Source organism: Rosa rugosa, chromosome 4 (genome assembly GCF_958449725.1).
Source record: "Rosa rugosa chromosome 4, drRosRugo1.1, whole genome shotgun sequence".
In the NCBI taxonomy this organism is placed as follows: domain Eukaryota; kingdom Viridiplantae; phylum Streptophyta; class Magnoliopsida; order Rosales; family Rosaceae; genus Rosa; species Rosa rugosa.
The window spans coordinates 16370553-16442641 of record NC_084823.1 but is presented as its reverse complement, the minus strand read 5'-3'; the positions used below and the strand labels follow the sequence as shown (position 1 = coordinate 16442641).

At 38.0% G+C, this 72089-nt stretch overlaps 2 protein-coding genes, 4 long non-coding RNA genes and 2 pseudogenes across 8 annotated transcripts; 2 read left to right on the top strand and 6 right to left on the bottom strand.

Moving 5' to 3' along the window:
- The first annotated feature begins 545 nt into the window (after positions 1-545).
- Positions 546-2306, top strand: LOC133706993 (uncharacterized). The gene is made up of 3 exons (XR_009844860.1): positions 546-566; positions 839-1886; positions 1999-2306. It is a non-coding gene; the product is annotated as an uncharacterized LOC133706993 (long non-coding RNA).
- Positions 2307-2994: 688 nt separating this feature from the next.
- LOC133742418 (uncharacterized) lies at positions 2995-4543 on the bottom strand. Its single transcript, XR_009862575.1, has 3 exons — positions 4234-4543; positions 3779-3900; positions 2995-3684 (listed from the first exon to the last, which is right to left on the bottom strand). It is a non-coding gene; the product is annotated as an uncharacterized LOC133742418 (long non-coding RNA).
- Positions 4544-5935: 1392 nt separating this feature from the next.
- LOC133743118 (protein NRT1/ PTR FAMILY 5.10-like) lies at positions 5936-9766 on the bottom strand (annotated as a pseudogene).
- A 10686-nt stretch (positions 9767-20452) lies between these two features.
- LOC133743120 (protein NRT1/ PTR FAMILY 5.10-like) lies at positions 20453-23835 on the bottom strand. 3 transcript variants are annotated; one of them, XM_062170905.1, is made up of 4 exons: positions 23646-23835; positions 23316-23579; positions 22299-22797; positions 20453-21530 (listed from the first exon to the last, which is right to left on the bottom strand). In XM_062170905.1, exons 1-4 carry the CDS (start codon positions 23782-23784, stop codon positions 20714-20716), a joined length of 1719 nt encoding a protein of 572 aa, XP_062026889.1. In that variant the 5' UTR covers positions 23785-23835; the 3' UTR covers positions 20453-20713. The 3 variants fall into 3 exon arrangements, with proteins under 3 accessions (XP_062026889.1, XP_062026887.1, XP_062026888.1); XM_062170903.1 differs by having other exon boundaries at positions 22299-22795; positions 23362-23579; XM_062170904.1 differs by having other exon boundaries at positions 22314-22795; positions 23362-23579.
- Positions 23836-29765: 5930 nt separating this feature from the next.
- On the bottom strand, positions 29766-50910 carry LOC133744424 (protein NRT1/ PTR FAMILY 5.10-like; annotated as a pseudogene).
- Positions 43206-43687, top strand: LOC133743122 (uncharacterized). Its single transcript, XR_009862972.1, has 3 exons — positions 43206-43327; positions 43454-43572; positions 43645-43687. It is a non-coding gene; the product is annotated as an uncharacterized LOC133743122 (long non-coding RNA).
- A 9216-nt stretch (positions 50911-60126) lies between the features above and the next one.
- Positions 60127-64122, bottom strand: LOC133743119 (protein NRT1/ PTR FAMILY 5.10-like). Its single transcript, XM_062170902.1, has 4 exons — positions 63903-64122; positions 63619-63836; positions 62106-62602; positions 60127-61031 (listed from the first exon to the last, which is right to left on the bottom strand). The coding sequence occupies exons 1-4, from the start codon at positions 64039-64041 to the stop codon at positions 60215-60217; spliced, it is 1671 nt and encodes a 556-aa protein (XP_062026886.1). The 5' UTR covers positions 64042-64122; the 3' UTR covers positions 60127-60214.
- A 1574-nt stretch (positions 64123-65696) lies between these two features.
- On the bottom strand, positions 65697-67393 carry LOC133743814 (uncharacterized). The gene is made up of 5 exons (XR_009863281.1): positions 67123-67393; positions 66951-67038; positions 66822-66848; positions 66610-66740; positions 65697-66018 (listed from the first exon to the last, which is right to left on the bottom strand). It is a non-coding gene; the product is annotated as an uncharacterized LOC133743814 (long non-coding RNA).
- Positions 67394-72089: the final 4696 nt, after the last annotated feature.

The following is a 72089-nucleotide window of genomic DNA, read 5'->3' as shown; positions in this document are numbered from 1 at the left end:
GCAGTTGCAGGTCGAGTCGCTGCCCAGAACCTGCAACCTCGACCTCCTCCGACCGCATCAGAACCGGCCTGTATATATATATATATATATACAGCAAGGTTCCAAAGAGGACGTCCTTGCTATACATAATCTGCGGATGGGTCAATCTCTGCCGTTCGTTTCAACCAACGGCTCAGATGCAAATCTCTATTAATAAAGAGATAGAAAGATAAAGAGAGGAGGAAGAGTGAGGCGATTTCCAATCTGAAACTGAAAGAGACGACTGATTCGAGAGAGAGGGAAGAACATGGCGAATCAAGGCGGTTCTTGGATTTTGATTTGAGGAAGAGCATGGGGACGGGAAGAGAACGAACAATGCGAATCTCGGTTCTTGGGTTCATCTGAGAAGAACACAAATCTGGGTATATATTTTTTTTTTTTTTTTTAATAATTTCTTCTGATCGATTACACCGCTTTCATCTTTCGCTTCTGGGTTTTTTCGCTCCATAGAGACAGATAGCGAGAGCGAAGAGAGCAAAGGAAGAAGGGAAAGAAGAAGACATTCAGGAGAAGACAGAAAAGAGAAGGTAAGCCTGAATTTCGGTGCATGCAATTCTGGGTGGTGCCTATGAATGTGGGTATGGGGGTTTATCTATCTGGGTTTGGTTTGCAATTTGATCCACCTCACCGCAAACTGAAGCTATTTTTTTTTTATTAAAAATAGAAATTCCCTTTTTTTTTATTAAAAAAAGAAATCCCCCTTCTTTATCTTGCTATTCTAGTTGGCAATTTTCTTTAGGTCCATCTCCCAACACCTTACTACTTGGTGCTTATGGTTGGAATTATTTGTGTTTAACAGAGACAAAAGATTGGGTAGGAATGAAGGAAAGGGACACCGAGGCAGAGCCATTAAACCTTTGATGCAGTTGATTTTGGATAACAATCATTTAGATAGTGAATTAGTAATTGGCAATTTTTTCGACAAAGGAATCTGCTCTTGTAATACCATTATTATTCTTTTACAGCATCTATAGGCTATAATTTTCCTCAATTAAGTTGAAGTGAAACTGTACGTATGATTAGTCAAAGCTCAGTTTTGTATTAATCTCTACTTTCTACCTTAACAATCAAAACTTGGATTGGTGCTTTTAATGTAGATTATCTGCTCGCAGCCCGAATGCGTTTTAAAGATAACAATTGAACTCTTCCAAATGAACAACATTAGTGTAAATAGTTGGTATTAAAGTGTAAATAGTTGGTCTCTTTGATTCTGCAGATCTGTATATATATATATATAGAGAGAGAGAATGGAGTGTTGGTATTAAAGTGTAAATAGTTGAACTTAGTGTTTGATTCTGCAGGTTTTGTGGTCTCTTTGACTCTGCAGTTTATGGCTAGTCAAAAGTTGGATTCTGCAGGTTTTGGAAGTGTTTGATTCATCAGTGCGAATATAACTGTTCCCACATTTTTATGTAAAGATTGAGCCTTTAGCTTCATTTTGATATTGGGTTTTGCTATTACCATGTTTGTCACACTTTCTGGAATCAAGTTTATGTTTTCGCTGCTAAGGCTTGGAATTGTCAACAGCATATATCATAGCATAGCATCAACTTTGTGTATTTTAATTTGAAGGCTTTTATTTCTGTCTAATTGTTGGGTTTTGAAGTGGATAGTTTTTCTTATTTTAATCTTATAGCTTTTTGCTTATTAAATTATAGGTGTGTTCAATTTTGGTGGTGACTTGATTTGTTGGTTTGTATTGAAATACTGTGTATCTGCATATTGGAACAAAGTAGTGGAGATACTCTGATTTTGGTCCAAAAGGAGTAGTTGCCCTTATTCGTCTTTCTGGAACAGCAGGGACGGTGGATGTCTGTTACAAGAAGATCATGGCATTGTCCATGAAGGTAGTACGTTGACATCTTTAAAGATCTGTTCATGTTATCTTCCATTTAAGTATTTGCAAAGCATTTCGGTATTTGACTTTGATTTTCTTTTCTTCATTGTTTGATTCTGCAGTTTTTGTGGAAATAATATGCTAGAAGCCTAGAAGGTGATCTACTAGAAGATTCTGCAGGTTTTGGATGCCATTTTGCATCTTGTCAGAGTTGTTTTGGATGCCATTTTGCATCATGCCATTCTGCAGGTTATATGGCAGAGTTGTTCATAGTATTGTTGGAATATTGTTGGAATAGTGGCTAGTCAAAAGTTGCTGATATGTAATGATTCCAGAAAATGAATGTAATTGTAATGATTCCAGAAAATGAATGTAATTGTAATGATTCCAGACAATGAATGTAATTGTAGTGATTCCAGAAAATGAATGTAATTGTTTCATTCCTTCTATAATACTGTATAGTACAACAAATGAAATTCTGCAGCATAGCAAGAGCAAAGCTATGTGCACATTACATTCAGAAGTAATAAGCTTTACTGTGATTCCAGAAAAATTCCAGAAAATGCACATTACATTCAGAAGTAATATATACACTGTGATTCCAGAAAATGCACATTACATTCACATTACATTTAGTGTTTACTACTACAAACATTCCACAAATGAACACAGTTTTCCTCTCCCACAGCCAATACATTATGCAGCAACCAATCCACCTGCCTCAAATAGAAATCGTCACTCATTGCCGGTGCATCCCAAGCTTGAAGAATCAAACACATCACAAAATTCATAACAATATTCACCAATAACAGCAACAATATCGAAACCAGCGTAGAAGCTAATCAATCAAGCCAATAGCCAACTTGAAATCATCTTGCAAATCCAAAACCAGAAAAATCACACACACTAGATCAGTATCCTAAAAGCTCTATTGAAATTTCATGTGCTTCTAACAAATAAATGACTTTTACATAACTATAAGCTCTCTCAAAACTGGACCTTAATGCACGGTTTTGGCAACTGTTCTAATAACACTTCAATGGATCACTAGAAAACTCAAAACAAGTGGTCCATCTAGTACTCTTGAAAAATGTAGTCAAATTGGGGCCAGCCAAGGCCATAAGGCTAATGCACATTCAACTGCGAATTCGAGGGATTAACGACAAGCTAGCAGGTAACTAACTGATAGTGTCAAGGCTTGTAACTAATAGATGTACTTTAACAGCATGGAAACCAACCCAGGAACTATTTTTTCAAAAGTTCTTTTAATAAAGTCAAACAACATCCTTCAACTAGACTCTCAGATAAAGTCATCTATTGCCTGGATCAAGGAATCAATGTCTGTGATTCTCGAACTTGATCAAGATGCTTATATGATTCTCATCGGAAGCATATATGATTCTGCCTCACATGAGGAAATGTATTTATGTATATGAGAATTATATAACAACATTTTTTTTTTTCGTCTGATGCATATATGATTCTCATATACATATCTTTTTAAACTGCTTAAATCAATAGAACCAGAATATAGGAACAAACAAGAAAACCAGGGGCAAATAAGAATATGCTCATCAGAGGAAACCAGAGTATAGGAATAGGGCAAAATACAACTAAACAAAAAATCTAAGTAGGTACGCATTTAGGAAATCATAGAGAAAAAACCAGAGAAAACCTTTTTCAATTGAGCCTCAAGATCATCCCTTTGTCTTTCAAGCTCTGCAACCTCAGCTTCTATTTCCTTCTCTCTTTCACCCACTTCACTAGCTTTAGACGCACGAACTTTTAGAGCTTCCTCCTTTTGGATTCTGTACAACCATATAATGAAAAATAGCACTTAAAACATGAGCAGGAACAAAACCAATCCTCAAAATTGATTGGATAGAACATGTCACTGTTTACAATCAAAGATGTTTGCAAATATGTTTAAATAAGCTTGAACTCTTCTTCTAGAGCCATTACAATCTCCCATTATCCAAGCTATCTAAGCCCAAATCTTTTTCGAAATGTGCATCAGGAGTCACCTGTAGATAATTGCAGAAAAGTCAGTAATCCCAAAAACAAAATCAGTAATCCCAAATCAGTAATCCCAAAATCAGTAATCCCAAAAACAAAATCAATAATCCCAAATACAAATCAGTAATCCCAAATACAAATCAGTAATCCCAAAAACAAAATCAGTAATCCCAAATACAAATCAGTAATCCCAAAATTAGTAATCCCAAATCAGTAATCTCAAATCTCGAAACAAAAAAGAAACCCAGAAACATAAAGAAGAAAAGTCCCAAATATGGAAAAAAAACCCTAAATTTTGTAATTGGAAATCAAACAAATCAGAAAAGAGAGAGAATCCATACTCTAGATGTGTTTCTCTGCTTCCAAGTCTCCAACTTTTGGCGCGAAAACTCCAAGGGATTACTGACCATAAGAGAGCTACAATTTTCATGAGAGAAAGGAAAAAAGAAAGCTTCGGTTGCAACAATCGTGCAACCTGAGATGAGTTTCTAGTATTTAATTGGAGACGAGAAGACCAGTGTTTTGGGTGGAGACGAGATGGAGAACCAGAGACGACTTTGGTTGTATCGAAGTGGAGAGCGTACAGTTCGTCTGAGTTTTCTACTTCGACCCGCGTTGGTTTGGTTTTTGGGAAGAGATCGATCTGAGCCATTGAATTTCATTTAAAGCAACGGACGGCTGTGCGTGACCCATCCGCAGATTTTGTATAGCAAGGACGTCCTCTTTGGATCCTTGCTGTATATATATATATATATATATATATATATATATACAGGGCCCTTCTAGTGAGAGATCCATTTTTTTGGTCTTTTCTAGGGATAGGGCATTTGACCAACTTGTCGATCATATTTTGACATCTCGACCGTTTAGTTTTTAGGTTCTAATGTGTAGATCATTTCTGCAAATTTTCAGCCAAATTGATTATCGTTAAGGCATTTAAAATTGCGATTTAAAATTATAAGTATGAACGGTTCAAGTTTGACAGATTTGGTTCGTCCATTGATTTAATCTAGTTTGATATCTTAACGATAATCAATTTGGCTGAAAATTTGCAGAAATGATCTACACATTATGACCTAAAAACTAAACGGTTGAAATGTCAAAATATGATCGAAAAGTTGGTCAAATGCCCGATCCCTAGAAAAGACCAAAAAAGGGATCCCATAGTGGAAGGGCCCCCGGTATATATATATATTTGTGCCCTAAAACATGAAAATTACTTGTTCTAAAAGTCTAATTTAGTGCTGACTAATCTAATCCCATGTTTGTAGAAAATCTTAACAAGAGGAGAAAAAAAATGAAATTTTGGTGAATTTTCCATGCACCACCACTTTTGGTGGCATAAGTACTTCGTGAAGCAATCCTAGAAAAATATAAGTTTTAATGGAGCAACGAAGTAAAGTACAGATGCTAAGGATGCAGTTTGGTAATTCTTTTGGCCGGAAATTACAAGGGAAGTCCACAGAAATCGTTGTGCAAAATAGTTGTTGCAAAGCAGAAAACTACAGTTTAGAATCAGCTTATCCTTATCGGGAACAGTTTTGGAGAACTTTTCTTGCAATATTCCAAGTGGACTCTTGCAGAAAGGGCTGGCATTCCTTGAAGACATGATGTTTTAATACAACATGAGCCTAAGAACTAGTCAGAAAAGTCATCAAGGAAGCGGGAATTAATGCTCAAAATAGGCTTCCCAAGAAGGCAGAAACCTTCAGCTTTTCACGAAGCTTTTTGGGAGATCTTTTCCGGCGACTTACTTGGATTTTTTCTCGAAGGTTGTTGATCAATCTAGAAGACATGATGTCATAGAGTATGTAGGAGTCGAGAACCATCCAAAAACATAGCAATAGCAAGTCAAACCAAGTCCAAGGAGGAAGCTTCAGAAGCAGAAAACGAATCGTATTCAAATAAGGGTAACCATCGGCGTCTAGCAGCGGAGTTTGGGTCTCCGGAGAAGTAGCCATCGGCGTTGGGGGCTGTGAAATGAAAGAGAAATTGCGTACTCAGATATGCAAACATTTGTTGTGCCATGTTCTTCTTAAACTAGGTCTATTTAACTCCATTCCTTTTTGGAGTTACCCACCATGTTGGATGGTTTATTTAATCCGCCAAACAGTATCAATCAAGATCAAAATCAAATGGAAAGGAATCTTTCCTGACAAGACAAGGAACGGTAGTACGTGTTTATGGGAGAACAATATTAAGCACAATTGATTTACACATTCACTTTTTAGATTTACTACAAAAGACGTGATGACACTGTATTTTGTGGTGATTATAACGATTCATATTTGTGTTGATATTGTACTAGCCCTATTATAAATGTAAGATTTTGCAAAATACATGTAGGCCAACAATCCTACTGCACTGAGTGCTGCTAGTAACCAGTAAAAGTAATCAAGATGTGCAAGATTCAGGTTATCGGAAAACCAGCTAGTGTGGCCTCCCCAACTGGTTGCTTCCTCAATAATAGAGATAAGAAAGCTGCTCAGAAAGTTTCCCACACCAAATATACTGAGGTAGAGGGCAAGTCCGATGCTTCTTAATTCAGTTGGTACCTGATCGTAGAAGAACTCTTGTAGACCAACCATGGTGAAAACATCGGCTAGTCCATACAAAAAGTACTGAGGAACCAACCACCAAATACTCATTGGAATTGTGGCACTTGGCAGATCAACCAGATCATAATCTTTCGCAGTTTGGAGCCTTTTTATCTCAACTAAAGCTACAACGACCATAGATATGATAGAGAAAAACATCCCAGTTCCAATTCTTTGTAGCATTAATTGTAATGCCAGAGGTTTTTCTGGTGAAAGCTCTTGCCATTGGAACAAAAATGCGGTCATAAATGGGTATGATCATCAATATGGTAAGGCTGATAAATGACTGAAGTGAAGCAGCGGGTATGTCAAAACCGGGAACAATAGTTCTGTCCATGGTGGCACCTTGCTTGGTGAAGAAAGTAGTGGACTGTGCATATACAATAGCATATGGCAAGCATGTAGCCCATATTGGAAACAGCCTAAGAACACCCTTTGCTTCCTCAACATCAGCGATGGTACACACCTTCCTGTTTTTCTCCAAATCATCTGGTGCAAGCAAGGCTTTGTTGAGGAACCTGCAAATTAAAAGAAAAAGAATTTAAAATGAGCTTCAAAAATGCTTTGGTCAAGTGTTTAAGCTTATGAGATCAATCAAAGTTTCCAATTGTCAGCGACATGAAGAATAAAGATTTACATTATAAGGGAAATATACTAAAGTGGAGTGCATAACTTTAGTACAGCAAATAATAGGAGTATCTTTAGTTGGAATGATAGCTTTTCCCAATAAATAGAGTCACTTTACGAGACATAACCCAGAGTTCCATTAAATGGCGAAGTTCCCGTAAGTATATATAGTATAACTCATGCACTGAATCAAAATAACTCTTGCTGAACCAACTAAAACCACAATTACTGCAGCACTGGTTAAAAAAGTGCATTTATAAATTCTAAAAGGCCCTTGTTACACAACAACAAATACGCATAGCGGTATAAATGACAGATTTTTCACCCAGTGTACCTCAATCCCAACTATTATATGTCTGAGTACGAACTAATTAGCATACATCAGAACCAAAAAAAAAAAAAAAACTGGGATTCATATTAGATAATAAGAAGAAATATGACAATCTTCGTTATTTGTAGAACTGATATGGACAGGAGCCAAATGGGAGATATAAACACTTGATAAGAACCTTCATCTATCAAATAATTTTAAAGTCAGGACTCAGAAGAGTCGTGCAAGATAAAATGGGCTTCATATGTATCAAACTCTTTAATTGAATCTTTCTCCTAGTTTACTCCCCATTTTCTTTAATCTAAACCTATGCATATAAGATGCTTACTTGAATTGTTCAAAACTTTGATCAGGCAAGGTTCCACGGGATTCCTCTTCAGAAGCTACTGCTAAAGGACTAGTTCGCCGGTTCCTTAATGCAGCAACAAAAACCTCGCCAATTCTCACAAATGGGCTTTCCTCCTCCCCTTTGATGCTATACCGGTATGTCCTAGTTCCACCGACAAAAATAATCAGTGCAAGGACCATCACAACACAAGGAATTCCAAACCCCAGACCCCAGCTTAGATTGTCCTGTATGTAGACCAATATTGAGACTGTGAATAGCGAGCCTGCACAGATACCAAAGTACCACCAATTGAAGAATGAGCTTTTCGCTTTGCACTCCTCTGGATCTTGTCCATCAAACTGATCTGCCCCGAAAGCCTGAACACAGGGCTTGTGTCCACCTTGCCCAACTGCTGCTAGATATAGAGAGAAGAAGAATAACACTATTTGAAGCTGAGAAAAAGGAAGAACGGCCGACACGGTCAACAAGCCGAGTCCCTGTTCCAATTCAGGTCAAGAACAATAATGTTCAAACATAGCAAGATGTAGAAAACAATACTAAAACTGGCACTCATAATCATTTGTAACATGCTCCTTCCATCAGAAGGTAAAGTGAAATATAGATCAAATCTGCAGTATTTTTTAGTACACCTGGTAAAACCAGAATTCAGTTTAGACCAGGCCAAAAGGTAACACCTGGGAAAACCATGACTTGGTTCATGAGAAGTGTACATTAAAAGTAGTTTGTGACACGAATACTTCTGTTTTCCGAACTAAACTACTGTGATAATATTTCTCCCTGTCAGCCAGACAGCCATAATTCCGTTGTAATTTAGACAGGACAAGGCGTCTCAGTTCAACCTCCTAGTCCTACGCGAAGAAAACCAAAGTTTTTTTAGTACACAAGCAGTCACCAGCGACAGCAGAGTTTCCCCTGCAGCTCCACTAACTCGGCTCAGCTTTCCCTCCTGAGAATCTGGTAATTAATGGCTTCACATCAAGTTGTGCATGTATCCCTTAATTGTAAAATGATGTATGATGGAAATGGAGACAAAACCTCGCTCATTTTGACATCTTAAACAGCCCATATACATGCAAATAACATCACTTCAACTAAGTTCCATTTCTAGGATTTCGGATTTCGGAATTCTCTTCTCATCCATGACAAAGCAGCTAGTTGCTAGGCTGGCTAGTGTTCTTTCTAAGGATCGCATTGCTTTTCAATACGAGAATGTTTCCAGAAATCAAGTTCCATGCAACAAGACAAAAAAAAAAAAAAAAAAAAAAAGCATGCCATAGACTCAGACCATCCAACCTTCTGGAAACGGATCATCTAGAAGCGGGTCGGGTCAGCAGATAAGTCAAATTACAAAGCTAACCCGCATTGACTTTAAGCATGTTCACCTAGTGCAAAATAAATAATAGAGCGGAAAAAAGAAACAAAAATAAAAATAAAAAATGGGATGAAAGCGACAGACCAAAATGTAGAGGAGAGAAGCAACAATAATAGTGCGATAGCGACCCAGAAAAGAATCCGCCACGAATGCTCCCAACAGAGGAAGCAACTGCGCCGTTCCGGACCATATGTTCACATTCTCCGCCGCCGTTACCGTCGACTGTCCCAACGGTCCCGTCAGAAACGTTATCAGATTCGAGCTTATTCCACTGTAGGCGAACCTCTCCGCAACTTCCACCCCTGAGTCAAATTCAAATGATTCTTTAGCTTCTCAATACTGCAAGTGAAGGCAAGTACGTGATTGTGTTACCTATTATGAAGGATGCGGAACGCCAACCGCCGGAGGTTGATCTGTGGACCTGATGGCCTTTGTAATCAACGGCGCCGTCTACGACGTCGTCTAGGAGTGGAGTTCGGGTCTCCGGAGATTCTTCGAGAGATGTAGCCATTAACTGTGGTCAGGTCGTGTAGAGGGAGATATTCCGTATCCAATTCCAACCTTTTCATGTTCTCCCTTCCACGTTATAGAGTTTATTCTTCACTAATTTCGTTTTCTTGATGACGTCTCGCTTTTGAAGTGACTAAAGTAGTAATTTTTTTTATTTTTATTTTTTATTGGAGTAAAAGTAGTAACTCACTCAGTTCACTTCCCGATTTCGATTTTTTAGTAAAAATTTTGAAAAAGAGAAAAAGGTTGTTCATCTTTCTTTTCGATAGGGACAAAGTTTGAATTGAATTTAGGAGTTTCGAGAAAAGGACATAATTCAATATTTGACAATGAATGCTGGACTTTTAGCAAGGTTTCTCCTAAAGCTGCCAAGAATATTTTGCATCTTTTTGAATTTTTTTCAAAAGCTTCTTGTCAACAGGTAAGTGACCAACTATAGCAAATCTAATCAACAACTAAAGCAATCAAAAAGAATAATTCCTAGTGGGGAGAAAGTTACATTCTCTCTAAGGCCATGTTTGGTTGGTGGAATCTGGGCATTGAGAAAGGAAACACTTTCATTTCCTGCGTTTGGGACAGCCAAGGAAGAGAAAGTGGTTCCCAAAGGAAAAGAAAAAGTGGAGGAAATTGGTTCCTCCCCCCCGGCCCCCTCAGGAATCACTTTCCCAAAGGAAAGGAAAATGTTTCCTTTCCTTTCCACCAACCAAACATGGCCTAAGAGTGTGTTTGGATGAGAGAAAAAATGATGGAGGGGGGTGTATTGTATATGGAATTAGTGGAACTTTTTAAGAAATCTATGAAATTTAAAAGTCTGGGTGTATTCAATATAGACTTTCAGCAGTCCATGAAAGTCTTGGGGTATTCGATTATGATTTTTAAAGACTTTATGAATTCCACCAAAATCTAGGGGTATTCAATTAGGACTTTTAAAACTGAATAAAAGTTCAGAGGTATTCAAAATTTCATTCATACTTATGGAATTAGAAAATCAAGGATAATCATGGATTTTGTAGTGTTAACTATACATTCCAAATTCCAATAATTTTCTAGCCACCAGACCAAAGATTTGAAAAAGTCTATCAAAGACTTTTAATAATATTATTATTATTATTATTTAAATCTATCAAATTTTTCTCTCTACGCGTAAAGAGGTTAGTTATCTATCATCTCTCTTTCTTGTTTCTTCTTATCTTTTCTCTAATCTTTCATGATATCAATATTTTTTGATACCTAACATGTTCATTGTAGTTGTTGAATGTGAAATTTTTTTTTTTGTTCAATTGTGATACTTGGAACCCTAATAGCAATAAAAAATGATTTATGAAACCTTAAGACCCAAATATTGTGGTCTACCCCTAAAACCTTGAATAGTGTTGCTATAAAATACTAGGTTTTGTCTTATTAATTAATTATTCTCATCGATTTGAATTTATCTCATTGTTGAAGGAAAGCTTGAACAATTGAATTTCGATTGATTGATTATAGATCAAGACATTGATCAATATTTTTATGATATATGTTAATAGGTGAAAACAAAATTGATGAGAATAATTAATTAACCATAAGCATCAAGTGATCTATATTGTATCTTTAAGTTGATTGGGAGATTAGAAATGAGAACAAACTAGCTAGACAGAGTAATAATCATTCATTTGAGTCAAGATCTACTATAAGATACTCGACCATTGAAGAGGCAACGAGTTATTATCTTGCTTTACATTTGGATTGCATCGGTTGTGTTCTTTGTTTTTTATTTTTATTTACTAGAAAATCTATAGAAGTCATTCATAATAAAGTATATGGATTTTCAAGAATGAATAAAAAGTCTGTTGCTAAAATCAATGGTTTTAAAAAATCAATAGCAGTCTATCAACTTTTTACAGAGTCTGTGGACTTTTCAAACATTCTGTCAATTAAAAAAAGTCTGCACAAATCCAAATACAATACACCCCCCGGAATTTAATTGAAAGTGAGGATTTCATAATTCCTAAAAGCCAATTCCCTCGTTTGGCATTATTAGATTGGAAATTTTAAATTTCTCTGTGGAAAAAAAACGAAGGAATTCGTTATTTAAATTCCTCACTTCAATTTCCACCAAAATAGGTGTCACTTACGAATTCCTTTACGGTATTCAATTTTTATTTCCAAAACAAGACTTTTTTTCTATTTTATCTTTTTATTTGTTTTAAACTTTCTTAATTTATTACACATTTCAAATCCTAAATTTTTTTTTTTTTGAATCAAAGGCATTTTATAAGATAAGCTGCTCAATTGAGCTTATTACAATCATGGTGGAGAACATCAAGTAAGCACGCTGATGCTTGATACAACCAAACAGAAGCATGACCTGCTTCAAAACCTAGTGCAGCAAGTCGGTGCGCAACCCCATTGCAGCTTCTAGGAGTATGAATTAATTGAATTCCTTCGAGTTGGTACCAGACCTGTTTTATATCATCAATGAGACCTCCATTAGCTAACCAGCTGTGATCTGGACTCTGAATCTCTGTAATAGCTTCTGCACAATCACTTTGAAGAACCACATTTTTCTGCTGAAGGGAAAGTAGCAGATCCAGCCCTTCACGTATTGCTAACATTTCACACTGTTTTGGAGAAGCAGTATAAGGGATGGGACGTGCAAATCCTAAATAGATGCAACCAAACAATAGAATTTGCAATTAATAGAATTTTAGATTGATGGAATTAAACATTCCATCATTTATAAATTCCTACGAATTTTATAATTTTCTTATCCAAAAGCACTGTAAAGAAACAAAAATCAAACACACTTCCTTAGTGTTCCTCCCTCTTCTTTGTAGCCAGATCTAGATCTATATTGATCTGGATCATCGGCTTGAGAGTTAGGGGAGACACTGATCTAAAATTTCCCCATGGATCTTCCCTTCTTCTGAGACTTTATGCCTCCCATCTCGGCTTTTCCTTTCGAGTTTGCTCCATTAAAACATAGACGGTAACTTCCGACCATAAAAAATGATCGGAAATAGGATCTTTTCATCAGAAATACGTTTTTCCTATGAAAAAGTCATCATTGGAAGTAGTCAGAAATGCCTTGGTAGGAAATAATTTTCTTCCGACTAACCATTGGAAATGGCCATCGGATTTTGTCTTCTTTTTGTTGGAATTAATGTTTGTTTAGTCCAATAAAAAGTCAATTGAATTAAAGTTTTCCATTGAAAATAATTGTATTTTACACGAATTAGTTGTGACGACAATTTTTGTCATAATATTTATTTCCGGCGACGTAGTTTTGACTGCTCATTTTGTCAAAATGACTGTCTCTGACCAATTTTTTCCGACCACAAAGGTTGTCGGAAAACTTTTTCTATGACATATTTTTCTACCAACAGCTTCGTCGGAATAAATATTTTCGACTAATGTTGGATCATAATTCATATATGTATTTGTGCTAAAACATGGAAATTACTTGTTCTAAAAGTCCAATTTAGTGTTGACTAATCTAATTCCATGTTTTGTAGAAAATCTTAACAAGAGAGAAAAAATGTGAAATTCTCGAAAATTTTCCATGCACCACCACTTTTGGGGGCACAAGTACTTCGTGAAGCAATCGCAGAAAAATAAAAGTTTAAATGGACCAACGAAGGCATTAACCATGAAGCACAAATGCTAGGGATGCTCATTCCTTTGGTTGGAAATTACAAGGGAACTCTACGGAAATCGTTGTGCAAAACAGTTGCTGCAAAGCAGAAAACTGCAATTTAGAATCAGCTTATCGGGAACATTTTTGGAGAACTTTTCTTGCAGCATTCCAAGTGGACTCTTGCTGAAAGGGCCGACATTCCTTAAAGACATGATGTTTTAATACAACATGAGCCTAAGAGCTGGTCAGAAAAGTCATCAAGGAAGTGGGAAATAATGCTCAAAATAGGCTTCCCGAGAAGGCAGAAACTGTCAGCTTTTCAAGAAGCTTTTTGGGAGACTTTTTCCGGCGACTTACTTGGAGTTTTCCTCGAAGGTTGTTGATCAATTTAGAAGACATTATGTAGGAGTCGAGAACCATCCAGAAACATAGCAATAGCCAATGAAACCTAGTCCAAGAAGGACGCTTCAGAAGCAGAATACGAATCCTAGTCAAATAAAGGTAACCATTGGCAACAAGCAGCGGAGTTTGGGTCACCGGAGAAGTAGCCATCAGTGCTGGTGGCTGTGAAATGGAAGAGATATTGCGTACCCAAATATATTTTGTATTTGTTGTGCCATGTTCTTCTTAAACTAGGTCTATTTAACTCCATTCCATTTTGGAGTTACCCACCATGTTGGATGGTTTATTATTCTATCTGACACACAGTACCAATCAAGATCAAAATCAAATGGAAACGTAATTTTCTGACTAGAGAAGGAATGCTAGTACGTGTTTGTGGGAGAACAATACTCAACACAATTGATTTACATATTCACTTTTTGTTTAAGTAAAATAGATTCGAGAGAGAATTGTAGAGAGAGATGTGTATTATTATTGAGAATAGGAGCCCTATATTTAGGGATTACAAAGTACTAGTTCTAATGTTACAAGGAATACCAATCCGTGTAGGATTGGGAAATCTATAACCTTCTCTCCTATTGCTACTCCTAGTTTGATAAGGCACACTAAATCGATATTCCTTCAACACTCCCCCTTGTGCCGCTTCAAACTTGGTGGTGACGCTTCATCCGTTGCCTCGTTAAAAACCTTGCCAGGTAACAAAACCCCTGTGGGATAAAAATAACCCTGGTCGAAGGACAAAAAGAGCACAACACGTCCTTCACTCTTCGAGATCGAACATGTAGACATCATAACTCCCCCTGATGTCGATATCTCCCCCTGATTGCTACAATCGTGGGAGTTCGGATAACTTTCTCAATCCGATGCTCTTCACATGTTTCTCGAAGGTGGATTTAGGTAACGACTTAGTGAATAAGTCCTCTACATTATCCTCTGATCGGATTTGATTCACTTCAATCTTTAGAAGTGATTGTTGTTGCTGATTATAAAAGAACTTAGGCGATATATGCTTGGTGTTGTCGCCTTTGATGAAACCTAACTTCATTTGTTCAATACAAGCTGCATTATCCTCATAAATGCATGTAGGTTCATCTGTGGTAGACTTCAAACCACAACTTCCTTGAATATGTCGAATCACAGACTTTAGCCATATACATTCACGAACGGCTTCATGTAGAGCAATAATCTCTGCATGATTCGAGGAAGTAGCAACAAGGGTCTGTTTCGTAGACCTCCAGGATATCGCAGTGCTTCCCATGGTAAAGACATAACCAGTTTGGGAGCGACCTTTGTGAGGGTCAGAGAGGTACCCTGCATCAGCAAATCCCATCATTGTCGTTTTGATGGAGGGGAGTAGGGTGAGGCCGGCCACCCTTGGTGTTGGTGGCGGCGTTGGCGGCAATATGGCCGGCCACTTTGTCATGGTGGACGGTGGCTCCATGCCTAATGGGGTCCGATCCCATTCTTCCGTCATTCCTCTTCTCTCTGTAGGGATAAAATAGGCCCATATCAATCGTATCTCTTAGGTATCGAAAGATGGTCTTTACACCAATCCAATGGCGGCGTGTTGGCGCAGAGCTATGTCGAGCTAACAAGTTCACTGCGAATGAGATATCCGGTCTTGTGCATTGAGCTAAGTACAATAATGCGCCTATTGCACTCAAATAGGGCACTTCGGCCTCTAATGGTTCTTCGTCCTCATCCCTTGGACGAAACGGATCTTTTCCGGGCTCAAGACTACGACCAATCATGGGAGTACTCACAGGCTTTGCTTTATCTTCATTAAAGCGCCTTAGGATTTTCTGAGTATATGCAGACTGATGGATCAAAATCCCATCACTACGGTGCTCGAGTTCTAAACCGAGACAAAACCGTGTTTTCCCATGATCTTTCATCTCAAATTCGGATTTCAAATATTTAGCAGTTTCCTTCAACTCATCTAGAGTTCCAATTAGGTTCATGTCATCGACATAAACTGCTACGATTGCAAATCCAGAACTTGTTCTTTTAATGAACACGCATGGGCATATTTCATTATTAATATATCCCTTCCCAATCAAGTAGTCACTTAGACGGTTATACCACATCCGTCTGGATTGTTTTAAACCATATAGTGAGTGTTTTAATCTTATTGAAAACGCGCTCCGTGGTTTAGAGCCACTTGATTTGGGTAATTGAAGTCCATCTGGAACCTTCACATATATCTTTGAATCTAGATCCCCATAGAGATATGCTGTAACCACATCCATAAGCTGCATGTCAAGTTTTTCGGAAACTACCAAACTGACAAGGTAGCGGAACGTTATAACGTCCATTACGGGAGAATATGTCTCCTCGTAGTCGATTCCAGGGCGTTGTGAGAAACCTTGCGCCACAAGACGGGCTTTATATCTTACCACCTCATTTTTCTCATTACGCTTTCTAACAAAGACCCATTTATGGCCAACAGGCTTTACACTTAGGGGTGTCTGCGTTACAGGCCCAAATACCTGTCTCTTTGTTAGTGAATCCAATTCAACCTGGATCGCATCTTTCCATTTAGGCCAATCTGCTCTTCGTTGACATTCTTCAACAGAGCGAGGTTCGATATCATCATATTCTATAATTCCTTTTGCAATATGATATGCAAATGCATCATCAATCGCCATAGAATTTCTATCCATCATCTCATGTACACTAGTGTAATTTATGGAGATCTCTCTATTCTCTGGAGTTGGTTCTGACATTGGAGCGTGCCCTAATGATGTCTCTTGGACATAACCATAATCCGGAATATTCTCATGAGATGGATTATTCACATCGATGATTAATGGATAATTTTGTGCCAAACTCGCTTTCTTTCTTGGGCGAGAATCCATCGAACCTATGGGCCTCCCGCGCTTCCTGGCAGGAGCCATGGGCCTAGCCAAAACGTCACCATCACTGTGAGAGGGGACGTTGGCGCCATGCTCATATCCTCTTGAGTTGGCGTCATGTCCTCTAGTTTTTAGGCACATCAAACCTTGCAGGCATGTTTGCAGCATGTATGTGTGATCTCGTCACTTTAGCGATATCAGAAAACGCATCAGGCATCGATTCTGCTACGTTCTGAAGATCAAGAATTCTCCGCACTTCAATTTCGGACTGTGCGGTTCGGGGATCAAGATGAGACAGAGTGGGGACAGACCACGACAATTCCTGTCGTTCCTGTTGAACATTGATGTTCTTATCTCCCCCTAACGACGGGAAGACTGTCTCATCGAAGTGACAATCCACAAATCTAGCGGTAAAGAGATCGCCTGTCAAGGGTTCTATGTAGCGGATAATCGTTGGAGAATCATATCCAACATAAATGCCGAATCGTCGTTGAGGACCCATTTTGGTGCGCTGTGGAGGCGCAATAGGCACATAAACTGCACACCCAAATATGCGTAAGTGTGAGACATCAGGCTCATACCCAGTAACCATCTGGGACGCAGAGAAGGGTTGAGTGGCAGTGGGTCTCAGACGAATAAGCACAGTTGCATGCAATATTGCATAGCCCCAAGTAGAAATAGGGAGATTGGTGCGCATCACCAATGCTCGAGCAACCATTTGTAGTCGTTTAATGGCGGCTTCTGCGAGACCATTTTGGGTGTGAACATGAGGAACTGGATGTTCAACATCAATCCCAATGGACATGCAATATTCATCAAAAGTTTTTGATGTAAACTCCCCAGCATTGTCTAATCTTATAGACTTAATAGGATGATCAGGGTGGTGAGCCCGTAACTTAATTATTTGTGCTAGGAGTTTAGCAAATGCAGCGTTCCTTGTGGACAATAGCATGACATGTGACCAGCGTGTCGATGCATCAACCAATACCATAAAATATCGAAATGGTCCGCATGATGGTTGAATAGGTCCACAAATATCACCTTGGATTCTTTGCAAGAATGGTATATTTTCTTTGGTGTCTTGTGCATAGGATGGTCTCGATCCTAACTTTGCTAAAGAGCAGGCTTTGCAGAACGAATGATGGGCTTTAGAAACAACCAATAAGGATTTTGGTTGAGCCACAAAATCACAAGTGACTTTAGAAGTAAAATTTGGAGGCAAAGGAGCCTTGGTGGCGTCAATGCCACCCTGAGGCCGCAGGGGGAAGGCGGCGCCGGCCAAGGATGGCCGGATTTGGGGGTGAACGGCACCGTGAGGCGCAGGGGCTCCTTCAGTGTCCAAAAACCGAGTTTTACTTCTTTTCGTTCTGAAAAAGGGATGTCCGTGTGAAGTCTTTAATATACGGATCATCATGTCACGACCTGGGTGTCCCAAACGGTCGTGCCAAAGCCTATATGTGTCGGAATCCCATAAATCATCTCTCATGACATGGTTGGATTCAATAACTCGAATAGTGGTTGCATACAACCCACTAGAGTGACACATAAGTTTCTCTAAGACTCGTTTATGTCCGTAGTCATTAGAGGTGATGCAAAGGAACTCTTGTCTATTCTCACAATGTGTTTCCACATGAAAACCATTGGCTCTTATATCATTGAAGTAATAAAGTTCGAAAAAATATGTCCATGACATGAAAAATAAATCGATACTTTATTAATAATAGCCAATGATTACATCAAAGTTTCTTGACCAAAATCTAATCCAATATAAAAAAATCAAACCGTAGACTAATCGTAGTTACTCAATCCGTTCGGTAATTTCAATTTAGTTGTGACCAGGTAAGGTAAGGCGAGATTTTGGTGGAGCGTTGCTCACTTTTAAAACCGTTCTCTCATATCAAATCTTGCCTAGACATCACAGGTACTCTTGAGTACGCCTAGATGGAAAGAGTTAATACAATAAGTCATTTTATTGATTTAAGGCATAATTGCCATTACATGATTCTTGGAAATAATAAAGACTATAAAAATCTGCGGCATTTTGTCTTCATCGCCAGAGTTAAAGTCTTTGTGAACTCGATGTCTTGATCACCCTGATGCGACTACCTTCGTAGGTACATTGCAAATTCAGGTCCATTGATCAGACGTTCCATATCAGAAATAGACACCATAAAGAGGATTCTCCCTTGATTGAGGCGCATTGGCGCAATATGCATAGTCCCTAGGACTGGTGGCGTTGGAAAGTGGTGCCCATGGCCAACGTTGGCTCCATGGTTTCCAACCCTATGTCCCTCAAAATCACGCCTCCTAAGGTCGTGGGATTGTCGCCTTGAGCGATTACCTTCTTGAGCATTTCGATCGTATGGATCATGACGTCGATGGCGACTTTCTCTAGCCATAGGACGATGCTCTTGATAGCTATCTTGAAGCCTATCAAATCTTCTTTGCACAAGTTCATTGCCATGTCTTTCAGTAGTGGCCATAGCTTCAATAAGCTGTTGGAAACTTGTGATCCGTCTTGCATTTACATGAGTCCGGAGTAAGTCAGAGGACCTCATAGCATAAACGGGGAAGGTATTGAGCTCAAGGGTTTTCTCAATCAATTGGTCTTCTGTGATTGTTTTTCCACAAAGACGCATCATTGCTCTGATGCTGAGAGCTTCCGAATAAAATTGCCTGACAGTGTCAAATTCAGAGAAGCGAAGATCTTTCCATTCTGCTTCTGTATTCGGAAGTATGGAGTCACGAACATTGCCATATCGTTCGCGAAGCGCATGCCAAAGCTTTATGGCGCTATCCTCATTTATGAACTCAAACTGTAGGTCACTATCCATGTGACGTTTCATGAAGGCAAGTGCCTTGGAATTATCTTTCTCAGTTTGAGGGTCTGGAGCCGTTTCTATAGGACAAAGCTCTTGGACTATATGCAATAAATCACGGGCAATAAGGTGGATCTCGACATCAGTGACCCAAAGTAAGTACCTTTTGCCTGCATAATCCAATGGAACAAAATCGAGTTTGTTCATGTTTGACATCCTAAAAGATGAAACAAAGACAAGTTAGTTTCGGAGTCAATGCTTCCACAAAAACTAATAAGATTTCCGAGCTATGCTACCAAGAAATCGATTTCCAAGAATGATTGGATTAGACCGAAACAATGATGTTTGTATGGTCGTAAATCGATGCTTACGGACGCTCTTAGTCCGAAGTCTTACGCACGCTCTTAGTTCGTTAATTGCCTGAATCCCCACGATTCCGCTTTTCAATGATCGAATCCACGTTATAAGAAAGGTGGGATGTAGAAGAAGGGAGGTTTTCAAGTCCCCGAGAAAAGAAGAAATATAAATTCCGAATTATAGGAACTTCAAAACTTACTCTTTTGAATACTTACATGTATTTGGATCACGCGCGTGTCGATGCAGGCGTGATGGAGCGAAGCAATCCGAGTAGAGGCGTGCGGCGAATGTTTATAAGGTCAAGCTTGTTGAAATTCGGAGCAAATTCTCTTCTGAACAGTTTTCACTTTGATTGTTGTACTGGTCTCAAAATAACTCCGATAAGGCTGAAATTCGGAGGTCAGATGTAAGAGACATAGATGAACAACTTTTATGAAGAAAAGATTTTGATCCGAGGTTCCGAACTAGATGTTTCGGAGCCTGCAAAAAGACGGACGTGCACAGGAAAGGGGAAAGGTGCAGTCGGTGTGCGTTGGTGCTGCAGGGGCAGTAGGGATGCGTGCGCAGGGGCGCGTAGCGCTGGGCGCGCAAGGAGTAGGCTGCAGCGAAGGCTTGGCTAGCTCAGGCTAGGGGCTGCTGGGGCAGTAGGCACGCAGGTAGGCAGAATAGTTGGTTTCGGTTTTTGTGGCTAGAGTCGTGCTAATAACGTGTTTAAGTAAAATAGATTCGAGAGAGAATTGTAGAGAGAGATGTGTATTATTATTGAGAATAGGAGCCCTATATATAGGGATTACAAAGTACTAGTTCTAATGTTACAAGGAATACCAATCCGTGTAGGATTGGGAAATCTAGAACCTTCTCTCCTATTGCTACTCCTAGTTTGATAAGGCACACTAAATCGATATTCCTTCAACACTTTTCATATTTACCACAACAGATGTGATGACACTGTATTTTGTGGTAATTATAATGATTCAGATTTGTGTTTATATTGTACTAGCCCTATTGTAAATGTAAGATTTTGCAAAATACATGTAGGCCAACAATCCTACTCCACAGAGTGCTGCTAGTAACCAGTAAAAGTAATCAAGATGTGCAAGATTAAGGTTGTCGGAAAACCAGCTAGTGTGGCCTCCCCAACTGGTTGCTTCCTCAATAATAGAGATAAGAAAGCTGCTCAGAAAGTTTCCCACACCAAATATACTGAGGTAGAGGGCAAGTCCCATGCTTCTTAATTCATTTGGTACCTGATCATAGAAGAACTCTTGTAGACCAACAATGGTGAAAACATCGGCTAGTCCATACAAAAAGTACTGAGGAACCAACCACCAAATACTCATTGGAATTGTGGCACTTGGCAGATCAACCAGATCATAATCTTTGGCAGTTTGGAGCCTTTTCATCTCAACTAAAGCTGCAACGACCATAGATATGATAGAGAAAAACATCCCAGTTCCGATTCTTTGTAGCTTTGTAATGCCAAAGGGTTCTCTGGTGAAAGCTCTTGCCATTGGAACAAAAATGCGGTCATAAATGGGTATGATCATCATTATGGCAAGGCAGATAAATGACTGAAGTGAAGCAGCTGGTATGTCAAAACCGGGCACAATAGTTCTGTCCATGGTAGCACCTTGCTTGGTGAAGAAAGTACTGGACTGTGCACATACAATTGCATATGGCAAGCATGTAGCCCATATTGGAAACAGCCTCAGAACAGCCTTTGCTTCCTCAACCTCAGCGATGGTACACACCTTCCCGTTTTTCTTCAAATGATCTGGTGCAAGCAAGGCTTTGTTGAGGAGCCTGTAAAATTAGAGGAAAAAGAACTTAAAAGAAGCTTCAAAAGAGCTTTGGTGGAGTACCTTAACTTATGAGATCAATTACAGTTTCCTATTGTCAGCGACATGAAGGACAAAGATTTACATTATAAGGGAAATATACTAAAGTGGAGTGAATAACGACTTTAGTACAGCAAATAATATATAGGAGTTTTTTTTAGTTGGAATGACGGCTTTTTCAATAAATAAAGTCACTTTACAAGACATAACGCAAAGTTCCATTAAATGGCGGAGTTCAATAGCATCCATAAGTATATGTAGTATAACTGATGCACTGAAACGACATAGTTCTTGCTGAACCATCTAAAACCACAAGAAAAGTGCATTTATAAATTCTAAAATGCCCTTGTTACACAACAACGAATACGCATAGCTGTATAAATGACAGATTTTTCACTTAATGTACCTTAATCCCAACTATTATATGCCTGAGTACAAACTAATTGGCATACATCAGACCCAAAAAAAAAAAAAAAGGGATTCATATAGATAATAAAAAGAGATATGACAATCTTCGTTACGTGCTATGTAAAACTGATAGGGACAGTATCCAAATGGGAAATATTAACACTTGATAGAACCTTCATCTATCAAATAGTTTTAAAGTCAGTACTCAGAAGAGTCATGCAAGATAAAATGGGCTTCATATGTATCAAACTCTTTTATTGAATCCTTCTCCGAGTTTACTCTCCCCATTCTCTTTAATCTAAACCTATGCATATAAGATGCTTACTTGAATTGTTCAGACCTTTGATCAGGCAAGGTTCCACGGGATTCCTCTTCAGAAGCTATTGCTGAAGGACTAGTTCGCCGGTTCCTTAATGCAGCAACAAAAACCTTGCCAATTCTCACAAATGGGCTTTCCTCCTCCCCTTGGATGCTATACCGGTATGTCCTAGTTCCACTGACAAAAATAATCATTCCAAGGACCATCACAACACAAGGAATTCCAAAACCCAGACCCCAGCTTAGATTGTCCTGTATGTAGATCAATACCGAGAATGTCAATAGTATGCCTGCATTCATACCAAAGTACCACCAATTGAAGAATGAGCTTTTCGCTTTGCACTCCTCTGGATCTTGTCCATCAAACTGATCTGCGCCGAAAGCCTGAACACAGGGCTTGTGTCCACCTTGCGCAACTGCTACTAGATATAGAGAGAAGAAGAATAACACTATTTGAAGCTCAGAAGAAGTAAGCATGGCCGACACGGTCAACAAGCCGAGTCCCTGTTCCAATATAGGTCAAGAACAATAATATTCAAACATAGCATGATGTAGAAAACAATAATCATTGGTAACATGCTCCTCCATCAGAAGCTAAAGTGAAATATAGATCAAATCTGCAGTATTTTTTAGTTCCATCTGATGTATGGTGGAAATGGAGATAACACCTCGTTCATTTTCACATCGTAAACACCCAGATACATGCAAATAACATTACTACAAGTCTACAACTAAGTTCCATTTCTCGGATTTCAGATTTCGGAAATCTCTTCTCATCCATGACAAAGCAGCTAGTTGCTAGGTTAGTGTTCTTTCTAAGTATCTATTGCTTTTCAATTCGAGAATGTTTCCCGGAATGAGGGTCCATGAAAAACGCAAAAATAAAATAAAAAACGCATGCCATAGGTTCAGATCATCCAAAGTTCCAAACTATTGGAAACGGATCATCTAGAAGCGGGTCGGGTCAGCAGATAAGTCAAATTACAAAGCTAACCCGCATTGACTTTAAGCACGTTCACTGAATGCAAAAATAATAGAGCGGAAAAAAGAAACTGATGAAAGCGACAGACCAAAATGTAGAGGAGAGAAGCAACAATAATAGTGCGATAGCGACCCAGAAAAGAATCCGCCACGAATGCTCCCAGTAGAGGAAGCAACTGCGCCGTTCCGGACCATATGTTCACATTCTCCGCCGCCGTCACCGTCGACTGTCCCAGCGGCCCCGTCAGAAACGTTATCAGATTAGAGCTAATCCCATAGTACGCGAACCTCTCCGCAACTTCCACCCCTGAGTCAAATTCAAATGATTATTTAGCTTCTCAGTACTGTAAGTGAAGGCAAGTGATTGTGTTACCTATTATGAAGGATGCGGAACGCCAACCGCCGGAGGTGGATCTGTGGACCGGATGGCCTTTGTAGTCAGCGGCGCTGTCTACGACGTCGTCTATGAGTGGGTTTTGGGTCTCCGGAGATTCTTCGCGAGAAGTAGCCATTACCGGTGGTTGGGTCGAGTAAGCGGGAGATATTTCGTATCCAACTCCTTCATGTTCCCCATTCCACATTATATAGTTAATCTTCTCGATGCAAATTTCGTTTTCCTGATGACGTCTGACACTGACTTTTGTAGTAAAGCAATAACTCAGATTCTCAGAACACTTTTCGGTTTTGATTTTTAAGGAATTTTTTAAAAAATAAGATGGAGTGAAGTTCACCCTCTTTATTTTAAGATATATATTTAGAGTCAATTACATATAAGGCCATTTTTAAAGTTTTTCCCTCATGAGCCCACTTGATTAAAAATTGTGATAAATTTTAGTTATAAAAATCAATATATTTATGTAAATGTCACTAGAGTAAAAAGTCAACAATCATTCTCTCTCTTCTCTCTGGCAAGGTTTCCGACCAACTTCCGGCAAGTGTCTCCGGCCGACCTCTGGTGAGGGTCTCCGACGATTTCCGGCAAGGTCTCCGGCCGACCTCCGACAACTTCTGACAAGGGTCTCCGGCAAATTCCGACAAGTTTTCCGGCGATCATAAAAGCTACTGTCACTGACATCAAAAGCTACTCTGATAAGATTTCCGGCCACCTCCGGCGAGGTCATAAAAACTACTATCACTAGTAACAAAAACTACTGTCACGAACAAAAGCTACGCTCCCCAAAATCAAAAGTTACTATCCCCACCAACAACTATTCGTGACACCAAAATCTACTCTCACCAACAACAAAAGTTACTCCGGTAAGTTATCTGGCGAGGTAACAAAAGCTACTGTCAACAATACTAAAATCTACTCTCACCAATACCAAAAGCTACTTCAGTGAGTTCTCTGGCGATGTAACAAAGCTACTGTCACCAACATCAAAAGCTACTCTTACCAATAACAAAATCTATTCCGGTGAGGTCTCTGGCGAGATCACAAAAGCTACTGTCATTCACACCAAAAGTTACTGTCACCAACAGAAAAAGCTACTCTCACTAACAAGAAAAACTACTGTCACCAACAGCAAAAGCTATGCTCACTAACAAGAAAATATACTGTCCAGATTACTACTGTCACCAACAACAAAAGCTACTATAATCAATACCAAAAGCTACTCTTACCAGCACCAAAAGGTACTACCAAACTGAACAAAAATTACTCCCAAAGACTGAGAAAACTATTACTCCTGATTTCAACCAAACACAAATCCAATTGGGCGCAAATTTTGCCAAATCGTCTGAATTCAATAACAAACCAGTCAATAGATATTCACATGCCACACTCCAAAACACCTACTAACTAAGAAAATAACATTATAGGCTCAAGGTGAATTCTTTGATTAAGCCATGTCTTGGGCTCAAAACTTGAATCCAAATATCAAACTGACAAATTAACACAAATACCATAGAATCCAAATTGAACAATGAGACATAAAATTAAGATTCAATTTCATTCAAAAGAAGTTTGATAACACACTAAATTATGTTTACAGTAGCATCATATTATAAACTCTCAATTGCTCAACATGTTTTGAAATGGAACTGTACGTACTTGCAGATTATAAAGAAACTATGCAAGAGTAGTCCTCGGTGTAGACACACATAAAGAATTTCAGCCTCTCTCTATTCTCCAGCATCTAATAGTTCTATATATTCCACCTCATGGTCTTAGAACTTAAGAAACTAATCCGTCAAAATCACAAAATTAACTAATGATCCTAGACATATTAAGAGAAAAAATGCACAAATTAAACATCTATTGAAATCGTAATTCTGGAATTGGTGCTCTGTTACCGTCAGTCTCCTTCTTCGACACTGTCGCTTCGTCTGAGCACAATTGCACGCCGAAACTGAGTGAAAGATCCTCTTGCAACTTTCTGATCGAAGAGATATGAGTAGAGTAGGGAATCAGATAGATCTAAGTTCGCCTCTAGTAAGGTAGCTCCCAATCGGAGCTTCTTCGTCGCCGTCGTCTTCTGCATGACCTGAAATTCAGCGATGGAGCAGGGTCCTTTTGCGGCCGAATTGTTCGAATAACCCAATCCAATTCTGGTCGCCGGAGCTGCATTCTCCTGGTCATCAATCGACATAAGACAGTGGAATCAGGGTGGAGCAGCACCATCACGCCGGTGCCGCGAAGATCCGTGATCGATGAGAGTGAGAGAGAGAGAGAGCATCGCGCCGGTCGTCTCTGGAATTGGAGGTGCAGACCAAGATGTGATCTGTGATCGAGGAGAGAGAGGGACCGAGAAACCGTCGTGCCGGTGGTCGCCGGAATCGGAGGCGGAGATCGAGAAGAGAGGGAGAGAGAGAAAAAGAGATGGATTTGTGATCAATGTAAAACTGATGGAATTGGGCTTAGGTAGAAGGGTAAAATTGTCAGGAATGAAATAATCTGTGAATGCAAGTGGCCTTATGTGTACAAGAAAAATTAGGTGGTCTTATGGCTAATTAAAGTTTTAAAATGATACTTGTGTGTAATTTTCTAATATATTTAACGATTTTTTTTTAATATTTTAATTTTGTCCTTTTATAAGATTTTCAATTAAATTAAGAAAGAATGAGTATGAATTGCAAATTAATAGGTGTGACTTTCGTTCTTCAAAGAAAAATGGTAATTTAATTAAAGTGAAACTTCATTTTAATCAAGTAGAGATCAATTTATGGAAAATGGTTAGAATTTCAGTAGTATCTACATTATCTATCTATAATATACGCTTTGGTAGCTGAAGTGGATATGAAAATACTCAAATATCCTCACACTACAGATTATATTAAATTAATGTTTAATAAATAAGAGCTACTAAATATAATAAAAAAGTTAAAAAAAATTACTAAAAAGAAGAAAACTACCCATTATTTGTATAAACCGTAATATCTTTTTTTTTAAAATAAATTTTACTATTTTTATAAGAGAAAATTAGAAGAAAAAAAAACCCAAAAAATGAAGCTCCTATTAGGAAAAACCCATTCCTATATTTTCTTTTAATCTACACCCATTTACATAATTAAACATTCCTTGTAGGTTTTAAGTCTATAATTATGATTTTTCTTGTTTTTTTAGTTTGACTATTTTACTGATTGAATAGGTAAAATAATCCTCAAATATAGCTGTTGACCTTTTAGTAAAATATTCATTTCACCTCATTTACCGGAAATGAAATAGAATAATCCAACACCCTTGTCATTAACTTTCACTTGCTAATTTTGGTATTTCTAGATGAACCATAGGCCTAACTGTATAATTTTTCCTATCGTACGTACTAGTGTTAAATATCATGTGAGTTTTAACATAAGCGAATGATTTAGGTACCTATCATTTAGGAGTTCACAATTTGTACCTATCAATCAGGGAATAACTTAGGTAGAATGAACCATTGGTAAAATTGCATAATTTTGTCTATCATTTAGGTGTGAAACATCGTGTGGGTTTTAACATAAACAAATGATTTAGGTACCTATCATTTAGGGAGTTCACAATTTGTACCTAAATCATTCATAGAATGACTTAGGCACCTATAATTCCAGCTTTTGAATGTGGAGATTACATAACCTCCAACCCAGGTATTGATTTCAATTGCTGGAATCAAGAGTTGATTAATTCTGGGCAATGTCTTTGCGCAACTGTTTCAAGTCTTGCATCTGCAGAAAGTTTGGGGATGGTGGCAGCTTTTGTAATTCTTAACAACAATGGGTTTTAATATTTATCCTATTTAATAGTTTTTTCTTAGATAAACCTAATTAATAGGTTTGGGTGTATATTAAAACAATCTTATAGATGGGTTTAATCTAAAAGGTGTATGTGAATTTGGGTGTAGAATCAAATTCCCCTTTTTATAATGAAAATATTTTCTTACGCATGCAGAGCATGTAGTTTCAGACTAGTTATTATTAAGAGAAGCAGATTGATTCCACATATAGCTAGATATAGCTGTCAAGAACTCTTATCGGGTTTCTCTATATGGAACATTGGAATTAAGTTTCCAAGTGTGACAGTTAAGTTTTCACTTTTCAATGTGTAGTTGATTTTCACTTATAGTTTGTTTTAACTCTCAAAAACAGGTTTCTCTATATGGAACACTGGAGTTATGTTTGTTTCCAAGTGTGGGAGAGAGTTGAGTTTTCAGTGTAGTAGTTATAAGATGGTTCATTTTTCTTTTCGATAGGGACATAGTTTGGATTGAATTTAGGAGTTAGGACTTTGGAGAGAAGCAAGTATTTCAATATTTGCCAATGAATGTTGGACTTTTAGCAAGGTTTCTCCTAAAGCTGCCAAGAATATTTTGCATCTTTTTGAATTTTTTTCAAAAGCTTCTTGTCAACATATCAAGTGATCAACTATAGCAAGTTTAATCAAATAATTCCTAGTGGGAGAAAGTCTAGCTACCTTCTCTCTAAAAAAAAAAAACCAAATACACTTCCTTAGTTTTCCTCCCTCTTCTCTATAGGCAGATCTAGATCTATATTGATCTGGATCATCAGCTTGAGAGTTAGGGGCTGGGAGGCACCGATCTATAACTTCCCCATGGATCTTCCCTCTTCTGAGACTTTATGCCTCTCATCTTGACTTTTCCTTTCGAGTCTGCTCCATTACAACATAGACGATAATTTCCGACCATAAAAAATTAGTTGGAAATAGGGTATTTTCGTCAGAAATACGTTTTTTCAAAAAAGTCATCATCGAAATTCGTTGGAAATGCCTTGGTAGGAAATAATTTTCTTCTGACCAACCGTCGGAAATTCTTGTCAGAAATGACCATAAGATTTTGGTCTTCTTTTGGTCGGAATTAATGTTTGTATCGTCCAAAAAAAAGTCGATGGAATTAAAGTTTTCCGTTGGAAATAATTGTATTTCCGATGAATTAGTCGCAACCACAATTTTTGTCTGAATATCTATTTCTGGCGACGTAGTTTTGACCACTCGTTTTGTTTCTGACAAATATTTTCCGACCACAAAGGTTGTCGGAAAACTTTTTCTATGACATATTTTCGACCAACACCTTCGTCGGAATAAATATTTCCAACTAATGTTGGATCATAATTCATATATATATATATATATATATATATATATATATATATATATATATCTGTGTGTGCCCTAAAACATGGAAATTGCTTGTTCTAAAAGTCCAATTTAGTGTTGACTAATCTAATTCCATGCATAAAGCACGGATGCTTAGAATGCAGTTTGATAATTCCTTTGTTTGGAAATTACAAGGGAAGTCCACGGAAATCGTTGTGCAAAACAGTTACTTTGCAGTTTAGAATCAGCTTATCGGGAGCAATTTTGGAGAACTTTTCTTGCAACAGTCCAAGTGGACTCTTGCAAAAAGCGCTGGCATTCCTTAAAGACATGATGTTTTAATACAACATGAGCCTAAGAGCTGGTTAGAAAAGTCATAAAGGAAGCGGGAATTAATACTCAAAATAGGCTTACTGAGAAGCCAGAAACTGTCAGCTTTTCACAAAACTTTTTGGGAGATCTTTTCCGGTGACTTACTTGTAGTTTTTCTCAAAGGTTGTTGATCAATCTAGAAAAGGGGTCGAGAACCATCCATAAATATGGCAATAGCAAGTCAAACCTAGTTCAAGAATGAAACTTGAGAAGCAGAAAACGAATCCTAGTCAAATAAGGGTAACTATCAGCGTCTAGCAGCGGAGTTTGGGTCTCCAGAGAAGTAGCCATCGGCACAGGTAATGGAAGAGATATTGCGTACCCAAATATGTTTTGTATTTGTTGTGCCATGTTCTCCTTAAACTAGGTCTATTTAACTCCATTCCTTTTTGGAGTTACCCACCATCTTGAATGGTTTATTCTATCCGACAAACAGTATCAATCAAGATCAAAATCAAATGGAAAGGAATCTTTCCTTACTAGACAAGGAATGCTAATAAGTGAATACATATTCACTTTTCATATATACCACAACAGATGTGATGACCGACGACACTGTATTTTGTGGTAATTATAAGGATTCAGATTTGTACGTGTTTATATTGTACTAGCCCTATTATAAATGTAAGATTTTGCAAAATACATGTAGGCCAACAATCCTACTGCACTGAGTGCTGCTAGTAACCAGTAAAAGTAATCAAGATGTGCAAGATTATGGTTGTTGGAAAACCAGCTAGTGTGGTCTCCCCCGCTGGTTGCTTCCTCAAAAACAGAGATAAGAAAGCTGCTCAGAAAGTTTCCCACACCAAATATACTGAGGTAGAGAGCAAGTCCTATGCTTCTTAATTCATTTGGTACCTGATCGTAGAAGAACTCTTGTAGACCAACCATGGTGAAAACATCGGCTAGTCCATACAAAAAGTACTGAGGAACCAACCACCAAATACTCATTGGAATTGTGGCACTTGGCAGATCAAGCAGATCATAATCTTCGGCAGTTTGGAGCCATTTCATCTCAACTAAAGCTGCAACGACCATAGATATGATAGAGAAAAACATCCCAGTTCCAATTCTTTGTAGCATTGTAATGCCAGAGAGTTCTCTGGTGAAAGCTTGGAACAAAAATGCGGTCATAAATGGGTATGATCTGTTTAAGGATAATAGAATTGAGAGAGATTGATGAGAGAATTGTGTCTTTATTATTGAGAATAGGAGCCCTATATATAGAGATTACAAAGTACTAGTTCTAATGTTACAAGGAATACCAACTCGTGTAGTATTGGAAAATCTAGAACCTTCTCTCCTATTGCTACTCCTAGTTTGATAAGGCACACTAAATCGATATTCCTTCAACACTCCCCCTTGTGCCGCTCAAACTTGGTGGTGACGCTTCATCCGTTGCCTCGTTAAAAACCTTGCCAGGTAACAAAAACCCTGTGGGATAAAAATAACCCTGGTCGGAGGACAAAAAGAGCACAACATGTCCTTCACTCTTCGAGATCGAACATGTAGACATCATAACTCCCCCTGATGTCGATATCTCCCCCTGATTGCTACAATCGTGGGAGTTCGGATAACTTTCTCAATCCGATGCTCTTCACATGTTTCTCGAAGGTGGATTTAGGTAACGACTTAGTGAATAAGTCCGCTACATTATCCTCTGATCGGATTTGATTCACTTCAATCTTCAGAAGTGATTGTTGTTGCTGATTATAAAAGAACTTAGGCGATATATGCTTGGTGTTGTCGCCCTTGATGAAACCTAACTTCATTTGTTCAATACAAGCTGCATTATCCTCATAAATGCATGTAGGTTCATCCGTGGTAGACTTCAAACCACAACTTCCTTGAATATGTCTAATTACAGACCTTAGCCATATACATTCACGAACGGCTTCATGTAGAGCAATAATCTCTGCATGATTCGAGGAAGTAGCAACAAGGGTCTGCTTTGTAGACCTCCAAGATATCGCAGTGCTTCCCATGGTAAAGACATAACCCGTTTGGGAGCGACCTTTGTGAGGGTCAGAGAGGTACCCTGCATCAGCAAAACCCATCAAAATATCATTGTCGTTTTGATGGAGGGGAATAGGGTGAGGCCGGCCACCCTTGGTGGTGGTGGCGGCGTTGGCGGCAATATTGCCGGCCACTTTGTCATGGTGGACGGTGGCTCCATGCCTAATGGGGTCCGTTCCCATTCTTCCGTCATTCCTCTTCTCTCTGTAAGGATAAAATAGGCCCATATCAATCGTACCTCTTAAGTATCGAAAGATTGTCTTTACACCAATCCAATGGCGGCGTGTTGGCGCAAAGCTATGTCGAGCTAACAAGTTCACTGCGAATGAGATATCCGGTCTTGTGCATTGAGCTAAGTACAATAATGCGCCTATTGCACTTAAATAGGGCACTTCGGCCTCTAATGATTCTTCGTCCTCATCCTTTGGACGAAATGGATCTTTTCCTGGCTCAAGACTACGACCAATCTTGGGAGTACTCACAGGCTTTGCTTTATCTTCATGAAAGCGCCTTAGAATTTTCTGAGTATATGCAGACTGATGGATCAAAATCCCATCACTACGGTGCTCGAGTTCTAAACCGAGACAAAACCGTGTTTTCCCATGATCTTTCATCTCAAATTCGGATTTCAAATATTTAGCAGTTTCCTTCAACTCATCTAGAGTTCCAATTAGGTTCATGTCATCGACATAAACTGCTACGATTGCAAATCCAGAACTTGTTCTTTTAATGAACACGCATGGGCATATTTCATTATTAATATATCCCTTCCCAATCAAGTAGTCACTTAGACGGTTATACCACATCCGTCTGGATTGTTTTAAACCATATAGTGAGTGTTTTAATCTTATTGAAAACGCGCTCCGTGGTTTAGAGCCACTTGATTTGGGTAATTGAAGTCCATCTGGAACCTTCACATATATCTTTGAATCTAGATCCCCATAGAGATATGCTGTAACCACATCCATAAGCTGCATGTCAAGTTTTTCGGAAACTACCAAACTGACAAGGTAGCGGAACGTTATAACGTCCATTACGGGAGAATATGTCTCCTCGTAGTCGATTCCAGGGCGTTGTGAGAAACCTTGCGCCACAAGGCGGGCTTTATATCTTACCACCTCATTTTTCTCATTACGCTTTCTAACAAAGACCCATTTATGGCCAACAGGCTTTACATTTGGGGGTGTCTACGTTCACTAGGCCAATAACTTCAATATACAACAGTTTTTACACAACGAAAAAAAAAAAGATGTTGTGTGATGATGGAAAGTCAATCATACAACACGATTAAGAACCTTACGTTGTATAAGGCCATAAAAATTTTGAAGTTTTTATGTAGAAGGTGATTGCACAACACTAACAAGAATAATTTGTTGTGTGAATGAAAAAAAAAAAGCTGCAGATTTTCCTCCTAGCTTGACTCAAATTTAGCTCCAAATTGGTACTACATAGTACAACAGAATAGTTAAATCTGTTATATGAGAGCAGCTTGTAAAATATCATACAACAGTTTTTTACTTTGTGTTGTCCAAGTGAGGAAGATATATTAGGATGGTTTGGATGTGCCCTAAAATGCCACTCATTTCCCCCCAAAATGAACAAATTTTTATTAACTTATATGTGATGATTGTAAGCTCCTACAACCAAATTATTTATCTGTGTTGTCTGAATAAGAAATGCATATCCCCAACGCCAAAACTGATACTTTGATTGCTCATAGGCGGGAACTTTCCCTCTTTGGTCGCTCAGCTCAATTTTTTTTGCCAAAACTCAAACTTCCCACTTTTTTTACTTTTTTTTGGAAAGGAAACATTGGAAACAAAACCTCTATCTTCTTTCAGACGCCCAACACTCGCAGCTCGCCGCCTCTCTCGCGAAATCTCCCTCTTCATCCTTACCCACATGGCCAAAAACACCAGTTGCTATCGAAGCAAAAGCGTATCCTCCAGCAATTGCAATGGGTAAATTTCTCTGTCATCTCTCCCTCATCTGCATACCAAATTGGGGGTATCGGATTTCACTCGATTTGACTCCCACCCCGCCGTAGCTTACTCCGCCACCGTTGAGTATTGGGTATGGAGAACCTGATCTCGCTGGTCAACAAAATCCAAAGAGCTTGCACAGCTCTCGGTGACCACTGCAAAGCTGACTCTTTGGGACTCGCTTCCCTCTATCGCTGTCGTCGGTGGCCAGGTCAGCTGCCGATTCATTCCTCCACCTTCACCACGGTGTTCTGTCTTCCTCTTCACCTTCTATCCCATTCTCTCACTCCCCTTTCTGTCACCATAAACCCCAATCTATAACCATATACCCAAACACCAATCTATCATCTTATTCTTGCTACTCTGAAAAGGTAATTTTCTAATATTCATTTGTCTAGTGTTTGATATCTGACTAATTTTAGGTTTGGTTTTGCTTGCAATTTGGGTGTATATTTGCAGTGGGTGATGGAATTACTTGAGCTTTTACTTTTGATATTGAATCTCTGTTTAGTATTGTGTCCTTCCAATCAAATTCTAGTGATAAATTGAGTGTTTGGAATCTTGTTTGGGCTGCAGGAGTTTGGCTTTTGGTACACTTGGTTTACTGTGTGTGCATTTATTTGCAGGTTGTAATTTGCTGCATGAGTAGAAACTTACATATTGGCCTAAAGAAAACACACTGAAAATGATCAAATTAAGGGAAAAGGAAGCAGCTACAACAAGAGACAGAGACATTGGAAAGGGAGAGAAAGAGGTAGACATTTTTTTTCCTTTTCAAATTAAATAAATACCAGTCGTTGAATATCACAGCTAATTTCTCAAGTCATCAAGTGTGAATAGTCATTCTTTAATCAAACAAAAGATTAGAGCCTTAGAGGTTTGCATATTAAATAGGAAATACTTTGACCATTTGCATCTTAAAACTAATCTTAAACACAAAATTGTGTCATCATCCTTACATAGAAACAAAGGGAAGACTAACTTCAAAATATGAATGCTTTATTTGGGGGAGTAAAATTCATTGTGAAATTTGTCAATGTGTTATCAAAATGACCATTCTGGTAAATCTGCAGGAAAAGGTCCAAGGCCTAAATATACAATTATCGGATTTAACACTTATCGGTTTCTATGGGACAGATGAAGGATTGTCTTTGTTCTTTCAGGTATACTTGATAGTTAGTATTGATGCTTATCTGATAATTATCAGGTATGGATTCCTTTGATGATTATCATCTTGCATTTTGTTCTTGCTAGTACATGATAGTTAGTATTGATGCAGACTATTAAAGGCTTGGAATTTTTTATTAGTAGCCTGACTTGTATTATACACCCTCTAGATTGGTACTTATGTTGAACTTGTTCATTCTTAACAGTTATTATTGTCAACTTTTGATATCTGCATTGTCATTTGGTAAAATTAATTTCTTTGTTCTGTCATTTTAATCTCTTGTTTATCTGTTAATGAATATAATTAGGCCTAATTTCAGTTTACCCCCCTGAGGTTAGGGGTTGTCATCATGTTAGTCCCTCTAGTTTCAATTTAATCAGTAACACCCCTGTACTCTCAAATTTCATCATCCGTGTCCAATTTTTGGACTTCCGTCCAAATTGGACGTTAAATCAGTCCAGTTGGCCCCCTTTTGGGGGTAAAATGGTCATTTTGAGCTCCAAATTATATAAAAAAAAAAATAAAAAAAATTCTATTTCTTTTTATTTATTTATTTTTTTTTTCTGTTTCTTCGTTTTTTTTTTCTTTGCTTTTTTTTTTTTTTTTCTGTTTCTTTGCTTTTTTATTTTTTATTATTATTATTTTTTATAATTTTGTCTTCAACCTATACACCACAAGTAGAGGTGGCAAACGGGCCGGCCCGGCCCATTTTAAGCGGGCCTAGTCGTGCTTCGTGCCGTGCTTGGGCCGGCCCATTTATTATCGTGCCGGGCTCTTGCCGGCCCATTTACTTAAACATTAAGCCCGGTCCGGCCCATGGCCCGAGCCCATATCATGTCGGGCCGTGCTCGTGCCGGGCCAATAAACGGGCCGTGCTCGTGCCTACCCACTATAAAGCACGATTTTAAAATCTTAATTTGAATAAATAAAAAATAATTTTATTTAACTATTTAGAAAATTCAAATAAATTAAGTTCTACAATGTTTTTCTCAATCTTAGCTTTTTAAGATTAGTTTTCTAATAATTTTTTATATTCCACTACAAGAAAGAAAGAAAAAAAAATAACTCAAAATATATTGCTTTTAGTATATTATTGTGAGATTAATCTTTATTAATATAATGAAGATTTAGTATCATATTATTCTTTCCTTCATTCTATAGTTGTATTATTATGAGATTAGTCTTTATTCATAAACATATATTAAATATTTTAAAAAAATACTTTATGTCAAAACAAGGATATAATGTTTTTTTTCACTATTTTGACAACATAAAAGAAATAGCATTGGTGGAATTGTCATGAGATTTTAAATAAGGAGGTCTAATATTCAAATCTCATCATTGTGGTTTTTTTTAATATTTTTAAAAACAAAATGAAATTTTGTGTTTGAAACGGGCCGGCCCAAATATGCCATGCTCGGGCCGTGCCGGGCCATTACGGGCTCGGGCCGGGCCAATGGGCTAATATTCCTAGGCCCAACCCGGCCCGTTATTCTAACGTGCTCGGGTCGTGCCGGGCCACTAACAGGCTTGGGCCGTGTCGGGCCGCTTTTAAGCGTGCCGGGCCCGTGCCGTGCTCGTGCTTAGCGGCCCGTTTGCCACCTCTAACCACAAGTTATAATAGGTTTATAAAAACAAAAAAAATACTCTAGGTGTTTCTTCGTTTTTTTTTCTCTCCTATTTCTTCGTTTTTTTATTTTTATAAATTTTGTCTTCAACCTATACACCACAAGTTATAACAGGTTTATAAAAACAAAAAAAAAATACTCTAGGTGGTTAAAAAGCCGCTCGTTGGTCTACGATATTTGTGATATATCTCCGATAAAGCGAAAATTTTTAGGATATATATGTAAAATATATTTATAAAATATAATAGGTTTATAAAGTGAAGAATAATAGGAAATATCCCCAACAAAGTGAAGAAATATCTGTAAAATATGATTAAAAAAATAAATACAGATATTTCTTCACTTTATTGGGGATATATCCTAAAATTCTTCGCTTTATCAGAGATATACCACAAGTTATAATAGGTTTATAAAAACTAAAAAAAAAATACTCTAGGTGTTTCTTTTTATTTTTTATTTTTATAAATTTTGTCTTCAACCTATACACCACAAGTTATAATAGGTTTATAAAAACAAAAACAAAAAATACTCTAGGTGGTTAAAAAGTCGCTCGCTGGTCTACGATATTTGTGATATATCTCCGATAAAGCGAAAAATTTTAGGATATATTTGTAAAATATATCTATAAAATATAATAGGTTTATAAAGTGAAGAATAATAGGATATATCCCCAATAAAGTGAAGAAATATTTGTAAAATATGATTAAAAAAATAAATACAGATATTTCTTCACTTTATTGGGGATATATCCTAAAATTCTTCACTCGCTGGTCTACGATATTTGTGGAACATCTCCGATTTAGAGAAGAATTTTAGGATATATCTCCAATAAAGTGAAGAAATATCTGTATTTATTTTTTTAATCATATTTTATAGATATTTCTTCACTTTATTGGGGATATATCCTAAAATTCTTCACTTTATAAACCTATTATATTTTACAGATATATCCTAAAATTCTTCGCTTTATCGGAGATATATCACAAATATCGTAGACCAGCGAGTGGCTTTTTAACCACCTAGAGTATTTTTTTTGTTTTTATAAACCTATTATAACTTGTGGTGTATAGGTTGAAGACAAAATTATAATAATAATAATAATAAGCGAAGAAAAAAAAAACAAGAAAATAAAAAAAAAATGGAAAAAAAAAAGTTTAAATGAAAAAAAAAAACTGAATAAAAAAACGAAAAAAAGAAATTTTTCTTTTTTTTTTTAGTTTTTTTTTTGTCTTGAAATGACAATTTTATCCCTCAAAAGTCAGACTTAACGGTCCAAATTGGACGGAATAGTAGAAATTGGACACGGATGATGAAATTTGAGAGTACAGGGGTGTTACTGATTAAATTGAAACTAGAGGGACTAACATGATGACGACCCCTAACCTCAGAGGGGTAAACTGAAATTAGTCCATATAATTATCTAAGATGTATATTTTCAATGATAGTTTTATGTCAACTTTTATATGAACTTAACTTAGTTGCAAACTTATTATAGTGTTTCAAACTTGTTATAGCGTTTTACGAATTGATTGGGACTGAACCACATATATGCACATATATATGAGATTAAGACATTGGTGAATAGCTGTTGTGAAATTTTAATTAAAACTCGCAAGCGCACGAATCGTCGTTAGTATAGTGTGCAAGTACGAGGTCGTTCCAACTGAGGATTGATAATTAATTTAAATCCTAACCTAATTAATCCAAACACAAAAACACAATGAACAATTAAGATAAAGAAAGTATTGTTTTTAGATTTTCGAATAAAGAAATAATGTGAAACAAACAAACAAACAAAATAAAGTTTATAAGTTGAAAAGCAAAGATGATAAAACCTAGGGTTTTGAAATCAACCACTAACAATCTTATTTATGTTTCGATGCAATTAACAGATTCTTTTGTTCTTTTTGATGACAATCCCCGTATTTAAGTCCAGGTATGGCACTTAGACCATAGCTTTCCTTAAGTGTATGATTCTCTCCAGGTACGGCAGATGTCGTATATCCTAACATGCAATTTATCCAGGTACGGCATAAATTTAACACATATGACTCATTATGTTTTAGAAAACAAGAGAATCATGCAAACCATTACTTCAGGTACGACAATAATGTAATTCACAACTCTTAATCACAAGAAGCTAATTTGAATTATATTGCAGGTACGCCTCAAATTCATCTTCTAATTACTAGATGCAAAACCCTAAGGTGATCAATCAAAGAACTTAAACATAAAGCATCAATTCAAATAGTGACTAAGAATTCATCATAAAGAAACTATAAATCCATCAATAAATCATCAAAATACATAAGCAATCATGATAGGGCATCATCTTAACCCTAGAAAAAGTTTAACAAAATATAACTAAATAAAACATAGGAAAAACATAAAAAGAATGGAAGGGGAAAAGAAAGGGAAGATGGATGAGTCGTCTCTGCTCCTTAGGCGTCTACATTGTGCTCCCGAGACTCTTCTCTCATGTAAATTCGTGCTCCCTTATATAGGGAAGATTTCTGCTCATCTTTGGCTTCATGTTTCCTTGTAAAACTTGGATTTAGATTCCTTTCTTCATTTGGAATGGGAAAACCTTGAAATATCTCTTGTAGAAGTAGGAATAAGTTCATCATTGAATCCTCATCTGAATTAACTTCCTTAAAACATTAGGATTGATGATCTTGTGCCACAGAACTTGAGTTCTCCACGAATGGTTGTAAATTCCCGACCAGATTTCCTGTCTGACCTATCTTCACTCAAATAATCATAACTTTCTCCATAAGTATCGAAATCCAGATCCGTAAAATTCTAAAGAAAGTTGACATCCGTAGCTTTCCAATGATATAAGGCTCATTGTCTGATTCGATCTGAGTAACTCCCAGTAATTCGAGGAAGTTGGATGTTCTGCACAGACAAATTCTGGGACCTGGGCGTCTTTCAATCCTAGTTAGCTCATTTTAACTTCTTTTCTTCTCTTTATGAGACAAACCTACAAAAACACTATAACAACATAAATGAATTATAAATAAAGAGAGCTAAACAAAAATATCAAGATTAAGAGGCATAGAAATATAGGAAAATATGAGCACATCAAATACCCCCACACTTAGACTTTGCTTGTCCTCGAGCAAAACAATGAAACTAAAAACACACAAATACACAAAACAAAACAAACAAAAACACACTAAGCCTTTCAACGTTAGCTTTAGAAATCACATACTTTCATGGCATCAAGATTAGCACAACAACCAAGAATCAATCCAACATTTATTCAAGAGTTAACAAAAACATATAACTTAACATATAAACATGTAGGACATGGGGGCAACATTGGTGATATTAATCTCAGCATGCTTCAAACAAGTTATGACTCAAATCCTCACCGGTTTACCCTCTTTCTTCTCTCAGATTCACGGCTCATGCAAAAGCATATATTCACTCAAGTTATATGTGAGAGAGATAATATATAAGACAAACAAATAGCTCACATATAATAGAAATAAAAAGATTTTTCTGAAAATATTTTTTTTTTCAAGTATGATCTCATGAAGGATACCAACTACTTGCACAAATGGACCCAAGCCATAGGTTCAACTCTTATAACTCATCTCCACAGATCAAAGGTTGCTCTTTTCAAGGATCAAAGAGGTCTTATAATTAAGGTTGTAATGGGGCCAAGGCTTAGGGTTTATAGAAACAAAGGGATAGAAAAATCACAAAATATCCTAAAAATCTAGTAGAGCTCTTGTTGATGTAGAGAGACAATCTTGAAATTCCACCAAATAGAAACGTCATAGACTCCTTCCAAGTCTTCATAAAGGGCCAAATGTCATCATTGTTGGGCTCATGCTTCATTCAAAACTTCCTTTGAACACTTGTGAATTGGACAAAGACCAAATTTTCTTGAATAGGCCTTCACTTTAAAGCAAACTCCAAATCCACAATGGGGGGACTAAAATCCATAAACAATTATCATATTTTTTTTCTTCATCGCCGTACACTTATAATTTTTTTAATTTTTTTTTTTTTTCACAACACATACATACAAATTTGTTTTTCTATGGACAAGTCTAGCTTACCCCCACACTTGAACTTCCTTCTCTTCTCCATCTTCATTCTTGACGCTTTTGTATGTCTCAAAAATTAGCTCCACTAAGTCTTTAGAACATGGGTAAGGATAAAACTATACTAAGGTTTAGGGTTTAAGGATTATGAGGGTGACGAAAGAAAATGCTCAATGTAGGCTCAAGGGGGTTTATCTATGGGGGTTGCACATCTTGTGCACACAAATAGGGACACAGGCCTTATTTGGCAATGATGATAATTTCCTAGGATGCCTTTATCCTTTCCAAGGTCCAAGTATGTATTGATAAAAGTCTCAACAAGTATAAGAGTGAATTCTAGCATTCTATAGTCCATTAAACTTAATCTATGGCAAGCAATCAATCAAGATGAAAGAATAATGAGATCAACAAAATCCTCGCCAAGAAAATAAGATGACATATATTTTTTTCATTTAACACTCAACAAAGAAAAGGCAAATAGGCTCAAATATCTCACATAGGTTATGTATGAATCAAAAACTTATCTTAACATGCTATTTTCTGTACCATGTAAGCAACCACATCCACTACACATACATATGACAATCATACATCCTTATTAACCACAGAATAAAGTCAAACATCATCTCAATTTTATGATCCTCTTAAGCCATGATTTCTGAAATATATACTCATCATAGTTGTTGAAAGGCATTCTAAGGCTCAAGAAAACAAAAACAAAAAACAAAGACGCAAAAAGAAGAAAGAAAACAAATTTTTAAACTAACAACCTAATAGAAACAAAAATCAAAATTCATTCCCCCACACTTAAATCTAACATTGTCCTCAATGTTGAAAGAATTAAAGCATGCAATGCACATAAAAGCATGGAAAAGAGATAAGTGAAAAATAAAAAGAAGAAAAGTAATTAAAGAGAAGAGTTTAGAGCTCCCTGGGATTTAGTGAAGAATAGCACTTAGCCGATGTTGAAGTCAAAAAGATCGCCAAAGTAGTCAGGAAAAATTTCCGCGCAGATTTAGCACTGTTCGGTATTTCTCAAATATCTCTTAGCTCAGAGCTCCGAATGATGATCCGCTTGGTGCGTTGGAAACTAGACTCGTGTAGCTTTCTGGTGATATGCAATAAGCCTATTAAAACTTCCAGGAAGATATCCAGAATCTACGTCAAAAAGAAGGTACAGAACCTGAAACACAAAAAGATAAATGTTAGCAAACTTAAAACTAAAAATTATAGAAACTAAATAAAAAAATATATAAAATCAAGATTGGTAATCAAGTTAGAATCAAAATCAATCATCGATCCCCGGCAACGGCGCCAAAAACTTGATGGAATTCCTGCAAGTATACAGGGTGGATGTAGTATAGTAATGGAAGAGAAGGGGTTGTCCTTCCCACGAGGATATTAAGTCAATTCACAATATGAAAACCTAAATTAATTAAAACCAAAAACACACAAAACAAGAAACACAAATCGATTAAGACACACACAATGACTCAAGCTAAGACTATGATTTTCACGGTTTTGAAAAGAGTTGTTGATAATGGGAAAATAACTTGAAACAGAAACTTAAAAAGTGAATCTAAATAAACTGAAATTGAAAAGAGTCTATAATGATTGAAAGTAAAAATATGATGATGATGAGCCTAGGGTGTCGGAATCAACCACAAGCAATCTTATCTACGTTTTGAACCAACCAATGGATTCTTTCGTTTCTCCAGATGACAATCCCCGTATCTAAGTCTAGGTACGGCACTTAGACCATAGCTTTCCTTAAGTGTATGATTCTCTCCAGGTACGGCAGAGGTCGTATATCCTAACATGCAATTTATCCAGGTACGGCATAAATTTAACACATATGACTCATTATGTTTTAGAAAACAAGAGAATCATGCAAACCATTACTTCAGGTACGACAATAATGTAATTCACAACTCTTAATCACAAGAAGCTAATTTGAATTATATTGCAGGTACGCCTCAAATTCATCTTCTAATTACTAGATGCAAAACCCTAAGGTGATCAATCAAAGAACTTAAACATAAAGCATCAATTCAAATAGTGACTAAGAATTCATCATAAAGAAACTATAAATCCATCAATAAATCATCAAAATACATAAGCAATCATGATAGGGCATCATCTTAACCCTAGAAAAAGTTTAACAAAATATAACTAAATAAAACATAGGAAAAACATAAAAAGAATGGAAGGGGAAAAGAAAGGGAAGATGGATGAGTCGTCTCTGCTCCTTAGGCGTCTACATTGTGCTCCCGAGACTCTTCTCTCATGTAAATTCGTGCTCCCTTATATAGGGAAGATTTCTGCTCATCTTTGGCTTCATGTTTCCTTGTAAAACTTGGATTTAGATTCATTTCTTCATTTGGAATGGGAAAACCTTGAAATATCTCTTGTAGAAGTAGGAATAAGTTCATCATTGAATCCTCATCTGAATTAACTTTCTTAAAACATTAGGATTGATGATCTTGTGCCACAGAACTTGAGTTCTCCACGAATGGTTGTAAATTCCCGACCAGATTTCCTGTCTGACCTATCTTCACTCAAATAATCATAACTTTCTCCATAAGTATCGAAATCCAGATCCGTAAAATTCTAAAGAAAGTTGACATCCGTAGCTTTCCAATGATATAAGGCTCATTGTCTGATTCGATCTGAGTAACTCCCAGTAATTCGAGGAAGTTGGATGTTCTGCACAGACAAATTCTGGGACCTGGGCGTCTTTCAATCCTAGTTAGCTCATTTTAACTTCTTTTCTTCTCTTTGTGAGACAAACCTACAAAAACACTATAACAACATAAATGAATTATAAATAAAGAGAGCTAAACAAAAATATCAAGATTAAGAGGCATAGAAATATAGGAAAATATGAGCACATCAATAGCTATTTGGCTATCAAAGATGCTTATGTTTGACATGGGAATGATCCGTTGGACTAGGAAGCACACTTTCAGCTGGAGAAGTTTCCTAAGACATAGAAGGAAGGTAATTAATATCAAACATCTTTTAATTTTGACAATCTACTTCAATTTGTTGCTTCAAATATGAGGCCTAAGATCTAATTATCTGATCTTTTTCTTGGTTTCTTTTGGCTTGCTCAGAGTATATTCTAGTTTTTAAGTTATTATTGGTGGACTTTTTATATGGCTATCTTCTTAAACTGTATACTGCAATCTCATTGCAGGTCTGGTAGTTTCTGTTGTAGATCCTCCACAGGGTGAAAGCATTATTGATTGTTGTGCTGCTCCTGGAGGAAAGACTCTTTACATTGCGTCACTTTTGAGTGGCCAAGGTAATTCATGATCTAAATTATTAGTTTTCTATATTAACCCACTGAGGAAGAATTTTGGAATTCTTATTCTTGTATTATGAATTGGATCTTACTTTCTAATCTTCTTTTACTATCATTGGGTTTGAGGTATGGTATATGCAATTGACATAAATGAAGGGGGGTTGAGAATCCTCAAAGAAATGGCTAAGTTGCACCAAGTAGATGGTGTCATCACCACTATCCATGCTGATATGCGTAGTTATACTGTAAGTTATCACCTCTATACAACATTGATCTTTGGGACATGAAATTTCTTATAGTCCTTATCTTTTCTCCAGGACAATAATACTATGAAGTGTGATAAAGTTCTGCTGGATGCTCTCTGCGTGTTCTCCCCAAGGTGATTGTATAAGAATTAAAAGTTAACTTAGGCTGTATACCAACTTTCTATTTAGTTATTTGATCGATGCTATATCTCTTATTGACTTTTTGAAGAGGGCAGACTTGCGTTGGAACAAGAGATTAGAGGATATGGAGGAGCTTAAGAATTTGCAGGATGAGCTCCTTGATTTTGCTTCTCGGTAATAACAAAATTCTCTCTCTCTCTCTCTCTCTCTCTCTCTCTCACACACACACACACATACGAATTTGTTTCCAATATGAATTTATTTCCTAGGCTTGTATTTTGATTTCCCCTTTGATTTTATGTTTTCATATTTTAAATCTATGTATTTGAAATTCTAGATTCCTAAAAAAAGGAGTTATATTTCTCTCTTCTCAATTGATAATATGAGCGTACCTTTCATGCTCTTTTTAATAGAAGTGCCGAATGCTACCTCTTTTCTCTTGCTTGGTGTTATACCTTAGACATGCTCTTGCTTTTGCAGGTAGTTGAGAGCTTGGAGCTGGTGAGAAGAAACTTAATTGTAGTTGATAAAGAGTGAAAACATTTGTTGCATGGTAATTTTTCTGGATCTATGATGCTTTTCAATTTTGAATCTGATCTGCTGCTAATCAATTTCAATAACTTATACTTTTTTTGTTCGATTCAGTGAGCCTTTCATTATTTCTGGGTTTTTTCATTTGTTTTTATTGACTGATGTTGTGACTTTGGGAAAACACTTGAGACCTTGACGATCTATGTATGCTTGTTTTGAAAGAAACCTGGAAGTTGAAATACACAACTAACTGGAATTGATTTTACAACTCTGTATTAAACTATTAATCCAATCTTTTCTCTTTCTTTCACAGATAGCATATGCTATGTTAACATAGTACTATCACTATCAAAGTCCCAATTGTGTGTATACATGTACAACTTAAAGCTTTGTATTAATCAAGCCTTTTCTTTTGCTTCAACTAATAACATAGGTTGTGGACTTAACTAACATAGTAGTATCACTTTGAAAGTCCCAATTGTGCGTACATGTAAAGATTAAAGTTCTATATTAATCCAGCCTATCCTCTAGCTTTTGTAGATAACTGAGATCCTTAAGCTGGTAAGAAGGACAGACTCATTCTGGATTCTGCAAAAGATAGGGAAAATATTGATCCTACGGACGCACCATTTTCTGCTTTTGCTGGCGTATAATATTCACATGCAGCAGCTGCTCATATTTTTGTCAATAATCATATTAATTTTTGATGGTTTATTGATATTGATAATGGCATGGCACTCTAGTTTTGGAATAATTTGTATCAGTTTTGGATATCCCAAGTAGATGGGCATGTATTAGAATACTTTTTTTCTTTTAATGTTGGCTTGGATGATTGAGAAATGCTCCCTTTTAACATTTGATGTATATAGAATGGGTTGGATTACTCATTTGATGGTTTGTAATGTGTTTTCTTTCCAATTGATTGCGTTCATTAGGTAAAATAGAGCATTATTGTGCACAAAATATAGAAAATGAAAATGATTGTACAACAGTTTTATAGTGCGGCAATTCAACATTGTTTGAATACACAAAATTAGGCCATTCACACAATGCATTCATTACAATCACACAACGGTAAAAACTAAACTCTATTGTCCAAAACCAATTCACACAACAAGCATACTGCACAACTGAAGTGTGATGGTATATCAGACGACGGTGAAATTAAAAAAACTGTTGTCTGACTAGGCTTTCCAACAACAGCTTTGCAACAAGTTCTGTTGTCTGAATGATGCACATGCCACGCACAGCATGACTGCGCGGCAACTGTGGTTGCCATCTGCCGAGAGAAGGCACAACACTTTTAACAAATAAGTGTTGACTGTTTGTGTTTCACACAACGGGTTTCCACCGTTGTGCCATTTTTCATCACACAACGCTCCGATACACAACGGAGATCGTCCAAATCACACAACGAATTTGGTCCGTTGTCTGTTAGCTTTTTTGGCCTAGTGGTTACAGGTCCAAATACCTGTCATTTTGTTAGTGAATCCAATTCAACCTGGATCGCATCTTTCCATTTAGGCCAATCTGCTCTTCGTTGACATTCTTCAACAGAGCGAGGTTCGATATCATCATATTCTATAATTCCTTTTGCAATATGATATGCAAATGCATCATCAATCGCCATAGAATTTCTATCCATCATCTCATGTACACTAGTGTAATTCATGGAGATCTCTCTATTCTCTGGAGTTGGTTCTGACATTGGAGCGTCCCCCAATGATGTCTCTTGGACATAACCATAATCCAGAATATTCTCATGAGATGGATTATTTACATTGATGATTAATGGATTATTCTATGCCAAACTCGCTTTCTTTCTTGGGCGAGAATCCATCGAACCTATGGGCCTCCCGCGCTTCCTGGCAGGAGCCATGGGCCTAGCCACAACGTCTCCATCACTGTGAGAGGGGACGTTGATGCCATGCTCAATTGCCCTTGAGATGGCGTCATGTCCTCTAATTTTAGGGACATCAATCCTGGCAGGCACGTTTGTTGCAGGTATGTGTGATCTCGTCACTTTAGCGATATCAGAAAACACATCAGGCATCGATTCTGCTACGTTCTGAAGATCGAGAATTCTCCGCACTTCAATTTCTGACTGTGCGGTTCGGGGATCAAGATGAGACAAAGTGGGGACAGACCACGACAATTCCTGTCGTTCCTGTTGAACATTGATGTTCTTATCTCCCCCTAACGACGGGAAGACTGTCTCATGAAAGTGACAATCCGCAAATCTAGCGGTAAAGAGATCGTCTGTCAAGAGTTCTATGTAGCGGATAATCGTTGGAGAATCATATCCAACATAAATGCCTAATCGTCTTTGAGGACCCATTTTGGTGCGCTGTGGCGGCGCAATAGGCACATATACTGCACACCCAAATATGCGTAAGTGTGAGACATCAGGCTCATACCCAGTAACCATCTGGGACGTAGAGAAGGGTTGAGTGGCAGTGGGCCTCAGACGAATAAGCACAGTTGCATGCAATATTGCATAGCCCTAAGCAGAAATAGGGAGATTGGTGCGCATCACCAATGCTTGAGCAACCATTTGTAGTTGTTTAATGGCGGCTTCTGCGAGACCATTTTGGGTGTGAACATGAGGAACTGGATGTTCAACATCAATCCCAATGGACATGCAATATTCATCAAAAGTTTTTGATGTAAACTCCCCAGCATTGTCTAGTCTTATAGACTTAATAGGATGATCAGGGTGATGAGCCCTTAACTTAATTATTTGTGCTAGGAGTTTAGCAAATGCAGCGTTCCATGTGGACAATAGCATGACATGTGACCAGCGTGTCGATGCATCAACCAACACCATAAAATATCGAAATGGTCCGCATGGTAGTTGAATAGGTCCAAAAATATCACCTTGGATTCTTTGCAAGAATGGTATATTTTCTTTGGTGTCCTTTGCATAGGATGGTCTCGATCCCAATTTTGCTAAAGAGCAGGCTTTGCAGAACGAATGATGGGCGTTAGAAACAACCAATGAGGATTTTGGTTGAGCCACGAAGTCATAATTGACTGTAGAAGTAGAAATTGGAGTCAGGGGAGCATAGGTGGCGTCAAAGCCACCCTTGGGTCGCAGAGGGATGGCGGCGCCGGCCTGTGGTGGCCGGACTTGAAGGGCGAAGTCGTCGTGAGGCGCAGGTGCTCCTCCTTGATCCAAATTTCGAGTTTTACTTCTTTTCGTTCTGAAAAATGGATGTCCGTGTGAAGTCTTTAATATACGGATCATCATATCACGACCTGGGTGTCCCAAACGGTCATGCCAAAGCCTATATGTGTCAGAATCCCATAAATCATCTCTCATAACATGATTGGATTCAATGATGCGAATAGTGGTTGCATACAACCCGCTAGATCGACACATAAGTTTCTCTAATACTCGTTTATGTCCGTAGTCATTAGAGGTGATGCAAATGAACTCTTGTCCATTCTCACAATGCGTTTCCGCATGAAAACCATTGGCTCTTATATCTTTAAAACTCAATAGGATTCTTCCTGCCCTAGGAGCATAAAGAGCTTCGGTGACATTTAAAATTGTGCCATTTGGCAACAGAAATTGAGCTGGTCCTCGACCATGAATCAATTGAGATGATACAGCCATCATAGTCACAGAAGATCGAGTAGGCGTCATCTCAAGAAATAACTGCCTATTTCGAAGTATGGTGTGCGTAGTAGCACTATCCATGAGACATTCTAGCTCTCCGGGAAACATACTTGAAATTAATAAAGTTCGAATCAAAATTGACACTTTATTTCAATGAAAGCCAATGATTACGTCAAAGTTTCTAAATTTAATCCAAAAAGGATAATCAAGCTTAGACAAGTAGTAGTTACTCAATCCGTTTGGTAATTCCAATTTGGTTGTGACCAGGTAAGGTAAGGCGAGATTTTGGTGGAGCGTTGCTCACTTTTAAAACCGTTCTCTTAGTTCAAACCTTTCCTAGACATCACAATTACTCATGAGTACGCCTAGTGAGAAAGAGTTATAACCACTGTCTTTGTTGATAGTTTCCAAAAAAATTTTTGGATATGGATTGAAACCAATGACGCTTATATGGTCAAATTTTTATGCTTACGAACGCTCTTAGTCCGTAGCCTACGAACGCTCTTAGTTAATAAAAATCGATGCTCACGGACGCTCTTAGTCCGAAGACCATGAACGCTCTTAGTTCGTATATAGCGTGAATCCTCACGATTCCGCTTTTAGCAAATCGAACCCACGTTACAGAAAGGTGGGATGTAGAAGAAAGGATTTTGTAAGTCCCCGGAAAAATAAAAATAAATTTAAATTTCAAAAATGGGAACAACTTACTAGTGAAAACTTACTCATGAATTTTAGAATTTGAAATTCTCAATACACACGCAAGGAGCAGGCTGCAGCGAAGGCTTGGCTAGCTCGGGCTAGGGGCTGCTGGGGCAGTAGGAACGCAGGTAGGTAGAAAGTTGCAGGCAAGTGCTTGCGGCAGATTTCGGTGAGAAGAACTTTCGGGTTTTTGGTTTTTGTTTTTGTGGTTAGAACTCGTGCTGATAACGTGTTTAAGGATAATAGAATTGAGAGAGATTGATGAGAGAATTGTGTCTTTATTATTGAGAATAGGAGCCCTATATATAGAGATTACAAAGTACTAGTTCTAATGTTACAAGGAATACCAATCCGTGTAGGATTGGAAAATCTAGAACCTTCTCTCCTATTGCTACTCCTAGTTTGATAAGGCACACTAAATCGATATTCCTTCAACATGATCATCATTAAGGCAAGGCAGATCGATAAATGACTGAAGTGAAGCAGCTAGTATGTCAAAAGCGGGCACAATAGTTCTGTCCATGGTGGCACCTTGCTTGGTGAAGAAAGTAGTGGACTGTGCAAATACAATAGCATATGCCATATGGCAAGCATGTTGCCCATATTGGAAACAGCCTCAGAACAGCCCTTGCTTCCTCAACCTCAGCGATGGTACACACCTCCCCGTTTTTCTTCAAATTATCTGGTGCAAGCAAGGCTTTGTTGAGGAACCTGCAAAATTAAAGGAAGAAGAACCTAAAAGCGGCTTCAAAAGAGCTTTGGTCGAGTATTTAAACTTATGAGATCAATTACAGTTTCCTACTGTCAGCGACGTGATGAAGAACAAAGATTTACATTATAAGGGAAATATACAAAAGAGGAGTGAATAACTTTAGAACAACAAATAATATATGGGAGTTTCTTGAGTTGGAATGACGGCTTTTTCAATAAATTGTCACTTTACGAGACATAACCCAAAGTTCCATTAAATGGCGAAGTTCAATTGCCCCCATAAGTATATGTAGTATAACTGATGCACTGAAAAGACATAGTTCTTGCTGAACCATCTAAAACCAGAATAACTGCAGCACCGGTTTGAAAAGTGCATTTATAAATTCTAAAATGCCCTTGTTACACAACAACGAATACGCATAGCTGTATAATTGACAGAATTTTCACTCAGTGTACCTTAATCCCAACTATTATATGCCTGAGTACGAACTAATTGGCATAAATTAGACCAAAAAAAAAAAAATTGGGATTCATATCGATATTAAGAATAAATATGATAAACTTCGTTACATGCTATGTAAAACTGATAGGGACAGGAGCCAAATGGGAAATATAAACACTTGATAAGAACCTCATCTATCAAATAATTATAAAGTCAGTACTCAGAGAGTCATGCAAGATAAAATGGGCTTCATATGTGTCGAACACTTTTATAGAATCTTTCTCCGAGTTTACTTCCATTCTCTTTAATCTAAACCTATGCATATAAGATGCTTACTTGAATTGTTCAGAACTTTGATCAGGCAAGGTTCCACGGGATTCCTCTTCAGAAGCTATTGCTGAAGGACTAGTTCGCCGGTTCCATCATGCAGCAACAAAAACCTTGCCGATTCTCACAAATGGGATTTCCTCCTCCCGTTTGATGCTATACCGGTATGTCCTAGTTCCACTGACAAAAATAATCAGTGCAAGGACCATCACAACACAAGGAATTCCGAAACCCAGACCCTAGCTTAGATCGTCATGTATGTAGGCCAATATAGAGACTGTCAATAGTATGCCTGCATTCATACCGAAGTACCACCAATTGAAGAATGAGCTTTTCGCTTTGCACTCCTCTGGATCTTGTCCATCTAACTGATCTGCCCCGAAAGCCTGAACACAGGGCTTGTGTCCACCTTGCGCAACTGCTACTAAATAGTAAATATAGAGAGAAGAAGAATAACAATATTTGAAGCTCAGAAGATGTAAGCAAGGCCGACACGGTCAACAAGCTGAGTCCCTGTTCCAATTCAGGTCAAGAACAATAATGTTCAAACATAGCAAGATGTAGAAAACAATACTTAAACTGTCACTCATAATCATTTGTAACATGCTCCTTCCATCAGAAGGTAAGTGAAATATACATCAAATCTGCAGTATTTTTTAGTACACTAGGCAAAACCAGAACTCAGTTTATGGTGAAAAACCAGAATTCAGTTTAAACCAGGCCAAAAGGTAACACCTGGAAAGACCGTGACTGAGTTCATGAGAAGTCTACATTGAAAGTAGTTCGTGACACGAATACTTTCGTTTTCCAAACTAAACTACTGTGACAAGAATACTCATTTTCTCACTGTCAGCCAGACGGCCATAATTCTGTCGAAATGTTGACAGGACAAGGCAGACTGTTCATGTAAAACCATAATTACATGCTCACAACATATGCACAACAATCATAAAAGGATTAAGGCTTACCTTCAGCAATAACAGACATGGATTCCATCTTATGCAACTGCTTAACTCGATCACTGAATGTGGTCTTCTGTTACTTACCAACTTGCTTCTCAATGGACAGAACTTATGCAATAGTCGTCGGTAGTAATCAGGGACCAATTCATCTGTATATATATGAGACTTAAACCTCAAGAAGCTTCCCATTAAAGCATTCCTTGTCGGTTTAGGTTTTACTGTTAGATTCCTAATGTATCACAACTTGTAGCCTTTCTTGTAGACTAAGCAATGGATTACTATCCTTAATGAATTGATACACTACTTCATTAAGTCACTAGTATTGATTTACTGTTTGTATCCATGTTAAACTAGGATTGATATTAAGCTAATCATCAATTACTTTATGATGATATGTGTTATGTCCATATTTGATCTTACAATCTCCCCCTTGGACTCACACATATCATGCTCGATGATTTGCACCAGAGAACATCAAAACCTACTTAACTTACTGAAGTGTGTGCCAGATAACAAACTCAAATCGAAAATCCATTCCAACATGGTCAGATCACAGTTACTTATGCAGAGCACGAAACAGTATACATTTTAACAAAAATGCAGAGTTTCAAAACCACTAACACAAGCTTCTGCAATCCACATATGTTCAACCAGAAGTGATACAATATATGTTAATGTGTATCAACAAGTAAACATATATTAGGTCCTACTTTATGTTTCTAAAACCAGAAACTCAAGCAAATTCACTGAACACTGATGGCTTAAAAATATTGCTTGAACCTTAACATCATGCTTCACATGATTTAAGCCATCTGATAGCAAGTATGATATTCAAAAACAAGATGATAATTTCCAAAATAAAACAACAAATCTGCAGCAAAAACATATTTGGAAATACCTCAAAATTTTATTGATAATAATAAAATTTGTCATTACAAACAAGTTGTGATAAACAAAAACAAAAGATCACAACTAATACACAAGAACTCAAAAAACCTTAGAATTTTAAATGCTCCAACTGGACTAACTCTCTACTGAACCTAAGCATCTAGATTAGCTAAAACTCCAATGCTTGCTGTATGCTTCTGGAATGCTGCTACTGACAAGGCCTTGGTGAAGGGGTCTGCTAGCTGTGAATTCGTGTCAATGCTCAAAACAGCTATCTCACCATGCTTAACCCTTTCTCTAACACTGTAATTCTTTAAATCAATGTGTTTAGAATTATTTGATCTTTTACTGTTCTTGCTAAAGAAAACTGCTGCCTCATTGTCACAATAAATCACAAGTGTGTCAGCCACAATGTGACTCAATACTTTGGTCTGCATCAAGAAATTTCTAATCCAAAGTCCTTCACACACAGTTTCATGTACTGCAATAAATTCAGCTTGCATGGTGGAGGTTGAAACTAGAGTTTGCTTCATGGTTTTCCAAGCAATAGCACCTCCTGCTAGCATGTACACATATCCACAAGTTGACTTCTTGGAGTCTGGATAGTTCCCTGCGAAATCAGAATCTGAAAATCCAACGAGTTTCAGATCCTCCACTTGCCTATAAACTAGCATGTAATTCTTTGTTTTCTGCAGGTACCTCAACACTTTCTTCCCAGCTACCCAATGTTCATGGCCTGGATTAGATTGAAATCTTGATAAAATCCCTACTGCAAAAGACAAGTCTGGCCTAGTGCAGACTTGTGCATACATGAGACTTCCTATAAGTCTAGCATAAGGCTTTGACTCCATATTTTCTTTCTCAACATCACTTTTGGAACTTTGCTTCTTGGTTAGTTTATCTCCTTTGGACATGGGGACTTCTCTAGCTGCACACTTCTCCATACCAAATCTCTTCAAAACTTTGGTAATATAATTCTGTTGAGACAAACCAAGTAGTCTCTGTGCTCTATCTCTTTTAATCTCAATGCCTAGTACATAGGATGCTTCTCCTAAGTCTTTCATGTCAAAATTCTTTGACAGAAAGCTCTTGGTGTCTTTAAGCAGTTTAATGTTACTGCTAGCCAAAAGTATATCATCGACATAGAGTACTAGGAAAATAAAATTGTTCCCAACTGTCTTCAAGTAAACACACTCATCAACAAGATTCTCTGTAAATCCAAAAGTAGAAATCACAGAATCAAATTTCTTGTACCACTGTCTAGAAGCTTGTTTAAGGCCATAAATTGATTTTCTTAACCTGCATACTAAGTTTTCACTTCCAGCTTGCACAAAACCTTCTGGCTGCTTCATATAAATCACTTCATCTAGTTCACCATTCAAAAAGGCTGTCTTAACATCCATTTGGTGTAGCTCCATATCAAAGTGAGCAACTAAAGCCATGATTATTCTAAACGAGTCTTTTGTAGAAACTGGAGAAAAAGTCTCAGTAAAGTCAATGTCCTCCTTCTGTGTAAAACCCTTGGCAACTAATCTTGCTTTATGTCTCTCTACATTGCCATTTGCGTCTCTTTTGGTTTTGAAAACCCATTTACAACCTATAGGCTTCTGGTTGGGATCAGGTTCAACTAATTCCCAAACCGCATTTTGACTCATGGAATTAATTTCTGCTTCCATTGCTAGCTGCCATCGATGAGATTCACTACTTTCAATGGCCTGGTTAAAAGTAGTTGGATCATTGTCCTCTGCACAGTCCATTTCAATTTCTGCTTCTTGCAGATAAACAATGTAGTCACTATCTTCCCCCCCATAAGTTGGTTTTCTTGCTCTCTGTGATCTTCTAGGCTGAGGATTGTCAGTTACGTGGTCAGTTACTTGACCAGTGACAGTTACTTGGTCAGTTACTTGGTCGGTGACATGACCAGTGACAGTTACTTGACCAGTTACTTGGTCAGTGACATGACTAGTTACAGGTACTTGACCAGTTACATGGTCTACATGTACTCGATCAGTGACTTGGTCAGATACTTGACCAGTTACATGGTCAGTGACTTGTCCAGTGACAGTTACTTGGTCAGTGACATGGTCAGTTGCTTGACTAGTTATAGGTACGTGATCAGTTACTTGGTCAGTTACTCGACCAGTGACTTGATCAATTACTTCTTGTTCTAAAGGCAATGCTACACTTATATTCTCATCCGACACAATTTCCTCAAAATCTGAGGATAAATCCTCAAGGTTTGTATTGTGAACTTTTTCACTTAGCAACTTTACTTGATGTGTTTCAAAAATTCTAGGTGAATGATAAGCAGAATATAATTTATAGCCTTTAGATTTATCTGGATAACCTATAAAATAGCAACTAACAGTTTTGGGGTCAAGTTTATTCAAGTTTGGATTATAAATCCTAGCTTCTGCATGACATCCCCAAACATGGCAGTGATGAAGACTAGGTTTCCTGCCACACCAAAGCTCAAAAGCAGTATTTTCTATGGCTTTACTAGGTGACCTGTTGCAAATATAATTTGCAGTTTTTAAAGCCTCACCCCACAAAAAATTTGGCAAACCAGTTGTACACATCATGCATCTAACCATGTTCAAAAGAGTCCTATTCTTTCTCTCTGCAACACCATTCTGTTGTGGGTTATAGGGTGTTGTATATTGAGCTTTAATTCCATTGTCTTGCAAAAACAAGGCAAATGGACCCTTTTGTTGGCCAGATTCAGTGTACTTGCCATAGAACTCACCCCTTCTATCTGATCTTACTGTTTTGATTTTCTTTTCTAGTTGATTTTCTACCTCAGACTTAAAGATTTGAAAAGTTTTCAATGCTTGTGCCTTTTCTGAAAGTAGATAAACATAACTGTATCTAGAAAAATCACCAATGAATGTGATAAAATACACATTCCCACAGATAGTTTGATGCCTAAATGGTCCACATATATCAATGTGTATGAGTTCTAATAAATTTTGGCTTCTATATGCAGTCTTCTTTCTAGTATTAGTTATTTTTCTCTTAAAGCATTCAACACAGTCTGTTAGATCAGAAAAATCAAGTTCATTTAGGATGTTGTTTTTCACCAAAATTTTCAGTCTCTCTTTTGAAACATGGCCGAGTCTTCTATGCCATAAAAATGCAGACTTTTCATTTAGTTTGGTTCTTTTAACACCTGTTAAAGTGCTAGTACTGTTGGTGTTATTTTCAACAAGTAAAATTTCTTGTTGAGCCATTGAACAATTTAACTGTAAATAATCATTCATAATAACACCAGAACCAATTTGAACAGAATTTTTAGAAATAAGAATTCCATTACTATCCATAACAAGTCTACAACCAGATTTTACTAAAAGAGAAACTGAAACCAAATTCCTTCTCATGGAAGGTACATAAAAAACATTGTCTAGAACTAATAATTTTCCTAATCCTAAATCGAGCTTTAAGGTTCCAATAGTCTTGACTGCCACTCTCATGCCATTGCCTACACACAGGTTCACTTCATCACTTTTTGGGATTCTCCTCCTTATGAATCCCTGCAAAGAAATAGTAATATGAATAGGTGAGCCTGAATCTATCCACAAAGACTGTGGTTCAACATTTATAAGATTAATTTCTAAGGAAAAAACTGTATTAGAAAAAATCTTACCCTTTTTGGCTAACCAGTTCTTATAGCCAGTGCAGTCCTTTTTCATGTGTCCTACTCTTTTGCAAAAGTAGCACTTGAACCTGAATGGCCTGTTTTCCTTGGCCACTGCAGCTGTTGAACTCTTAGTTATGATTTTGGTAGGCTTGAGCTTATTCTGGGGCTTTTTCCTTTTAGGCTTCTCAATGAGGTTAATGGTTGTAGCAGGTTCCTTTTCTTCCTTGATCTTAGATTCCTCATCCACACAGATGGATATAAGTTCATCTAGAGTCCAGTTTCCCTTTTGAGAGTTGTAACTGGTCCTAAGATGACTAAAACTGTTAGGCAAGGAATGTAATGCATAATGCACTACCTGCTCATCCCTAACCCCCATCAAGAGCTCTCTGAGTCTGCCATTTATATTGATCATCTTCATAATATGCTCTCTAACTCCCCCTGAACCCGTGTACTTCAAATCATGAAATTCTTTAGTCAGCCTAGCTGCTTCTGCTTTTTCACTTTCTTTAAACTTAGCACCTATGTGTTCTAGAAAATCTGATGCTAGCTCAGGCTCTTCAATACTTCCCCTGACAGTCATAGACATAGAGGTTCGAATGAGGTTCTTAGCCATTCTATTGGATCTATGCCACTTCTTGTAAAGATCAGTTTCCTTCTTAGTGCTCTTTTCAGTTAACTCTTCAGGTTTGTCCTCAGTGAAGCAATAGTCTATGTTTTCATGCATTCCCATGTAGTTTTCTACGGAGTCTAGCCAAGCTCTATAATTTGTTCCAGTTAACATCAAGACACTGTTCAAGTTCATGTAAGAGTTACCTAAGGAGCAAAACAAAATTCATGTGAGTTCTCAATTTTGTAAAGAAAATAACTTTAAGTTTTCTGTGTTTTATTTAGCTTTAAGCAATCAAAACAAGAACATACAGAAAATCTAAACAAACCATACTTGCATTCATGTCAGTCCATAACAAAAAACAATGTTAAGCAACACTTTTGAGCAGAAGCATAACATCCTGGAGTTCTTTATCAATATGCCATGTTCAATGAAAACAAGTTATCCAAAGAAATTTATCCACATCTTTAGACAGAAGAAAAATTTCTAAGTATCCGTATTTATTTTCATCAAACATGCATACTGCTGTTTTGTATTCTAAAACCATACTTAACCACTTCTTTGGAAGATAAAACTGAAGCATAGTTTTAAAACACAAAACACAATTTCAGTTTTGTTACTCGATCAGGTACAGTTACTTGGTCAGTTACTTGACCAGTTACACGTACCTGATCAATGTTTTCTGCCAACATCAATGAAGGATGCTTTGTGCATCATAATCACTTATGCCAACAGAAAACCACAAAACATATGAGCTCTTTTACTTTACATTCTATCCAGATTCATCCTTGTAAGAAAATTAAGCTCTTGTATCTGTCAACTTTAACAACGTGTAAACAAAATCTGGGAGATTTTTGTTCTTCATACAATTTTACACAATCACAGATACAATACCATATCATCAATCAATTCAACATGCATATTCAAGCATAACCAAAATTGATTCGATTCCAAGAAACCACAGAACAATCAAGAAATTGTAAATTTCATCCGGTCACCATCTACTCTAGCCTAACGCACGCCTGGAATGCAACTAGGGTTCTTGAGCACAATCAAAAACTCAATTATCATGCTATGAATCGAAATCAATTTCACAGAAAAACCTATTTTTGCTTTTTCCCCAATTTGCTGCTAAAAAATCATAGCGGAAGCGTGAATTTTATAATTAACCAGATGCAGCAGTCGACTTAAGTAACTTACCTTGATCAGGTACCTGACCAGTTACTTGGTCAGTTACCTAGTCAGTTACTTACTTGGTCAGGTACCTGATCAGTTACATGACCAGTGACTTAGTCAGTAACCTGATCAGTTACTTGACCCGTAAAGCAAAAACCCTTAAAAAAATTTATGTTTGTTTTGCAAAACCCTAAAACGATTTTTCATATTTGTGAGCCTATGCTCTGATACCAATTGTAAAACCATAATTACATGCTCACAACATATGCACAACAATCATAAAAGGATTAAGGCTTACCTTTAGCAATAACAGACATGGATTCCATCTTATGCAACTGCTTAACTCGATCACTGAATGTGGTCTTCTGTTACTTACCAACTTGCTTCTCAATGGACAGAACTTATGCAATAGTCGTCGGTAGTAATCAGGGACCAATTCATCTGTATATATATGAGACTTAAACCTCAAGAAGCTTCCCATTAAAGCATTCCTTGTCGGTTTAGGTTTTACTGTTAGATTCCTAATGTATGACAACTTGTAGCCTTTCTTGTAGACTAAGCAATGGATTACTATCCTTAATGAATTGATACACTACTTCATTAAGTCACTAGTATTGATTTACTGTTTGCATCCATGTTAAACTAGGATTGATATTAAGCTAATCATCAATTACTTTATGATGATATGTGTTATGTCCATATTTGATCTTACAGTTCAACCTCCTAGTCCTAGCCTCCTAGGTGATGAAAACTGAAGTTTCTTGGCACAAAACTGAGGATGCAACTCATCTTAATGTGGCAGCTTTACAGTTGCTACAAGCACCAAAGACTGGTATAGTTGGAGGCCTTTTCCCAACCAAGGCAAAGGTTACAAAACCACCATAAGCTTCATCAACTACTAAAGTTATGCCTTGAAAGGGCAAAGGTTTACTACCAGAGCACAAAGATTCCTATACATCTCATCCTAGGTTTGGTTTCGTAATTGCATAACTTGGAATGCAGATTAGGTTTTAACAAGTGCTAAAGTATAAACACAAGGGTATTTCGACTATTTTCACCAGAGAGAAGAATGCTCGTGCATAACAAATTAACAAGTAAGGAATGTCAGTGCTATAGTATAAAGACTCAGGTTACCAAAAAGGCGGTGCGGTCAGGCACAACCATTCCACCTTTCGAAATGCTGATGTTATGGGAAACAGAAGCAGTCACCAGCAACAACATAGAGTTTCCCCTGCAACTCCACTAACTCGGCTCAGCTTTCCCTCCTAAGAAGCTGGTAATGGCTTCAAGTCAAGTTGAGCATATATCCCTTAAATTGTAAAATGATGTATGATGGAAATGGAGATAATACCTCGCTCATTTTCACATCGTAAACACCCAGATATATGCAAATAACATTACTTCAACTAAGTTCCATTTTTTGGATTTCGGAATTCTCTTCTTATCCATGACAAAGCAGGTAGTTGCTAAGCTAGTGCCTGTGCTTTCTAAGGATCGTCATTGCTTTCCAATACGAGAACGTTTCCAGGAAATTACTTGTGCCCTAAAACATGGAAATTACTTGTTCTAAAAGTCCAATTTAGTGTTGACTAATCTAATTCCATGTTTTGTAGAAAATCTTAACAAGAGGAGAAAAAATTCTGGCGAATTTTCCATGCACCACCACTTTTGGCGGCACAAGTACTTCATGAAGCAATCCCAGAAAAATAGAAGTTTAAATGGAGCAATTAGGCATTAACCATAAAGTACATATGCTAAGGATGCAGTTTGATCATTCCTTTGGCCGGAGATTACAGGGGAAGTCCACGAAAATCATTGTGCAGAACAGTTGTTGCAAAGCAGAAAACTGCAGTTTAGAATCAGTTTATCGGGAACAGTTTTGGGGAGCTTTTCTTACAACATTCCAAGTGGACTCTTGCAGAAAGGCCGACATTCCTTGAAGACATGATGTTTTAATACAATATGAGCCTAAGAACTGGTCGGAAAAGTCATCAAGGAAGCGGGAGGTAATGCACAAAACATGCTTCCCGAGAAGGCAGAACTATCAGCTCTTCACGAAACCTTTTGGGAGATCTTTTCCGGCGACTTACTTGGAGTTTTTCTCGAAGATTGTAGATCAATCTAGAAGACATGATGCAGTTTAAGTTTGCTTCACTAGCTGTACACCAATTGAGGTCTCTAGGCGGCTAGGGTTGCTATTACAAGGATTTAGATAGTTTGGACTTGTGTTCATATGATTAGGCTTATAAATGAGCGAATGTGTTAGCAGTGAGGGTCACCTGTCCTTTGCTCGGTAGCTTATACCATTTATGATTTTGGTGTAAGACAGCATCTGATGTACGTGCCTTCTGGCCATGGATAAATGAATGAAGTTATCTCTTTTCCTCAAAAAAAAAAAAAAAATCTAGAAGACATGATGTCATAGAGTAGGTAGGAGAACCATCCAAAAACATCACAATAGCAAGTCAAACCTAGTCCAAGAAGGAAGCTTCAAAAGCAAAAAACGAATCTTAGTCAAATAAGGGTAACCATCAGTGTCTAGCAGCGGAGTTTGGGTCTCTGAAGAAGTAGCCATCGGCGCTGGTGGCTGTGAAATGGAAGAGATATTGCGTACACAAATATGTTTTGTATTTGTTGTGCCATGTTCTCCTTAAACTAGGTCTATTTAACTCCATTCCTTTTTGGAGTTACCCACCATGTTGGATGGTTTAATTTATCTGACAAACAGTATCAATCAAGATTAAAATCAAATGGAAAGGAATCTTTCCTGACTAGACAAGAGTGCTAGTACGTGTTTGTGAGAGAACAATACTCAACACAAAATCAAACTTTTCATATTTATCACAACAGATGTGATGACACTGTATTTTGTGGTAATTATAACGATTCAGATTTGTGTTTATATTGTACTAGCCCGATTATAAATGTAAGATTTTGCAAAATACATGTAGGCCAACAATCCTACTGCACTGAGTGCTGCTAGTAACCAGTAAAAGTAATCAAGATGTGCAAGATTAAGGTTGTCGGAAAACCAGCTAGTGTGGCCTGCCCAACTGGTTACTTCCTCAATAACAGAGACAAGAAAGCTGCTCAGAAAGTTTCCCACACCCAATATACTGAGGTAGAGGGCAAGTCCTATGCTTCTTAATTCATTTGGTACCTGATCGTAGAAGAACTCTTGTAGACCAACAATGGTGAAAACATCGGCTAGTCCATACAAAAAGTACTGAGGAACCAACCACCAAATACTCATTGGAATTGTGGCACTTGGCAGATCAACCAGATCATAATCTTTGGCGGTCTGAAGCCTTTTCATCTCAACTAAAGCTGCAACGACCATAGTCATGATAGAGAAAAACATCCCAGTTCCGATTCTTTGTAGCAGTGTAATGCCAGAGGGTTCTCTGGTGAAAGCTCTTGCCATTGGAACTAACATGCGGTCATAAATGGGTATGATCATCATTATGGCAAGGCAGATAAATGACTGAAGTGAAGCAGCTGGTATGTCAAAACCGGGCACAATAGTTCTGTCCATGGTAGCACCTTGCTTGGTGAAGAAAGTACTGGACTGTGCACATACAATAGAATATGCCAAGCATGTAGCCCATATTGGAAACAGCCTCAGAACAGCCTTTGCTTCCTCAACCTCAGCGATGGTACACACCTTCCCATTTTTCTTCAAATTATCTGGTGCAAGCAAGGCTTTGTTGAGGAACCTGCAAAATTAGAGGAAAAAGAACTTAAAAGAAGCTTCAATAGAGCTTTGGTCGAGTACTTAAACTTATGAGATCAATTACAGTTTCCTGTTGTCAGCGACATGAATAACAAAGATTTACATTATAAGGGAAATATACTAAAGTGGAGTGAATAACTTTAGTACAGCAAATAATACATAGGAGACTTTTAGTTGGAATGACGGCTTTTTCAATAAATAAAGTCACTTTACAAGACATAACACAAAGTTCCATTAAATGGCGAAGTTCAAAAGCCCCCAAAAGTATGTGTAGTATAACTGATGCACTGAAACGACATAGTTCTTGCAGAACCATCTAAAACCACAATAACTGCAGCACCGGTTTGAAAAGTGCATTTATAAATTCTAAAATGCCCTTGTTACACAACAACGAACACGCATAGCTGTATAATGACAGATTTTTCACTCAGTGTACCTTAATCCCAACTATTATATGCCTGAGTACAAACTAATTGGCATACATCAGACCCAAAAAAAAGAAAGAAAAGAAAACTGGGATTCATATAAATAATAAGAAATATGACAATCTTCGTTACATGCTGTGTAAAACTGATAGGGATAGGATCCAAATGGGAAATAACACAAAGTTCCATTAAATGGCGAAGTTCAAAAGCCCCCAAAATTATATGTAGTATAACTGATGCACTGAAACGACATAGTTCTTGCAGAACCATCTAAAACCACAATAACTGCAGCACCAGTTCGAAAAGTGCATTTATAAATTCTAAAATGCCCTTGTTACACAACAACGAACACGCATAGCTGTATAAATGACAGATTTTTCACTCAATGTACCTTAATCCCAACTATTATATGCCTGAGTACAAACTAATTGGCATACATCAGACCCAAAAAAAAGAAAGAAAAGAAACACTTGGTAAGAATCTTCATCGATCAAATACTTTTAAAAGTCAGTACTCAGAAGAGTCATGCAAGATAAATTGGGCTTCATATGTATCAAACTCTTTTATTGAATCTTTCTCCGAGTTTACTCTTCATTCTCTTTAATCTAAACCTATGCATATAAGATGCTTACTTGAATTGTTCAGAACTTTGATCAGGCAAGGTTCCAAGGGATTCCTCTTCAGAAGCTATTGCTGAAGGACTAGTTCGCCGGTTCCTTAATGCAGCAACAAAAACCTTGCCGATTCTCACAAATGGGCTTTCCTCCTCCCCTTTGATGCTATACCGGTATGTCCTAGTTCCACTGACAAAAATAATCAGTGCAAGGACCATCACAACACAAGGAATTCCAAAACCCAGACCCCAGCTTAGATTGTCCTGTATGTAGGTCAATACTGAGAATGTCAATATTATGCCTGCATTCATACCAAAGTACCACCAATTGAAGAATGAGCTTTTCGCTTTGCACTCCACTGGATGTTGTCCATCAAACTGATCTGCCCCGAAAGCCTGAACACATGGCTTGTGTCCACCTTGCGCAACTGCTACTAGATATAGAGAGAAGAAGAATAACAATATTTGAAGCTCAGAAGAAGTAAGCAAGGCCGACACGGTCAACAAGCCGAGTCCCTGTTCCAATATAAGTCAAGAACAATAATATTCAAACATAGCAAGGTGTAGAAAACAATAATCATTGGTAACTTTTTTTTTTTTGGTGAATAGACTTCAATCAATAAAACACCCAAGGAAAAGCCCAAGGGGAAGGCCCAAAACAGACCAAGTACATAGCAACAAAAGAGAGGAAAAATCAACCCTCCCACAGGCCGGTTCGACATGAACAGGACAAGGAAGGAGACCCTCAAAAAGACAAAAGAAATGAACAAAGAACTCATGGAGGACCAGGCAACCCATCACTTCTGAGAACACTTAAGAGTGAAGGTGGTGGTCGATCGACCCATCTTTGCAGACCCACCTCCTTCTTTGCAAGAGAAGCCGCCAAGTGTGCAGCGGCATTCGCTTTACGGGGAATCCATTCCCACCGAGCATCAGCAAAAAGAAGAGCCTTTTGTCTGATTTCTTTCAAAAGAGGAAAAATCTTCCAATAATCATTGGTAACTTGATCCTCCATCAGGAGTGATTCTTGCGTGGGGCAGCCGCACCGCCACGTGGTGCGGCAGGCCAATCATTCCCCTAGCAGGGGGGTATTTTGGGTATTTCACATTTAAAAACCATGGACAATTTCGGAACAAAGACAAAAATTTCTTAAATTTGATTGGGCAGCCGCACCGTACACGTGGTGCGGCTACCCGCACCTAAGAATTGGCCCTCCATCAGAAGGTAAAGTGAAATATAGATCAAATCTGCAGTATTTTTTAGTACACTGGCAAAACCAGAACTCAGTTTATGGTGAAAAACCAGAATTCAGTTTAAACCAGGCCAAAAGGTAGCACGTGGAAAGACCATGACTGAATTCATGAGAAGTCTACATTAAAAGTAGTTCGTGACAAGAATACTCATTTTCTCACTGTCAGCCAGAAAGCCATAATTCTGTCGAAATTTAAGCATGTTCACTGAGTGCAAAATAAATAATGGAGCGGAAAAAAGAAACAAAAAAAATAATAAAAAATGGGATGAAAGCGACAGACCAAAATGTAGAGGAGAGAAGCAACAATAATGGTGCGATAGCGACCCAGAAAAGAATCCGCCACGAATGCTCCCAGTAGAGGAAGCAACTGCGCCGTTCCGGACCATATGTTCACATTCTCCGCCGCCGTCACCGTCGACTGTCCCAACGGCCCCGTCAGAAACGTTATCAGATTCGAGCTAATCCCATAGTACGCGAAACTCTCGGCAACTTCCACCCCTGAGTCAAATTCAAATGATTCTTTAGCTTCTCAATACTGCAAGTGAAGGCAAGTGATTGCGTTACCTATTATGAAGGAAGCGGAACGCCAACCGCCTGAGGTGGATCTGCGGACCTGATGGCCTTTGTAGTCAACGGCGCCATCTACGACGTCGTCTAGGAGTGGGGTTCGGGTCTCCGGAGATTCTTGGAGAGAAGTAGCCATTACCGGTGGTTGGGTCGAGTAGGGTATCCAACTCCTTCATTTACTATAGATAGTGGTACAGTTTTGGATAATAATGAGATATCTATTAAATTATATCCAACAATTTAATAAAGAATTCTGATTACTATTAGATATCAAAGATGTTTTTTTTTTTTTTTTTTGAGAAATAGATAACTTCATTACTTATTCATGGTCAGAAGGCACGTACATCATACGCTGTCTCACATCAAAAGTAGTTGTTGGCACAAGCCGCCAAACATATGACAGGTGACCCTCATTAACAAACAAAATACGCACATTTCATAGTGCCTAGCCAAATGAAACAAACTCCAAAACTATCTAAGTTCTTGCCATAGCAACCCTAGCCGCCTAGAGACCTTAATTGGTGTACGACTAGAGAAGCTAACCTACATAGCACCAGACTCTACCTCAAATGCTAGACATAAAGAGAGGAAAACAGGAAGCTTATAGAACACTAGAAGTAGGCCGAAGCCACTAAGACCACTTGAAAAAACTAGACAAGAAAACTAACATCAGATGTCCCATCCACATGAACAACAGATCTGGCCCAAGGACATAGCTCAAATGCCAAGCCCTAGCCACCAGGCCCAGCCCTAAAGCATTGGTGACGAGCAGAACACCGCACCACAACCAAAGAACGACATCGCCGCCGCCACTGACAACCACAAAGTCGCTGCCACCATCGACATCCACGAATTCGCCATCGTCGTAGCACACTAGTTAATCACCCCACCAACACACCAAGGCCAGCGCCTCAACCGAAACCAAACGACGAGATCGCCACCAAAACGGAACTGTAAATCCGTCCTCCCGCCGCCCGCCGCCTTATCCAGCCTCGCAACCGCCCCATTTGCATTTGAGCCTCATCCTCTTCCAAATCTAAAGGTCACAGCAGATTGCACCCAGCCACCAGTTTCCCCGTCAGCCCTCAGTAGCCGCCAAACGCTTCCGATCTCATCACCAGTCCGTAGCCAAATCGGGATCGATCCGGGCACCAACTCGCTTCAGATCTCATTCACGCTTGCAGCCTCGCCGCACATCTAGAAGCATCTCAGAAAACGAATCCCGTCCGACCACGCTCAACGCACACTGGCAAAGGCCGAGGCCCGCCTAGCATGGCGGCGTAGTCGGACGAGCTTGAAGGGAGTAGGTCGCGGAGGCGCGTACAAGGGTTGAGAGAGAGAATAGGTTCCCTAGGGTTGGCGGCGTATTACTTACTTTGTCGGTGATTTGATGGCTGCGGAACCTCTAATACTATGGAAGATGTTTTGTGTAAACTTATTGTGGAAAATTAATATATAGAAGATGTTCAATAGATTCATGCCTAATAAAGAGCAAACTTATTAATTTGCTATACTGCAGCTCTTCAACTGATTCATGACATCTTACCAAATTATTGAACATGTTCTGATTACTATTAAATTTTTCTCTTCAATACGTCATCAGTCAATAGGTTGGTGCTTACACTCTATTCAGTCTTGGATAGGCCTCATCATGGGTCGAGCTAGGGCCAACCCTATCCTAAAATTTAGGGCTTAGGGTAGGGCCGGGTCGGGCTTTGACAAAGTCAACAGAACTTAGGGCCGGGCCGGCCTTTCCGAATAGGGTCGGGCCGGGCTTTTGTCTAACTCACATAAAACCAAATTTTACTAATTATAAAATAAATAAATAAAAAATACATCACTGAGTACTTTGATATTTCAGAACCTGAGTTAATACAAATAATTACAAATCCCACATAAACTAAAGTCTCAAACTCACATTCTCAGTTCCTCAGTCTCACTGATTAATTGCACTGAGGCACTAAGGCTACAAAAACTGATTTGATACAAGAACTGATCAAGTCCTCATCAATTCCCAAAAACGTTGTAATGTTTGATACAAAAATTGTATCAATTCCCAAAAAGTTGCAAAGGTTTGTTGTTTGCACAATCAAGTCTTCACCAAGCAAAGAACCTGCACAAAAACATACAAATAATTTAGAAACTGGACATATATTTCAGTTCACACAAACAAAACATACCAACTAGACACATATATATACATATTCAGTGATTTAACAGACTGAAAATTTTGCCCGTTGCTTTATATAAACTCTTTAAAGTGTCAATTACTCAAATAATCAATACATAACATCACTGCCATCAACAAACTGAATGGGAATGAGAGATTACCTCACCAAGTGGGTTAAATCCACATTCCATACCTGTCACTACATGTCCAGCATTTAGGTACAGCCAAAGTGTGAAAATTTTATTTTGTATTAATTCTGGTAATGGATAGGAAATGTTTAAAGATTCCTTTTTAAATTTTTACTACTACTTTTACATTTCTTTCAGTATGTAGTTAGAAATAAAAGCATAGATAACCAATCCAATTGCAAAATTCTGGGGAAAATTCACAACTTTCAGGCCACATTACAATTTGGATTTAAACACAGTTATCTTGCCTACATCATACAACGCTCCAAAATTTGTGATCTCTCATTGATTGGGCAACCAAAAATTGAAATACCCAATAAAAAAGCAAAAGAAAATAGAGAAGTACCATTCAAGGAGCTTCATAAACTGATAAAAGCATGTTCAAATAGCAAGATCAATGAGAAGACGACTCAATACGTATTTATCTTGTGAGTATCTGTAATGGAATTTGTCTCGATTGCTCTAATGGAAGAATACCTGTCAGAATGATGATCAGGGAAAACCATCATAATCATCATGAGTTAAATATTACAATTGTTAAGTCAGAGAGGGACTTACAGAGGATAGACCAGAGCAAAGAGAGGCCTGCAAGTAAATCATAAACAAAACCAAAATTGTTATTATATTCTGAGAATTTTTTTCTCAACTTTACCAATTAAGGTGTTCATCTTCTTAGAGAAAGCGTACCATGCAAGAACAACAAAGCATTGGAGCGCAAATCCAACAAGACCCAGTAAGCCAATCTTGAGCTTCAGCGTCTTCGTATGGTTACGGGCTGCAGTGTCAAGGAATAACTGTGAGATTTCGAGAGCCAAAGAGAGATTCAAACCCAGCTCGCATCAACAAGAACGGTCGGAACCTGAGAATTATACTCGATCTTCGATCCGTCGCAAGCTCCCCACAGTCAACATCACAGCCTCAGATCGCCTAGCGTCTACTCCACCTCGATCTTCGATCCGACTCGTCGCAAGCTCACCTCGTGTCTACGGGATACTGGGATAGCGTCTGGCCGTCTGCCGTAGGTGGTGGCTGAGAGAGGCGGTCTGGACTCTGATGAAGGAACAGCGGGTTTGAGAGAGAGGCAGCCTATGTTTGAGAGAGTCCCATATGTGGGATAGCGTCTCTAGGTTTTGCTTTTGCCCTATTGCTACTTGAGTTGGACTTGGACAGTTGGGCTTCGTACCTTCAGCCTTTGGGCCTTAAACACACTTCTGAGACCAGTTTTGTAATATGACAGATTGTAGATTCAAATAATTCATCAAAACTCCCATAGTTTTTTACACATGTAATATTGAAATAGAAAATAACAAAAATATAATATTAAATTTTAGGGCCGGGTTAGGGCCGGGCTTTTAGGGTCGGGTCGGGCCTAGCCCTAAAGGGCTCAATCGGGCCGGGCCGTAGGGTAGGGCCGGGCTTCGTTTGTATGACCCATACCCTACCCTAATTTAAAAAGGGTCGGGCCGGGCGGGCGGGCTTAGGGTGGGCTTTGGGCCCAAGGGCCATATGATGAGGCCTAGTCTTGGATAGTCGTACATGAAAATGATTGATGTGTGGTTATATCCAATGCTGGAAATAATAAGCTCACTTCATAATATGGACTTTATTCTACTCATGGAAATACATATGAGCATTCTACCATGCCATATACAATATTACCAAAAACCCCAATATGCTATTATGTATCCCAAATCTTCATGTTTTGGATAGTGAGTTTTCTATTCTAAATATATTTATTGGGTGATTTGCTTGTTTTAAGATCCTGATAATTATTTTGTTTTGATTTTGTAGGTTCTATGCAAAGGAGATTCTCAGTTGTTTTTCTGCCATTGTTCCTGTATCTGGTATTTTCTATTGGTTTCGTGTTCCATTGTTATTCAGGTATGGAGTCAATCTTCTGTTGTTGTTGTTGTTGTTGTTGTTGTGATATAATGAACATTGTGAGCAATGATTATTTGATTGGTTATTTAGCCATTGGTATGAAAGTGAAATTTTTCTGCATAATTCCATTCTTCTTGCTTCCTTATCAATTTTTGTGGGTGAGTGAGTGTAATAGATTTGGTTACTTAATTGGATGAATATAGTGAAGTATATTATTATAGTGAAGAAAGCTTCTGGAGGCACCAAGAAGAAATGACTTGGGCTTAGTCAAGATAGGATTCAATATAATATACTTCCAGAAGCTTTTGATAGAAAGAATCTAACGATTCATTGCTCACAATAGGAAGAATACATCACTATTCTTGTCACGCCCCGAATTTTGAATAAAGGATTCAAAGTCCGAAACATGATTAACATCAATACAAATAACGTCCTGAATTTTTTTCTCACAAACAACCACACTTCACACCTCTCAATAATACAAAAACCAATCTTCAATTTACTTATTACATCACACTCTCACACTTAATTTACAATACTCAAAAGAGCATAACAAACCTCACAATATAAATCCAGATTTACCCAATGCAATTTCTCTAAGCAGCTCGATCACCTTCCCGATTCACCTGACATGTAGGATTACCCGCTACACCGTTTGAATAGTGTACCGGGATTGCAACAATACAAACCCGGTAAGCTTTTTGCAAAGCTCGTATGAGTAAATGAAAGGATTGCACGATTTAAAGTAACCAAATCAACTCATGCATTTTCTTTGCATAATAATTGAAGTGTACAACGTCACTTCAAGCATCAATCAACTCACTTAACTCCTCATTTAATTCTCCTCAACGACTCAACTATCGCACTTTACTCAAATACTCTTTATCATAGACAACACAACATCTAAGATAAATCACATATTCCAAATGGTAATGCTCAAAATATAACTCAGTAAATCACATCAATACTTCACTCGATGTCACACCATCCAATATATATTCCACGTAAATATATATATACGTAGTCACCCACACAAGAGTGACCACTAATACCAACTATAGTTCACATGCAATAAAATCTAGAAATTCATTTTTATAGTTTAAATACATTTTACTTACCTATGGACCGTAGTCGATCAAGTCCATATAATTTAAAACAAATATTTATTTTCATAAAACAATTTCCACAATTTCCCAATTAAATAAAATCATCGAATTTCGGTTCATGAATGAACCATGTGCGATTTACTCACCTCGATATTCCCGCTGCGTCTTCAATTTAACACAATACACACCGAAATCATTCACCCAAGGGAGACCGTCAATCACCTAATCACACATGACCTTATTTTAGCCAATAACTCAAAAACATACTCAAACGACAATCCAACGGTCGGATCGAAATTAAATGATGATCCAACGGTCGGATCCTCACGGATCGCCTTTAGGATCACCCTCCAAAAATCATCACGAAGATCCAACGGTCGGATCTTCCTGAATCGTCCTTACTAACATCTTCACAAATTTATACAAAAATCCGACGGACGGATTCTCACGAATCGCCTCCCTAATCACTGTTTCTCAATTATATGAAGATCCAACGGTCGGATCTTCGCCCGTGACCACACAAAGTCATCGGGACAGTCATACGATCAACATATCAAATCTACCATTCCATCAGACGGTCTGATCTTCACAGATCACAAATCGAACGATCGAAATCGATCGAAACTTAAAAATTCATAACTTAATCATACGATATCCAAAAATTATGAATTATATATGCAAACGATCGTATCGACACGTAGAACACAAAAATGGACAGAAACTGTCCTTGGGGTGGCCGGAGGTCGCCGGAAACCACCATCACAGTGGCGGCACCGCCACCCATCCAAAGTCAAAATTAGACAAAACTCCCAACATGAAAGTTCTTCATGTTAACTCGAATTGAAACTTTCATAACTACACCAAAGTCAGATTATGAGCCAAAAAGTAGAATTTTACCTCGCAAGTTTTGAAACCCGAAGAACCCTAGTTTCCCAATCTTCAAAATTCGAGCTCCACAGGTGAAATCGTTGCAAGCCGCTTGGAGGGAAGCATCTACGGCCTCTGGGCTAGAAAAGCCCTCAAAGAACTCGAGCTATGGTGGCCGGAATTGGGAGAACCAAGGTCGGCGATTTTGGGCGTTTTTAGCTCGGCGGAGCAACTTCCCGGGGTTGCAACGGCCTCCACAGTGCTTCCCATGATAAAAGGCTTCCACAGACGTGTAGGTGGGAGTGTGGTGAACAAAACCCACTCAACAATTCGACCTATTGTGGACGGAGGAGGAAGAATGAAGGAGGCGAAATGGCTACAGTAGCCGAGCTCGGGAGAGAAAAATCTGCAGACAATTTCCATTTTCGGGATTTTTTGCTATTTATAGAAATTTCCCCAAATTTCAATTGATCATAACTTTCTCATACGAACTCCGATTTTTGCGTTCCACATATGCACGAGATCGTATCGACGAGCTCTACAACTTTCATGAAGGAAGTTTTCCTAAATTCCTAATGTATAAAAAGTCAACTCCTTTGACCCCCCCCTAAAACGTTCAGTTTTTCGAAATAAAATCGTTCGAACTAATTCCACACTCCTCCAAGCTTCGTACTCGTGTCCACGACCACGAAATCATTTCCAAAACGTCATCGGAAATTAACTTGAATTTTTTTCGGGTATTACAATCCACCCTCCTTAAAGAAATTTCGTCCCGAAATTTAAGCGCAAGTTAATTGCTCTCGATTACGGTTAACCTAACCATCGAATCTCCATCTTTCCCAAAACTGTAGTAATCTACAAAGCCACAGCGCTTTGTATAAAAATACATTCCTATGGCCACTAAATCATTTCATCACCAATGTTAACTCACTCAACAACTCTTCAACAACACTCCACATCAATTACACAAAATCATCACAGGGATCTTCACATAGATCATCACATAGATCTTCACATAGATCATCTCATAGATCCTCACATAGATTCTTCACATAGATCATCACATAGTTCTTCACATAGATCATCACATAGATCTTCACATAGATCATCTCATAGATCATCACATAATATTGCTTCTTTAAAACCAAATTTTTTTTTTTTTTTTTTTTTTTTTTTAAACACCTCCACAACGTCTTCTTATTCCTCATGGTCTTGGGAGGGTCCACTAGCACACGTTCACTCAACAGTGATGATGGCTTGGGCTTGCTCATTCCTTGGGCTAAGCATTAGGGCTGGCCAATTGGGCCGAAGAAACCGAACCATCCACATTTCGAACCGGCCCGAACCAAATTGGGTTTAACATTTGGGCCTACCATTCGGGCCGAACAATTGGGCTTACTATTTGGGCCTACCAATCAGGCCGAACAATTGGGCTTACTATTTGGGCCTACCAATCGGCCCACCAACTTTCAGCTCGACTACGGTATGAAATTGTACATACCGTAGGTATACCGTATAGACCGTATATACATATGTATACCGTACAAACCGTATATACGTATGTATACCGTACATACCGTATATGCATCCGTATATCAAGCATATACGAGATCCAAAAATATTTGTAAGAGGTAAGGTTCGAACTCCCGACCTCGAACACGAAGGTTTTGCTCCCAACCACTGAAGCAAGAGCTGCCTTCATTAATATATGCTCACGTGTTATATTTATTATGTCATAAGCGACATAAATAAAATAACGGGGAAGGCAAGGTTCGAAACCTCAACCTGCTGCACGAAACCTTTGTCCCCAACCACTGGAGCACAAGCTGTGCTTAATATAATGTGTACAAATGTTATACTTATTATGTCATAAGCGAACATAATAAAAATAAACGAGAGGCAAGGTTCGAACCTCTGACCTCTTGTACAAGAGCTTTGCTCTTCAACCACTAGAGCACCAGCTGCTCTCGCT

What these genes read in the sequence shown, in the direction of transcription:
- LOC133743119 (XM_062170902.1), bottom strand. Translation starts at nt 64,041, where the DNA reads ATGGCTACTTCTCTCCAAGAATCTCCGGAGACCCGAACCCCACTCCTA. An exon ending in TTCCGCTTCCTTCATAATAG is followed by an intron (nt 63,837 to 63,902) that starts GTAACGCAATCA and finishes AATTTGACTCAG; the next exon opens with GGGTGGAAGTTGCCGAGAGT. An exon ending in CTTCTCTCCTCTACATTTTG is followed by an intron (nt 62,603 to 63,618) that starts GTCTGTCGCTTT and finishes ATATTGGAACAG; the next exon opens with GGACTCGGCTTGTTGACCGT.
- LOC133743120 (XM_062170905.1), bottom strand. Translation starts at nt 23,784, where the DNA reads ATGGCTACTTCTCGCGAAGAATCTCCGGAGACCCAAAACCCACTCATA. An exon ending in TTCCGCATCCTTCATAATAG is followed by an intron (nt 23,580 to 23,645) that starts GTAACACAATCA and finishes AATTTGACTCAG; the next exon opens with GGGTGGAAGTTGCGGAGAGG. An exon ending in CAAAGGTCTGAACAATTCAA is followed by an intron (nt 21,531 to 22,298) that starts GTAAGCATCTTA and finishes CTAATTTTACAG; the next exon opens with GCTCCTCAACAAAGCCTTGC.